Consider the following 72,089-nt stretch of genomic DNA (forward strand, 5'->3'; position numbering starts at 1 on the left):
TTTTAAATCCACTTTTTAATGAATTTTTTTTTTTCTGGTATTTTTCCTAAAAATTGGAGCGAGAGCATAATTACTCCACTACACAAAAAAGGATCTATTAACGATCCTAATAATTACCGTGGTATCTCACTTATAGAATCTTTATGTAAAATCTTTTGTCATATATTAAGTAATAGATTGACCATATGGTGTGATACTTTTGGTGTTATAGATGAGTCACAAGCAGGGTTTAGAAAACAATATACAACATCAGATAACATTTTTACATTAATGGCGCTCTGTCAAAAATATTTATCTAAGAAAAAAGGTCGTTTTTATTGTATTTTTGTAGATTTTGCAAAAACATTCGACAGCATACAACATCAAAAACTGTGGAATGCTTTTGCAAGAAAAAATGTTAATGGTAAATGTTTGGTTATTATTCAATCGATGTATAGCAAGTTAAAATCATGTGTTAAGGTTAATAACAGATTGACGGAATTTTTTCTATGTAATGTTGGAACCAGGCAGGGCTGTATGGCCAGTCCCATATTTTTTTCTATTTTCATAAATGACTTAGTTACATATCTGCACTCAAAATGTGATCATGGTATATATGTCTCTGAAGATATAAATGAGTCAATTGCTTTAATGTTTGCTGACGATGTTTCCAGTTTCTCTGATACCATCATACGTCTGCAAAGGCAAATTGATTTAATTGAAAAATTCTGTAAATCTGTTGATATGAAAATCAATCTTGATAAAACAAAAATCATCGTATTTAGAAATGGCGGTGTTGTTAAACAAATTGAAAAATGGACATATTGTAGAGAAAACATTGATATTGTATCATCTTATAAATATCTTGGTGTTTATTTAACGCAAAAACTTCTTTGGTCAAAAACTCAAGAAATGTTAGCATTGCAAAGTATAAAATCAATTGCTTGTATATTTAGATATCAACGTAAATATGGTCATTTAAGTTCTGTAGATATTTTTAAAGTTTTTGATGCCATGATTAAACCTATACTTTGTTACGGGTCCAAGATATGGGGCTATTCATATGTAGATAAAATTGAAAAAGTACAAATACAATTTTGTAAACAATATTGTAATTTACCGCAAAACACACCTGATATCTTAGCTTTAGGAAAATGTGGTAGACTTCCTTTATGTATAACATATGTCAAATTGCATCAAGTTCTGGTTGAAAATCACCCGTATGGAAAATCATAGATACCCGAACAAGTGTTATAAAATGTTAAAAGATTTAGATGATGCAGGTAGAAGGACATGGGCTAGTCATATCAGAGAATTACTATTTAGTTATGGATTTGGTTATGTTTGGTTTGCTCAAGCTGTTGGGCAAGAAGACAATTTTATACATCTGTTCAAAACACGATTACAAGATTGTTATCTTCAAGTATGGAAATAAAAAATTGACAATGGTTATGTTTGGTTTGCTCAAGGTGTTGGGCATGAAGACAATTTTATACATCTGTTCAAAACACGATTACAAGATTGTTATCTTCAAGTATGGAAATCAAAAATTGACAATTCTCCTAAAGCATTGCATTTTATATTTTTTTAAACTGATTTGTATTGTGAACCATATCTGAATATAAATATGTCTTTTGTTTTAAGGAAAACTTTGTCAAGTTTCCGTTGCTCAGCGCATGATCTCATGATTGAGAAAGGTCGACATTTATCAATAGATAGACATTTAAGATTTGTCCATTATGTGTAAACAATAATATAAGCGTAGTTGAAGATGAATATCATTTCTTTTTTGAATGTAATGAATACGAAACATTTAGGCAAACATTCTTCAAACCTGACTGGTTAAGAAACCGATCTCATCAAATGATTTATGCTATCTTATGCTTAAAAGATGAACATAATATAATAAGGATTGCTAAGTTTTTGCATAAGTCGCTTGTGAGAAGAAAATAAATTTTAAACATACATACTTGAATATATTTTTGTAATGCTCTATCCAACATTTTAATCATGTGTATCACTTCAGAAACTTTTTTGCTTAAATGTTCTGAAATGCATGATTATATGATTATGTATCACTCTGCCTGATATATTTTGTAAATGCTGTATTTTGGGCCGGTGGCCTATATTACTTAATAAAACATGTCTGTCTATGTCTAACTTAGCTGGTTTAAATATTTGAGCACTTGGTTCTCAGAAACTAAAGAAAAAGAAAAACTGTTAACAGTTTTTACAACAAAGCTAGCATAAAAATTAATGACAAATGATTTTCCAAACTTAAGAACACTAGTTGGTAATTTATCAACAAGCTTTGAGGCAACTGTAGTGTAAAAATGGTTAAACGAATCTGCAATAATTTCCTTATCTAAACATATATTTCCATCAATGTTAGACAAATATTAGAAGAGAAAGATAATCCTTTCTTAGATGGTAAACCAAGATTCTTAATAATAGACCGGAGTGACTTAGAGTCATTTTTGTTAGCTTCAAGAGACTCTGTAAAGAACTTTTATTTCGCTGTATCAATTAAGCATTTACACTTATTTCTTAATAATTTAAATAGTTCAAAATTTTCAGCACTTTTATCACTTTTGTAATTACTAAAAGCCTTGTATCTTTGCTTAATGGCCTCCAAAATAACAGAATCTATCCATGGTTCAGCCCTTTGTTTAATTCTCATTTGTTTAATAGGAGCAATTTTGTCTATCACTGACATAAATATATGTTTAAAAAGATCCCAAGCTTCAGGAGCATTGTCACACAATAAAACCTGATTCCAATCCGTAGCCAAAAGGTTCTCTTGATAAATCTCCCTGTTATAATTTTTCATTGAACGCGCTGAAATGTTCTTATGCGATCCTATGAATGATTTTGTTACTTTCCGGGTACAATATATCATGTGATGGTCACTGAAAGTTGTTTCAATAACACCAGACTGTGAAATCGTCTCCGGGTCCGAAACTAGAACCAAATCAATAGTGGTAGAAGTGGTGTTGCACACTCTTGTACTATTACATAATAATTGTGTTAAACTAAACATATTGATAAAATCTTTAAAAGCTGACACAAGAGCACAGGATCTAGATTTAGAAACATCTGTGTTGAAGTCGCCCAAAATTACATGTATCAATACATCGCAAAAAGGAGGTGGCGCCTGTAATAAACGTCCGTGTTATAGGCATCTGTTGACGATTTAAAAACCTTAAAATTATAAACCGTTGCAACGCGAAATGATGGAATAATTTTGAGAGTTCTGTTGTGGTCGTTATGTTTTGTGACAATACGAGGACTGCTTTTATGAAGTATAAAATGCATCTCTCCGTGTATCAGCACGAATGGCCGATGGTCTGAGCGTTAGACTTTTTCTACAAAGGTCAGTGGTACGAGCCCAGTTGAGGGCTTCTTTTTATGTCACCCACTATAGTAGTGGGGGACATATTGTTTTTGCCCAGTCTGTTGGTTGGTTGGTTGGTTGGTCTGTCTGTTGGTCTGTTTGCGCCAACTTTAACATTTTGCAATAACTTTTGCTATATTGAAGATAGCAACTTCATATTTGGCATGCATGTGTATCTCATGAAGCTGCACATTTTGAGTGGTAAAAACTCAAGGTCAAGGTCATCCTTCAAGGTCAAAGGTCAAATATATGGGTCAAAATCGCTAATTTAATGTACACTTTTGCAGTATTTCAGTATTCAAGATAGCAACTTGATATTTGGCATGCATGTGTATCTCATGAAGCTGCACATTTTGAGTGGTAAAAACTCAAGGTCAAGGTCATCCTTCAAGGTAAAGGTCAAATATATGGGTCAAAATCGCTAATTTAATGTACACTTATGCAGTATTTCAGTATTCAAGATAGCAACTTGATATTTGGCATGCATGTGTATCTCATGGAGCTTCACATTTTAAGTGGTGAAAGGTCAAGGTCATCCTTCAAGGTCAGAGATCAAATATATGTGGCCAAAATCGCTCATTTAATGAGTACTTTTGCAATATTGAAGATAGCAACTTGATATTTGGCATGCATGTGTATCTCATGGAGCTTCACATTTTGAGTGGTAAAAGGTCAAGGTAAAGGTCATTCTTCAAGGTCAGAGGTCAAATATATGTGGCCCAAATCGCTTATTTTATGAATACTTTTGCAATATTGAAGATAGCAACTTGATATTTGGCATGCATGTGTATCTCATGGAGCTGCACATTTTGAGTGGTGAAAGGTCAAGGTCATCCTTCAAGGTCAAATATATGGGTCAAAATTGCTCATGTTATGTCACTTCTGCAATATTGAAGCTAGCAATTTTATATTTGAAATGCATGTGTATCTCATGGAGCTGCACATTTTGAGTGGTGAAGGGTCAAGGTCAAGGTCATCCTTCAAGGTCAAGCGTTATATAGGGGGACATTGTGTTTCACAAACGCATCTTGTTTCTTTCTTCTTTTTTTTTACTGGAGCTTTTGAGATCCAATGTTTACATTTATCAATATAAATAAATTAATGACAAACTTAAAAACATGCCAAAATCTGTGAAAAGGTCCATTTAAAGTTTAAAACGCATCTTGTTTCTTTCTTCTTTTTTTACTGGAGCTTTTGAGATCCAATGTTTACATTTATCAATATAAATAATTTTATGACAAACTTCAATACATGCCAAAATCTGTGAAAAGGTCCATTTAATGTTTAAATCGCCAGGCATATGACCTTTTACCACTCAAAATGTGCAGCTCCATGAGATACACATGCATGCCAAAATCAAGTTGCTATCTTCAATATTGCAAAAGTACTCATAAAATGAGCGATTTTGGCCACATATATTTGATCTCTGACCTTGAAGGATGACCTTGACCTTGACCTTTCACCACTCAAAATGTAAAGCTCCATGAGATACACATGCATGCCAAATATCAAGTTGCTATATTGAATACTGAAATACTGCAAAAGTGTACATTAAATTAGCGATTTTGACCCATATATTTGACCTTTGACCTTGAAGGATGACCTTGACCTTGAGTTTTTACCTCTCAAAATGTGCAGCTTCATGAGATACACATGCATGCCAAATATGAAGTTGCTATCTTGAATACTGAAATACTGCAAAAGTGTACATTAAATTAGCGATTTTGACCCATATATTTGACCTTTGACCTTGAAGGATGACTGGATATTTAATTAGTTTTAAATAACCTCGATATTTTTAAAAACATAATCAATGAGTATCATTCCACCTCAACTCAAAAAAAGAGTTTTATCGATTGAATGATAATAACAGCTCACTATGTCCACAAAACACCAAATAACAGTTTCTATTTTTTTGAATAACGTTTTCGATGGAATTGCAAACGGTAAACGTAATAAAACTATTGTTTTTAGTTCATTGTATGCAGTATATTTTTCAATCATTCTTTTGTTTACTATGTCTATTGTTTTGATTAAAGGATTGCATATTAAACTTTAAAGTAGGTCATTTGATTTCGTAAAAGAATCTTCATTTCTTTGTCGTTATAGTTTAATCATAATTTGCGTGAGCAAATTCTGTAGATACAGCCACACAATTACGAGTTGTAATTTTGCAAACCGTTAAACCAGAACAATTAAATTTTGTCTATGTCTGTTTGTCCTTGCGTACATATGTCCTGAAATTGTGTCTTGTCAAAATGCGGAATTATCTTTTTACGACATGTCACCGATAAGCTATTGTTTTTCGACAGAGGGTGATTTTTTTGACGGATGTTTCTCAATTTTACATATGGCTGCTACAAAGATTAATGACTTATTACTAACAATGACGCACCCATAACAACCTGTTGAAGTACATAAATTTGGTTACATGCAATTCCGCGCCCCTCTTTTTAAAGATGACTTAGCTTGAAATTAACACTGGAAACTTCACAACTAATATACGCGTACACATAGTCTTTAGTTTGAATGAGTGGAAGAGATACAAAGTCAAAATATAATTTGAGTTTAAACTCGGAAAGTCGACTCTTTTAAATTACAATCGTACTCGTCAATTTGCAATCTTTTTGCAGGTACTCATACTGGAACTTGAAACACGAAGACAAAACACGCAATAATTATGTTAATATGTTGTTGTTGTTTTTTTTATAAAACTGAACCTGCAATTGCGATAATTTACAATATGATATTGTATGTACAAGAGAAGAAGTCTTTACGTTAAAGGGGCCTTTTCACAGATTTTTGCATGTTTTGAAGTTTGTAATTAAATGCTTTATATTGATAACTGTACAACATTGGAAATAAAAAGCTCCAGTGAAAAAACGAGAATAAAATTAAAAAAATAAAAAAGTAACCCACAACTGGTTTCAAACCACTGACCCCTGGAGTCCTGGAGTAAAATTATTAACCATTTAGACCACTCGGCCATTCGCGCTCACACAATGTAGAAAGTATTTTATACTTTATATAAGCAATACGCGTAGTTTCACAAAATAAAGCGACAATAGCAGAACTCTCCAAATTATTCAATCGTTTCGTGTTGCAACGCTTAATAATTTTCAGGTTTTTAAATCGTCAAAAGATGCATATATTGGCTATTTTAGAGCTTGGTAAATGTTCAGTATTTCTGTTTCTTCACAAATATCATAACTTAAACGAAAATTTGCGAATCTTACAAAACTTTGTTTAATTTTGTCAATTTACCAAAAGGCCCCTTAAAGACAATTGGGTAAAGTGATGAAGTGATTTTGATGTAGATGATTTGAATGCATCTAGATAACAGTAGTTTTTGAGTGTGCGAAACTTTTCTATATCGATAGCAAATAGACGTATAATATTTGAATATTTGCTTCTGTGTTATTTGTACGCACACATTTATTTGTTTCCTGGGTGTTAACTATTATTTGAATGCATACAATGTTAAACTAATAGTCAAATAAAATAACACACAATATAACAAAGGAAAGCCCTGATGAAATTATTTTATTTTCATGTGTTATAGTTACGTTCTCTCATGTTGGCATTTACCACGTTCTGTTATAATTTGTTTAAGACAAACTATGTGATTTTTTCAATTTATTTTCTCAAAATGTATGACGTTTTACATTTTGTTTAAATACTTTTTTGACAAATATTCGGGTTTCAGAGGATGCCAATTTTAGAGTTCTGTATCCGAATAATTAATGTTACCACGCTTTGAGCAAAACCATCACCAGGACCAATTTAAATTATTTATTCATTTAGAGCACAGATGTTCATTAACATAGTCATGAAAATATGCTAGATGGGAATGTCGATAATAAATATAATTCATATAAGAGTGCTCAATGTTGACCATTGTGCTACTACGGCCTTAATTAATCAAGCTTAAATAATGCCGAGAGGACCTAATATGAGGATCCCGAAGACATGTGTGCATGTTCAATTGAATATCTGTAGTCGCTACGTAAATATATATTTGTTGCACGCAAACCATAATCCTAAGTTCAGCTTGAATGCACATCTCTATCAAACTTTTATATATAATTTTGTTTTCGGAAAATCCGGCTAAAAAGCCGACACCGTTATATATCTTGGTAAGCAAATGCACAGAAGGATCCTGAACACGAATTCAAAGTTTTAATTCAATATTTGTAGTTAATATAGACATATGGGGTAATTCCACGCAGAGCGATTCATCCACATTGCAGGTTCGAGTTATGAATCATGGTCAATTACCTCACATTATTACCCCAAATCATGTACTAGTTTTTTGATTTGTCAAGTGAATACCTGTAGTGGGAACACTGATATGGAGATGTTGCACGTGTAAATTAACACGAACATTAAGCAGACGCCAACGTCGACATATTGGTGAGTAGTATAGCTAGGTCTATTCTGTGAATAGTTAATGTAAAAAGAACATTTTTTCCCCAAATTGAATCGTGTAATTTGAATTTAAATGACGTTAACATGAAATGTGCGATTCGATTTAATGGCTTATTCTCTTGATGACCGATTATACTATTATGAAATATATTTTTAAAGTTTTCCAATTGTTGAACCAATGTAAAAGGTTTAAATTAAGGCGAAGTGAAGTAAGATTATCTTGCAGATTGCAGATGAATTTACCAGCAGTTAAACCGACAACATGTGTGTGTATTCGTTTATAAAGTTGAAAATGTTTAGAGCTTTATTTAAATTAATTTATTTGTCAAGTGTATAATTATGTGCACTTAGCAACGGTGGCCGTATATAATTTTTTGCTCGCACCTCGCACCTTAGGCGTATTCACTAAACCTGTTAAAGCTGGCTATGGATTAGCCTAATGCTGTTGTGTTATTTCATATAACACATTGATTTGCCCTTCTTATATATAAATTCGTCGCACAACAACATAGACGAATGTTTCAATAAGTATCTAATAAAATGAATTCAGTTTTGTTCAGTTTTATGTACCTGTGTGTTTTGGGTCTGTGTGATTGTTGTAGATGCCCTGTTCGGCCAAACTTGGACCTGGGATGTACGTCTGATTTTAGTAAGTATGGCAATTACTTTATAAATTTATGATGAAACATGAAAATGATATAAGTGTGTATAGAATCATAAACATATAAATACTTTTTAATGAAATACTTAAACTCTAGGCAACAATATTGTATTGAAGTACCAATAATCAATCAGTCATTTAATAATGTAAAACATAAATAACAAGCCGCGCAATTATTGCAATTTATCGATCAATTAGTCGATACGATGTTAACTAAATAATTGTTGTTTTTCTTCAGTATTTAGGACCAAAGTGATGAGTGGCCTTAAAAATCCCAACGACACGTCCGGTTCATATTATCAGATTAGCAAACCAAGCTATGCATATACTTACAAAGTAATTAACTTTCTTATTTTGATACATGTTGGTTAATACAACATATTAGTATATTATTAATAACATTGAATGACTTGATTAACAAAACTATTACTTCGTCAATTTATTTTAACATGATTACCGGTCTATAACAAATATAATTCATAGCGATGGACAATGCAAATGCAACATTAAGTCATATACACATATGGTCTCTCACGCATAATTTAGAATTCTTTACACTCGGGTGATATACGTTTTTGTTTTGTTAGACATGCGATATGAATTATTTACTTGTTTAAAAAGAGTATAACTTGAACTGAAATATAATTAGATTACACACATTATTTAATCTTTCTTGGATATCCAAATACAGAACGTGAGAACATATAGCAAATCATTACAACATCAAAAGGCACAATGGTGAACCGCATTTATTGGTCTGTAAAAACATGAAGTACGTTAAGGTAGCTTTCATGTGAAATGTGACATGTGCATATCAATTTTTTCCAGTTTAATTTCAAGTCTGACGTGTCAGCCGTTAACAAAGCGAGATTATACGCAAATGCCGGAGCATGTGACGTCTATTTAACAAAAGGGAGGATTTACGTTGTGTCAGGTAAAGTGATGCAAAAGGATTACTCATCAAATGCCTTATTCAGATACGGCGCTACGACTTAAAAAAAACAACAGCCGTTCATGATTATGATTATTTCGTATAGAAACTACCGGTATAATGCTTGTCCTGTTTTTATGCCTGATGCAATATTAAGTATGATGCTCGAGGTATTTCCCAGTATGATTAAAATTACGATTTTATACATCCATTCAATTTGTGCATTGTGCGTAACATGGTTTTGTTGTTCATGTTCTGTACGTTTTGTCAAATATTGGCATTTGGTAATTGTATAAACTACTACTATACCAACTCAACATGAACAACGACAACAATAATAATAAATAATAATAATAATTATGATTATTGTCATCATCACCATATTTTTTTAACAGGGAGGGTCGATAAAGAAAAGCAGCGCATGGAGATCGATATGTGTTCATCGTGGGTGGAGACGACTCCAATCAGTTCCGAGTCCAAGAGGCTATTAATAAAGTTTAAACGAGGAACCGTGTTGTGTCCGAAGTGAATATTACAATTACGGTTGTGTTTATAGTAGTGTTCAATTATTTACTGCATAAAATACGCTTGCACCATAAAGTCAACGAAACGAATCGTCAATGTGTTTTTGTCGTATTCACTGTAAGCCAAACTATTTATGTGATCAATTATATTCATTGTAACAACTCTAACCGCAATGCCAAAAGAAGATCTTACACATATGCTGCATATAAACTATTACTATTTAGACATTTATAAACAGGGATACGTGTGTAGGTTAAGCTTATAAACGAATTATGCTATATTTTGTATTGCTCATGTCGATCAAATCAAATCGCCATAAAGAAATGTCGAGTCCCTTGCAACAATCCCGAAACTTTGAACAGTGTTATGGATCGCGCACAATCTGGCACTGTTTAGCACAAAAACATATGTGACCTACAATAAAAACACACATGGTTTGTTGCTTTTGTTATAAATTAATCGTTAAACGCGAAAGATCAAGTAAAGCTGCTTAAGGGATCAATCATTTAGATAATCTTATCCGCTTTTCGTAAGCATACGTGTTTATAAATAATTCACGAATTCAAATGAGTGCAGTCGAATTAGGAAAAAAAAACAAGGCAAACTACAAAACTGACAGATGCTCGCCGATGGTGCACTTTCGCAATGTATGTTTTGTATCCAAGCATGGAAACAAGAAATTGAATTGTCCCGACAATGGAGCGGAATGATGCAAACATGTTGCATGTCCAGTCTATGGTGCACATATGTCTTCACATTTGGGCCATTTGTGTGCTTGATATTACGCGGACACAAATTATTATTCGAATATCTTTAAGTCCAACGAATATCAATCATACAAAGTCACCTGATCAAATGCGCCGGACTTATGAATTACGAGAGCTTTGGCGAAGTTTTAATAATGTCATTTTCATCCGTTGAATTTGTCCTGAACTATTTTCAACTTTTGCGTAGTCTCATATATCCAGTATGGCGACCACCAACAAAGCTCACATACGCCGGGGATGGGAATTTAACCCGGGTCATCGAAGTAAGAAACGCATGTCAAAATTAGGGATGCAAAGAATACTTCGATATCCGCATGTCCGAGTACTGGGTTTGACTCGAATAGTAATTCAGTAACTTATTATTCATATAACAATAAAACAAAACTCGCAACGATTCTCGTTTATTAGACAGGCTAATGTCCGTTTTTTCACATTTATTGATTAAATCCACACAAACCAAAATATCTGCTTTCACACCCCAGTTACGTCGAAACAGCTGTAAACAAATAATATAAGAATGCTCTATTTGTATGCGATTGACCGATGAACTGCTACTAACTGATTAACGGATTTACAACATATGATGCTTTCACACCCCATGGCTTTAATACAATCGATATCTCATAATCGGTTATGCCTATTCAGACCACCTAGGGCGATCTTATCTTGTCTACAAAGTCATTTTTGCAACTCCTGCTTCGTTGATAATGTCAAGATGTATCAGCTTCGCCTTTCCCATGGATTTACCAGCTTTAATGGAATGGTTGTCTGCTTAATTTGCTACAGTTTGTCCTCCTTTCCGTTGTTGGGTTAAACACCACTCCAAACTTTTCTGCAAGCAGAACGCATCACCAGTGATGTCTTTTCTGCAATCGCGATGATGGAACTGGACGTAAAATCCACAGGGTCAGAACAAAATAGACAATAGAAAACGTGCCCTCAAGACAAATTCCAGGTAAAGATAACCTGCGACCTTCGAAGTGGATTAAACAACGCAGCATCAACGCTCAAACCCATTCCGGCATCTTCGCTGTCCTATTGACGCATGGCTTTAAAAAATTACCCGAGGGGTTCTATCTCCACAACCGGTCAGATTGTAGTCTCTTCAGCCTGGCTCGACTGAAGGCATGGAGCCAAGTACGGGAGGTGATCACCAGGGACATGCTGTTTGCAAATGCTGCTCTGGTCACCCAAGAACTGCATATACTTTTGGACCGATTTACAAAGGCATAAGACAAGTTCAGCCTGACAATTAGCATGAGAGCTGAGAGCCTAATAGATTGTAATTCTGAGGTTTTCTACATTTATGTGGATACAATCTCGGTAATATACTGCACGAGGTATCGTCTGCTTATTACAAAAACAAAACTTTAATTGTTATCATGATTGTGCATACGTAATTGGATCACTGTTTTATATGTCCCATTTAAACAATAACAAGTAGAATAAGACTCCTAAATTTTTTTCGAGACCATTCTTTCGAGACCAATCAAACTAGATGTGTCACAGACACAAATGCGCTCATGTACACGATTGAAGCTAGTCAAGGGAAATGGTGGAAAAAAGGACACACTGACTATATCGATACATTATTTTCATTCTCTGTAAGAACACATATCACTTGCACGAGAATTAACGTTCAAACACAGCGACACGTTGTGTTGATATCAAGATGACTAGGCAACTTATAAACAAATATAGCCGGGAAAGCTTCATTCAATGAACTTTAGCTTTGAGTGAAGTGAAAAATGTATTGCTTTCAACGACTGTTAATAAGAGGGTGTAATTTCCGGCATGTCATTGTAAAATATTCTTATACAACATGATGATACAGTTAGGCTGCTCGGTAGGACGGACAATTACAGAGATAAATTCTTCATTGCAATAAAAAGTGTATGTTGCTTGAAGCAAAATGACAAAATATATCATTTGACTAAATGAAAGGTAAACGCATTCGGAAAAAAACTCTAAAACTTTAAATGCACAGGGTTTAAGAGTTTGCATCATTGATTGTACCAAATGATTAGCAATCAAACACAATGTTTCTTCAAACAGTATTGGTTTAAATGAGAAATTTTAGAAACTTAAATTTTGTAATTATTTGAAAAACTTGAGTGCAAAAATATAATGTCTGCAGAACACATAATTTATTTCCGATATAAACAATTGCGTTTCAACAAAGTGTTCTCGTAAATAATTGCCAATAATATCATTTCTGTCCAACTATTTACACATTTAGACAAATTTAATCAACCACCTGTCATTTCAATTTGTTTTAACTTGTATGTGACGTACGCATGCACACATATGTAATCAAAGGTGATAAAGAAAATCCAAAATAGTTTTACAAAAGAAATTCTCAATAAGCCTCACAAGTCTTTTATCTAAGGCAAGTGACCGTTTGCCAGTGCAAAAGTGGTCGATACAAACATCACGATATAAAAGTTTTAAGAATTTTTTTTAAGATGCGGTGAAGAACATGATTTACTATGTCACAGCTTTAGATCGGTCAATTAAAACATACACTTTGGGCTTTAATCGCTTGAATGACGCTTCAGACATCACACTAAGCGTAGTATTTATAATAAACATATACGTCAACACATAGAATGAACAAGTTGGATAGGAAGAAATAGTCAAATGGAAACAAATTGTATGATTGAACTGTCGTTGATGTTAATGCCAACAAAATAGTGTCTTTTTGAGTCTCTTGATTACTTTTGACGTTTACACACAAAAATACAATAAGCATAATGACAGATTTAACACATCAATGAATAAACCTCACGCACAATCAGCTTAACATGTGTTGACTCTGTTACATCGTTAGTTTTCATCCAATTATTCCAGGTCATTATTATGCGGCTCGATGTGTCCTATATAACGACTTTTGTTTTATCTATAAGCCAGACGTGGTTGAGAATTTTGTTTGACAACATGAAGGGCATTTTGGCGATTGTTTTGATTGCTCAGCTATACACGTACACGGAAGGATGCACGTGTTTCAACCCGGATATCAACAGACCAATAGCGTGCGATAGTGACTTCAGTATGTGTACACGATATTTATAATTTTAAAGATGCTTAGTTGACATCAGTACAATCGATTCCATGAGAACAATTGTGCCTTATCTACTTAGTGAATAATGTTCTCTTGGAATGGTTTTATTAGCAACATAAATAAGACTTTAGACAATCGAAGCAGATGTATTACCTTTGTATGCAGTTTTGTGTCGGTTATAGTCATTTAGATGACATGCATTTATATGTTCAATAATTTACCAACCACTCTTATATTTATAATAGGTTAGATCAAGGAAGAAGACGAGCAAAATGTTTCATTTAAACGAAAATTATCTTAAAGAATAACAACATTGACTGACTTATGTATACATATATATTCAGAGGGAGTGAAAGGTTAATTAAGACGTCAACACGTCACATAAACCTTACTTTCGAAATAAAATCATCACCACATTGTCAGATCGTACCATGACATCTTTTCAGTATGCGCACCATGTCTGGGCGGGTGGTAGGGCCGGCTATAACGTGAAGATGTTTGTGCAGTTTTTAGGGTGGTTTACTACTCAATATATGTAAAATAATAGATTAAATGAAAGACACTTCGGAGGAATGACATGTCTTTACAGAAAGGAAAAAGGAAAGTACTCTACCAAAAGGGCCGATTCAAAATAACAAAAACGTGAACAATTCAGTTGTTAATCTGTCAGTAAGGTACACATCGGGAAAGTTAAACACATCCGTCTTTCTCGCATGACTGAAAGTAATTACTTCCATTAAACTTTACATGTTATTTGTAAACATGTGGCATATATAAATGTTTACGTCTTTCCTTTTCATCAAATTCGACTGGGTATAGTTCTGATGGCAATGTTATGCATTATCCGGCTACTGCGACTTTTTCTTATGTGTTTTTGCGTTTTCAATGTTTTTAAGTAAATTGTTGAATTGTTTAAGTCAAGTGCTTCAGCCAAAGCAAGCATCTTATTTTTAAGGATCTTGTGCTGAATGCTAAGTCTTGCTATACGTGTATGCCTTTCACTTTCAGTTATTAAAACACGAATAAAATCCAATTTGAAGTCACCAAAAGGCCCTCCAACAGTGGAACAGACATCGTACTACAAGACAAGCAAACCTAGGTCTGACCACATATACAAGGTATGCAGCTCCACCCATCAATCAAACATTTTGTTTCAAATTTCAAAATTTATTGGCAACGTATAATATTAGCGTGAATGGATATATTTAAAAAAAATTGTTTTTATTACAATATTTTTGAAAATAGAACACATATTATAAAACAAATGTGTCGAGAGCCATAGTTGGTTGCTGAACTGAATTCTATGCAATTTAAACATTTACATAGATTTGATGATATTTTTATAGAAAATGTTATGGAAGAACAAGGCGCGTTTACATTATATGTCATCATTTCAGTTTAACGGTGTGGTGTCTATCATAAATCTCAAAAAGGTGTACACAGCTGACAACAGTGCTGCGTGTGGAGTCGATACTCTTCAAAAGGGAAAAACATATGTCCTATCTGGTATGTATCTATAAGTTTACCCATTTTTACATATAATAAGATTAATGTATTTGTGCTTGTCTGAATTTAATCTGATAAGCAATAACGCACTTGTTTAACGAACAATCATATTTAAATTTAAATATTGTCACGTTGTAATATATTTCACTAAAACTTTAAATGCACTGGGTTAGTTTACACATTTTTTAGATATCAATTGCCGTTATATTTCCGAGTTTTCGCATGTTAACGATTTTACAAATACATCACCTGTTTATAAATGTTTGTACAAAGAAAAAAGTTCGTTATTAACAATATTTTTTATTCATGACATGTTTTCAGAAATATTATGGGGTATATGTTTTTTGCAGGAAGGATCGATGAAGCAAACAAGCGCCTCACGATCGACTTATGTGGTTCGTGGATAAGGCCAGAGCCAATCAGTAATGCTACAATGCAACTGCTGATGGAGTTCAAGAACAAAACGGTGAACTGCCCTCCAAGAATAGTTCCCTCATAATGTGAGAACAAGTATAGTTGGCTTACACATTTTTACTCACCTTATTGTATATTTAATATTACCAAGGATTAAAAAACAAATGTATATTTAATTACATATTTAGAGAATGTCATGAGGAAAAAATACTCATGTATTTTATTACATCGAACATGTAAAAATGAAACATATGTATTATATACATGTATACAATATGTTTCGACAAAAATACACACATGTATTCTATTCCAAGTACAAACTATGTCTCAATTCAAAATACAAATGTATGGTAGGTATAAGCTAAATAGGAAATATACTGGTGCCTTAAGAAAGAAATTTAATGCTAAGCTTCGATAAAATATCTATATCTATATATGTGATGCATCAAAACTTAATATCTTATTTGAAAACATATAATACAAAATACCAAACTAACGGTTTATATTTCAATAATGATTTGTCCAATGTATATGCCATTTTTCTGTCTGTTTTGTTTTCCAGGTTACTAGTAATTTCGATTAAAGGAGAACATCGTTCGAAAGAATCAGACGATCCAGGTCATTTAATGAGTCATGTCACATAAAACGAAACAAAACAACATTTTGCAATATATCGAGTTACTTTTCATTTTCTCTTACACTTCTAAACACATATAATAGCAGCAATCATTAATCAAAATATTATTTTTTTAATCGCGACGTCTTTTTTACGTAGCTGTTTAAGAGCACTTAAGCTTAACATTTTTTGCGATTATTTATGCGGCGAAAACGTTGAAAACCAATCAAATATATTATTGCTTCAATTGTTTTACGTATACCAATTACGGTTGCAGACGTTTTGACTATTAATGTAACATAAATACTCAAAATGAACGAATATTTCGTAAAAGATTCCGCACCTCTGTATTCCCAGAACCATGGAAAGAAGCTTTTGTCACCCCAATATTCAAATCAGGGGACTCATCTAATCCAGCCAACTATCGACCTATCTCCCTACTAAGCACACTTGGAAAAGTATTTGAAAGAACAAAGACACATTTAACTTCCTAAACACCCTTCATATCCTTTCCCCGTTACAATCTCGATTTGTTTCTGGTGACTCAACAATAAACTAGCTAACGCTTCTTTACAACTTCTTGAGCGAGACTATCGACTCAGGAAAAGAGGTCAAAGCTATATTCTGCGATATTAGCAAAGCATTCGACCGTGTATGGTATAAGAGATTGTTGTTCAAGCTTAAAAAAATATGCATAAGAGGCAGTCTTTTATCTTTGTACAAATCTTACCTTACAAACCGCACACAAAAAGTTGTTCTCCCAAACGCAGACTCCAATTGGTCTCATATCAACGCTGGATAACCCCAGGGCTCTATTTTAGGGTCTCTTCTTTTTTCTTAATCTTTATTATTGATATCGTTTTAGATATTAAAGCCAACATCAGGTTATTTTCCGACGACACAAGTCTTTATCTTGTAGTCGACAATCCAGTCCACACTGCAGCTACACTAAACTCCGATCTCGAAAGAATCAACTAATTTGCTAAAACATGGCTTGTCTGTTTCAATCCTAAGAAAACGGAGTCAATGATGATAAGTCGCAAGACAAGCACAATACAACATCTCCCTGTATATATGAATAACATCGCAATAAGCGAAGTCACAAAACATAAACATCTGGGGCTCTTATTTACTAAAGACCTTAAATGGGGCACCCATATTGAGTACATTGTTAATAAGGCCTACGCAAGAATAAACATTATGACAAAGGTAAAATTTAATCTAGACCGTTTCTCATTGGAATCCATCTACTTAACATTTATACGTCCTTAACTCGAATATGGCGATGTCATTTACGACAACTGCTCATTACAAGACCAAGAAATGTTAAAAAGCGTCCAAATTGAGGCTGCACGAATAGTCACAGGTGCCACGACATTAGTCTCAATTCAAAGGTTTTGGAAGAAGTCGGATGGGAAAATTTAAGTAATCGTAGAGCTAAACATAAACTCATTCTTTTTACAAAATGAATAACAACCTAACCCCATCTTATCTTTCTGGCATGTTTCCACCCATGAATACCAACGACCGCTATAATTTAAGGAATACTCACACACTTTACACCCCAAGAGCTAGAACTACGCTCTACTACAACTCTTTTATCCCTTCCACTACTCGTGCTTACAATAGCCTTCCAACCGAAATCTCGAACGCAACATCCATCATCTCATTTAAGAAATGTCTTCCATCATCAGTGGTCAAAATTCCAAAATACTATTACTATGGCAAACGTAAATCCCAGATAATGCATACGCGACTACGCACAAACTGCATTGTGCTTTCACAGGATCTATTTAGTAAAAAAATGATACAATCACCTCTTTGCTCCTGTGGCGAAAAAGAAACAGCTAGCCACTATTTTGTGCACTGTCAATTGTACTCGACCATTCGAGTGCGCCTCTTGAATTCTGTATCACACTTCTGCATACCCTCAACCAAGGTATTGCTTTTTGGAAATCCTCTTCTTTCTTAGGAGGCCAACTGCAATACTTATGAAGCAGTACATACCTTTATTGACAAATCTAAACGCTTCGATAAGACGCCGACGCCTTTGGTACCAATTCTCTCATAATCTTCATGTGCTCCCCAACTCCCTTCTAACTCTTGCTCCAACCTCGTTCTCCTATTCTTAGTCCGTTTCCATTTCTCTATCTATTCCCTTTCTTCCATATCTCTTCCTGCAAGAACTTACCACCACAACCACTCGACATTAACATCTTCATCAATTGAAGTGCCTCTCGCCCAATGCACCGTTTTTCTTCATGCTCGTGGAACGAATTACAATAAGCTTAGTTTAGCTTCCAGGTCAATCCACATTTTACTGTGTATATCATTCATGTATATGCATTCCGAAATAAATATGTTTAAACCAAAAGATTTCGTAAAATAAAGTTAGCCCATACAAAATTATTTTTCCTTTCAGCAATAGCCAACATTTCAACGCTAGATTTGGTATGGATACATAGATTTAACGCGATCCCAAATCCTTGTTTTATTTTTTGTTCGGAAATATATTCCATGTTAATTTCCCGCTACGACATCCGAACATTTCCGCGACTGGCTTCGGCAGCGTCAAAAGAACGACGTATTCGTGAGCACTACGTTGCGCTTCCGAGGCTGTCTGATGCCAATCTCGCGTGTACTCGTAATTGTTCGGTTATTGAATATATTATGACACACACACAAATAATATCGAGCGTATTGTTTATAAACACGACATAAAAAACGGACTTTGTTGACAGAGGACTAAAAATCGGTACAAGACTGCAATTTCCAGTCAGTAGTCTCGTGCTGTTGTTTATTTACAAGTAAAATATATGAACTTTCAAAAAATATTATTTTATATTAGTCATGGTTTGTTTTATTGTGTTAATGATGAGGCTGAAATATTTTTTAAGAACTCATAATTTCAATTTGCCAATTTGCGTGTCCCCAAAATAAATCAGCTATTTACCGTTGATGAGATGAAATGTTCTGTAAAACTGTGTGAACGCAACACAACATATGGGAGTCATTATGTTTTAATCGAATATTAAATTAAATTAAGTGACATTTAAGCGTGGAATATATGTGTTTTGTTTAATGCTGTGTTGAACTTTGATCCTTTTCCCGAGAAATGGACGGAAGGCATTATAATCACTTTACATAAGAAAGGCGATACATCTGTTATGAACACATATAAAGGAATTCCTCTTCAAAGTTGTTTATCTAAGCTATTTACTTCAGTCGTTAACAATATATTAGAATGTGTATGCCCTCGAAGTCGCACCATCCGTCCGTCTGTCCGTCCGTCCGGCTTTTTCGCAACACTTTTAGATATAAAGCTGATTTTGGTATGTGAATCGATCTGCATGACCTACATTGTAAAATTCGTTTCATTCCGATGATTTTTTACGGAGATACGGGCCTTGGACTGATCTAAATTATTGCTAAGGGAAGCAAATCACTTTAAAAGGAGATAATTTTAATTATTTATTTGGAAGGTAAAACGTCTATTTTTTACAAGGGAAGTAATATTTTGTATAAGAATATAATCCAAGGGAGGTGCTTATATTAATAGTAAGAAAAGGGCATGGAGATTGGAAACAAACGTGGAAAGAGAAATGTTCTCTATAATAACCGTTTTTGGAAGTGTTTTACGCAACGCTTTCAGATATCTAGCTGATTTCCGGCATGTGAGTCTACACACATAACCTACAAATGAAGTGTGAAATTCGCTTCGGTGCACAGTTTTTGACGAAGTTATGGGCCTTGGAATGATATGTTTAATAATCGTTTTCCGGAGTTTTTACGCAACGCTTTCAGGTATTGAGCTTATTTTTGGTATGTGAGTTTACCTATATGACTTACATATAAAGTTTGAGTTCCGTTCCTGTCCGTTGATTTTTGGCAAAGTTTTTGGCCTTGTTATCTCTAAAATAGCTACTGTTACACTTCAAAGCGCAGTAAAGGGACATTGTGTTTCACAAACGCTGCTCTTGTTTTGTAGTAGTCTCATATAATTTCGAACGCCCAATTCTGATTCAGAAAAGGACGCTCAACAATTTACGCTATATACATCCTCATGTCCTTGGTTCAAAGATATGTTATTTGCTGAGAATAAAAAAAAATGAAAATGTTAAGTAATGTTCATCATACTCGGAATATTTTAACTATGCTGTAGGTTTACGGCAAGGTGGAGTTGTTCCGCCTTTGTTGTTTTCCCTACTTGTAGAGGTTTTGGAATTGTTTTTTTTCAGAATGGTTCCTCTTCCTGTGTTAGTATTGATGACATTGTATTGATATTGTTGCTTTTATAAGATAATGTGACCATAATCGGTAAATCGCCCGAGGAAGTGCAGACACACTTTGACTTTTGATCAAATTACTGTAACTGCTTGGGATTAAAGTTAAATACTGATAAAATTAAATTATTGGTGTTTCGCAAACTAGGAAGATTATTTTTATCTGAAATATGGCCATTTGAATGTCAACAGATAGAAGTAGTAAATGATTTATTTATTTGGGAACCGTTTTGAATTTTTAATTGACATTTTTCAATAATATTTATTTGGAAAAGCATTTAAAGCTATGAATATTTAATTTAACAAATTTAAAGAGTTTTGTCTTGAAACCAAAAATACAAAGTCAATACAATTGGAAAAGGTACACTTGAAGGTTTGTAAGCGATTGTTAAACGTTAAAAAAAAGAGTCTGTTATGCTGTAATGTACGGCGAGGTAGGAAGATACCACTATTTATTTATATAAATGTTAAGATGGTAAAACATTGGTCTAGACGTATTTTAACCAATAACATTTTAAACTCAATTTATATACAAGCATTACATGATTGCCAAAAACGGTCGTTCTAATTGGGTATCTAATATAAAAAATGTTCGACACCTAAGGTTTATCATACGTGATTAATAATCTAATATTCGTCGATGTTAAAATACTTACACCAAATTAGGAAACTGTTGTAATTAATACTTAGATACAAGAGTGGTTTCCATCCGCTGAAAATAGCTCTATCGTAGATATGTTCCGTCTGTTTAAGTTTTCGTTTGTTTAAGAACATTTTGTTAGATTTATTATCTTTATCACTAAGACACTACGTCAAGAAGCGCTTCGAACTTCAAGTCTGCAACTTAGATTTCTAACTGGCCGATATAATGTTCAATGCGTATCGTGGAACGAACGTTTTTACCTTTTTGTAAAGAACTAGATGTCGAAGATGAATTTGTTTGTAAATGTTCTTTACACGTTCATTTTTAGAAGAAACTACCTTAAGAAATGTTATAACATTAGGCCTTCTGTTCATACATACCACGAATTTGCTCAATACAACGAATACATTTAACATATTTACTTAACCAAATTTGTAAAAGAAGCTCTGAATTTAAGAAATAATAATTATAATGTTGTTTCTTAACTTCAAATGGTAATCCTCTATATATAACAAGTATTTTACCTAGCCTTTTTGTAACCGTGTACGATGCTGCTTATGTTAAACTTCATTGTATTAAAGTGTTTATCTCTGTGACATAATTGTATGTGAAATATATAGTGTTAAGACGATGTACACTGTGGAAGTGTGAATAATTATTTGTCATGTCTTGTCAGTATTTTAACTACAAATACAAAACATAAACATAAAATTTATCAAGCATTTTTTTACTATTTACTTATATATTTTCTCTTAACCGACTTACATCTCGCGAATAAATAAGTAAAACATTTTAAAACTAACCCGCGCGATATCGCTTTCACAATAAACGCACATACACCGCCGAACAATCATTAACTTAAGAGTTACAACATTTTGGAATTTTTATCGTTTAACTTTTCTGTTTATGAAAAAAAATACTTCAGAATAGTGGTTGCGTTGTATTAACAGCTATCTATACTTGCCATTTCTTTCCTTATATAAACTGGAATTTATTTAATATCATAGATTATGTTTTATACTTTTCTGCACATAATATGACGTAAATGAATTACTGAATGCATCGATATTCTAGTCATGTTACTATTCTTCATTTGCGCAGCGTGAGTACCCTATATACAATACCCGAATCCCCTGTTGTACATAGTATATAATAAGATCCGAGAAATCACGGTACCAACCATCTATTTACTTTATTTAGAGCTAACCATCTGAGTAGTATTCCATACGGCGACTATCTGTTTTAGTGAAAGACATGTCTTTTTGTAACCAGTCGATATGTTTGTTATGATTCAAGCTAAAAAGATATACAAAATGACTAGCTAGTTAAATAGATAGTAGCACATGGATTAAAAGTATGGCTTGTATTGATACTTTTGGTAATATTGCTTTAGATATCGGCGTTTATTATGTTTTATAGTATGTCTACTCAGTAGAACAATGTATTATTGTGTCTTAAATTGAAAACTGCATCGTTAATGTTATTAAAAAATATACAAACAACAAGTTAATGTGTTATACATGCATATTTTAACTAAATTATAGTGTGTAATTAAAATAGAATAGTGCACATAGAAGACAATTATTAGTGAATTTTGTATGTACTCAAACAAAACGTGAACGTTATTTTTTTTAACTTATTATGAAACTGTCACTTTTGCCTTAATTATTATTTTAAAGAGAAATAACGTTTTTATAAAAGTTATCAATGTGATTTGTAAAATATCGGACAAATTAAAAATATAATCATTTAGTTTGCAAAATATGTATCAGTATAATTATATATATGAAACATACTACCTTATTTAACCAACTTTACTGAAAGCACCATGTTTGTATAATTAATGTATATACGCGTGCATGCATATCAGTGAGGACATATACAGGGCATTTACCCCACCAGGTCCAGAAATACCATGCAATATTTCCGAACATGCCACGAAGTGCTTCTAATATCTTATTTTCGAATCGAGCGTGCTATTGTTATAACTAGCATTTCATCCACCAGCAGTTGGTTGAAGTACCAGTCGCAGTTTTTCCATTAAATATTACAAAGATTAGCTAATTGCTAGATTTGTTTGTGTTTGATGCACCAACACTGAAAACTATTGATGTCCTCTGACACGTCATTTTCCCAAAATGATATCCGTGCATCAATCCACTTACAAACAAATGCAAGTTGCACAATATGAAATCACCACCTACATTCATGTTTCATTGGAAAAAAACGCAACGAAGTCTTTATGGCTGATGGAGTGCAAATTTAATATGTGTGTTAATACTGTACGTTACGTCTCCACATAAATCAATTGTCGTTTTTCAAAGACTAACGACAAAAAATGTTTTTATGGTACAGAATCAAATGCAGGAATAATGAACTCAAGCGAAATATCCAGGATAGACACAATTATTACAATCAGTTATTTTTTATTATTAGTTTTAAACATATGCTTTTAAATAATAGTTTTAAAAATATGAGAAATGAGTTCTGAATCTCTATGTGTTTATATCAAACGTGTACCATTTAACTGACTGTGGAAACATACTTGAAATCATTGACGTACTTACGCAACTTTGACCGTGTCGTCACATTCTTGCCTTCCTGCTACCGTCCATTGATCACGTGACGTAATAACATTGGTCGACTCGTAAAAACCAAGAATGTTTATTATTTACGTGTTGTATGCTCTTATCCTTTATCTAGGAAATAATATATGCTGAAACAACATAATGTTAAAGACGATGGTAAAACAAGGATTATACAGAATTCTTATATTGAAATAAACCTGTTTCAAAAATCTTTTTCGCCCTGTGTAATCAAAGATTTTACGACAATTTTAAGTTGGGACTGAATTTTAACGCATAACACATATACATTTATGATACGTGTCATATTACATAAAATACGTTGCTATGCATTCCGTTGCATTAAATTACATTGTTTGTGTTATTTTTCGTTGCTTTATATGTCATCATTTTATGTTCTATGATAGTGATTTAACTTATGTTACTTTATTTTTATTTGTCATATATAATTCAATTTATTTTAATTTGTTATGCCAAACGTACGTGCAAAAGAGAACATCTTTTGGCATAACAATTCTTTAAAAGAGATAAATATAGGAGTCCGATACATCAACGCTCGCATTATTTTATCAAGAGACGCATGCTATTTGCGGCTCTGTCGTACTTCGACCCTCTATGACCAACGGCAATCTATATAATTAATGTCCGGAAATATTATTCTATTTGTATCTGATCAACAATCTAATTAAGCTACCGGGGTATTTCATAATTAATTGTTTTTCAATCTCGGCTTCATAAGAATTCGGGCACGTTTTAGTCTAAAGTCAGTGTTTTAGAAACAACGCATGAGTCTGTATTATATTTTGTGAGACGCGTTCAAAGAAGCGTTTTATCATTTTGTATTTTTGAAACGACCTATTCGATAAGAGGAATACAATTTAAGTTGCGATTTTTCGGTATCAAAATGAAGACCCGTGCTTTATTTATAATTGGGATAAATATATTGGTAAATGTTATTGACGATGTTATTAGTGCGGAAACAGATTTCAAAAAGTACGATTTTCACCGCAGCGAGAATTCGAATATTTCGTTTCCTGGAAAAAGACTGGTTGGTCATGTGTACAATAGTTTAACCACCAAACGACAAGTGATTCATTGTGCATACGAGTGCCTCAAATCCAGCCGATGCCGCTCGTTCAATTTCGAGCACTTGGCGCACACCTGCGAGCTCAATGACGCCGACCACGTGATGGCGTCCGGAAGTCTCCAGGACGAGGCAAAGGGCACGAGCAGCGAATACTTCCAGCGAGCGGCGTTTTCTATTGAACAGGTATTTATTATGGCGATCACATTTTATGAAGATTTAATTAAAGTGGTGCGTTTTTAGTACAAACACATTTTGGTTTACACCAACAATTGTGTGATCTGTGTTTAAGAACGTGTTTAATGTGGTGATTTTAGCTGTAAAAGACTGCAAAATACACACCTTACTTAATAATGTACGCTTGTATAGAACGACCAAATGCAGAAAATTGACATCAATGATTCAATATTTATTCCAACAGGTGTTTCTAAGATCTTGGTTCAAACTAAATAATGGTCACACCTTTCAAAGTCACACCTTGAAACGTCTAACACTCTAAATCGTACATACACGAAGAATTGAACTTATTTGAATATTTTTAATGAGCTTTAATATGTGTTTGAATCTTTATATCTGTTTGATTTTAAAAAAAATGATTTAATTCACAATTGATGAATTAATTTTTGCAAATCATAGCAAATGGCGCAAAATAAAAGATAAATACAATTTATTTTTCAACAATATAATCGTTTCGCCAAAAAAAGCTCCAATTCGTAGTAAACATAGAAAAAGTACTTATAACTTCATCTCTTCGCGTCTATAGTATTTTGTGCAAAAAAAAAACAGTTGTAAAAATTATAGTTTTAAAATTCGTATAACATGTCTCCATTGACGAATCGAAACTCGGTTAATAGATGGCTTTTCGGTTTTTGTCCTAGAAAACTAACGGTCAGCCATATATACATAACAATAGGAGTTTGGAGAAAATATATATGTTACAGACATGTTTATCGACTTTAAAAACGTTTTTGAAATTTTTCACATGTTCATACCAGGAATATATTGATCAACCTCGTCGTTTTTTGAACTACACATTTATTTTGTAATTTAAATCAATTGTTGATAAAATAATTCATAAAAATAGATAGCGCATCTAAAGAATTGCCATAACTTATTTGGATACATGCATATATTGGGGGGAAAAACACGGTTAAAAAACACACACTAAATAACGTGTTTTTTATAGGAAGCTCTTGGTCCGTGCGCTCATGATCCGTGTGAAAACGGCGGCCGTTGCCTGGACACCGTCAACCACAACATGGAGCGGACGTACTTCTGCATATGTACTGACGAATACACGGGCGAGAACTGTGCACAGAAAAGTATCCTTCTGCTTATAGACTCCAAGTCCAAGTCCAAAATTTTATTGCATAAACATTATACAATATAACAGCACAATTATAAATAAAAGTGACACGGAGAAGTACAACGTCAACAGAACATACAACAAAGAATTTAGCATCACATTTCTAACTATAATGGCATAAAGTATTCGTAAATGAAACGAGAGGTTGATTCCTTCTAGTGAAAAAAGTATATAAATGGTGTCTTTGTTATTAATCAGTGCCTATTCTCAATTTCTCGGTATTATATATAAATTTGGCGATATGTTATAAGCTGGTACTACATGTTGATTTTAGAAGCAATTCAAATTTATTAAGTGTAGGGTATGACAGTAATAAGATTTAAAATATTTCATTCTGAGCTCCTTATACATTGGACAAACAAGTAAAAAATGGTATTCGGTTTCAATTTGATTCATGTTACAGGATCGGCAGGTTCGATTCACGGGCATGTTCGTATATCTGCCGGTTTCAATAGCAAGTTTATGCGAGGATGTTCTGAATCTAGCCAGAGAAAATCTATATTTCTTTTCATGAATTTTTGCAAATATGGCTCTAATTTGAGTTCTTGTTTAACAAGAGAATACTATTTTAATTTAGATGATGAATTTACATCGAAATACCAGGTTTGGTGATAACTATCTATAATTCGCCTCTTAACAATTTCAAGAGTGGTTAAATCTAAATGTTTTGAGTTCCAAATATCCAATATTTGTTACAAGACATTCCCTTATATTTGATACCTACTTGTTTTTGTCATTAGTTCTATTCCTTAGAGTATCTCTCTTTAGCATGTTATACACCTTTTTTACAATGTTATCGTTAGGTATATTTATCAGTTTATACCAGTATTTTAGCGCATTAATTTGGCGACCTACATGAAAAGGAATCCTACCGAGTTCTCCGCACAGTGCGGATGAGTTTGTGGATTTTTTTACTCCAAGAAGTGATCTCAAAAATTTAGTATGTATTAATTCAATGTCTTTTGCATGATGGAAGACCCATATTTCAGAGCAAAAATTTAGAATTGGTGCAACAAGGGAGTCAAATAATTGTATTCTTTGCTGTGTTGGTAAATCAATTGTATCAAATACCTGAAATAATTTACTTAATGAAAAGGATGCATGTGGTGCGATCAATTTTTGGGATCTGTAAAAGTTACCATTTTTGAACAAGTGTATGCCTAGGTATTTGAACGAACATACAGTTTCAACTAAGGTATTGTAAATATATAGCTCAAAATTTGTAGCCCTTCCTCTTTCAAAAACCATAACTTTTGTTTTTGAGACATTAATTTTCAGCCCCCATGCATCACAATAATTTTCAACATCTTTTAACACAATGTTAAGTGTTTCTGGTGATTTGGCGAACAACACCATATCATCTGCATATAATAACAGAAAAATCTTCAGAGTATCAATACATACAATTCCTGGGAGGTCGTTGTGGGAAACATTATGTATAATATCATTTATAAAAAAACATGGCTAACAGTGGAGAGCTGGGGTCTCCCTGTTTGACACCGATTGAGCAATTAAAAAATGCAGAAAGTGAATTTTTTTATAACGAACACATGATTTAACACAGTTGTACATAGCTTTTAGTGCGTTCACAAAGTGACCGCTTACATTTTCTGTTAGAAGCTTTTGCCATAACATGGTATGATTGATAATGACCAGATGTCTTTAACTACATTTTATTCAACATCTCGACAATCATGATCACAATCATTTTCTTCTTAAAATTCTACTGCATCGTAATTACAAACATTACTCTGACGATTATAATCATCTCATCGTCGTAATCATCATCATCATCGTCGTGGTCGTCTTCGTCTTCGTCGTCGTCTTCCTCGTCGTCTTCGTCGTCGCCTTCGTCGTCGTCTTCGTCGTCGTCGTCATCATCGTCATCATCATCATCATCATCATCATCATCATCATCATCATCAGCATCATCATCATCATCATCATCATCATCATCATCATCATCATCGTCATCGTCATCATCGTCATAATCATAATCATCATCATCATCATCATCATCATCATCATCATCATCATCATCATCATCATCATCATCATCGCCATCGTCATCGTCATCGTCATCGTCATCATCATCATCATCATCATCATCATCATCATCATCATCATCATCATCATCATCATCATCATCATCATCAGAAGCATCATCAGAAGCATCATCAGAAGAATCATCAGAAGCATCATCAGAAGCATCGTCTTCATCGTCATCGTCATCATCACCAACAGAAGCATCATCATCATCATCGTAAACATCACATAATCAGCAGCAGCAGATCATGATAGCCATCATCATTATACTCATCAGCATCGTCAATCATCATCATCATCATCATCATCGTCATCATCAGCAGTATCAGCAGTAGAAGTAAAAGAAAAATAGCAGCAGCGTTCATTCATTATCATCATCAAAAACAGGAGCAGACGCTGCAGCAGCATCGTTGTGTATATTTTTTTACTTATTCGTCATACTCAACAACATCATGATAGCTCTTATCCTCACTATGGGTATTATCAGTTGCGTTTGTATTATAACTTTCATTATAAAACGACATCAACAAAAGCATCATCCAAAAAGAACACATCTAATATGTTCGGCGCCGTTTTCAGTCTGGAAATATGACCGCTTTTGTGTAAGTAACATGGAACTAATAAGGTTGTTAGATTTCCGTAATCCCAACTTTTCTTATCATACATTTTATAGATTCAGAAAAAACGTCTAAAATATAATTACTAACTGTGCTTCAAAATACCAACTGACTTATTGAAGAATCTTTTAACAGTTTCAGAAAATATGTAACCATTGACTATGAAATTATTTTAAGAGAACCTGTTCGACTGGGACAATTGGGAGAATTGGGGACTGTGTTCTATCACGTGCGAGCAGGGCTGGACAACAAGACGTCGACGCTGCATTGACGTCGTGACGTCAGAAGAACTACCGTCATCACAATGCATCGGGCGCAACCTCGAGTACAAGTCGTGCGTTCTTCAATCATGCCCAAGTAGTTATATAGCTTTTGCACTATTAATATTAAATGCATGTAATTTTTCATTAAACAATCTCACATTTAGAGCATTTTGAAGTTTTTACAGTCCTTGCATTGGATGTCTGCAAAAAACGTGCCTCTAAAACAATCGCAATGCAAACTATACAACTGCACAATTATATAGCGCAAAAATGGAAAGCAATAATGTAATTGATTGTTAGGTAAAGAATAGAGCTAAAGCTCTATTACAGCTTTCACATGATTGACGAATAAATATGCAATGCATATTTGTTCAGCCACAAAATTATTAACGTTATGTTGGCTTCAGGGGACAGAGAGACGAAACGGTAATTATCACCCTTTTCATGTGACCATATGAGTCGCGTTCTGAGAAAACTGGGCATAATGAATGTGCGTAAAGTGACGTCCCATATTAGCCTGTGCAGTCCGCACAGGCTTATCAGGGCCGACACTTTCCGTTTTTATGGTATGTTTAGTTTCAATGAAGTCCCTCCTTACCGAAAATCAAGTTAAGGCGGAAAGTATCGTCCCTGATTAGCCTGTGCGGACTGCACAGGCTAATCTGGGACAACACTTTATGCACATGCATTAAACCCAGTTTTATCAGAACAAGGCTCATTTTAAAGGATGGCTCCAGTGGAGTGAATGGGGCTCATGTAGCACGGAAGAAACATGCGGACGAGGCGTCAAACTGCGCCACCGGAAATGTTCCAATGGCGGCGTGCCCGGCGAAGACAGATGGTGTCTCGGCTTTTCCAACCAGTCCGCACCCTGCGAGGGAATCAACTGTAGAGGTAATTACTAATATTGTTAATAGCTGAACATTTATTGTAATAAATATTGATTGTGTTACCATATACTAAAATAGAATAAAGCATATCGTATTCGTATTGGTTAATAAAATATAAGCGAAGTACTAAAACAGTCGTCGACATAGAAACTTGTTTTGAGCTAAGGTATCGTTGTTTATCATGTGTTAATTTCTTAATTTCGAATAAGTTAAAAAGCTCTTTTACCTCAAATCGATTAAATATTTTTATTTAATTGCTGACATATGTGCACACGCAGTCAAAACTACTACCTCAGGTGTGCAATCCAGAATGTTCGACCTAAGTGATTTTCAATGTTTTTGTCTTAAAGTTTTTTATTTACATTTACAATTCAGACTACTTTTTATTGTGTTCTTACCAATTTAAACTATTCTAACATGGTAAGAACGTGTAGGAAAAACGAACTTACCTACGCACATAATAGGTCAACTACTCAATTTAAAGTTATTTCCGTGTTCAACAGTGATTGTTTGCCAACTTTGACCTGTGTAATATGTGTAGGCATGCTGGTGATCACGGACATCCGGAAGCACGGGGACGGACGAGTGGAGGTACAAAACGACCTGCACAACTCGAGAATCGCCCTTTGTGCTGACCAGGGCTGGAACCATTCCGAAATAGACGTCGTCTGCAGACAGATCGGGTTCCAAGGCGCTGCGGAAAGTGAGTTGATCTTGACAATGACTAGAGATTGTGGCAGCGATTTCTCCTGATTTAAGTGGCTATTGAAAGGTCCGCGCTGTTATTTCAGTTGTCATTTTAAACCATATGCTATAAAACGAGTTCAGGAAACGTGTTAGTAAGCGAGCTTGTGGCGAGCTTACTTACGCATTTCCTGACAAGTATAATACGCTACTGATGCCATGCAAACGATTATCGGACTTTTTATGTCACTCAGTGTATACTGGGGGACATATTGTTTTTTTATTTTGTTTCTGTCTATTTGTTGGTTTGTTTGCGTCAAACTTTAACACTGGCCATAACTTTTGAAATATTGAAGATAGCAACTTGATATTTGGCATGCATTCGTATCTCATGGAGCTGCACATTTTGAGTGGTGAAAGGTCAAGGTCATTCTTCAAGGTCAAAGTTTAAATATATGGGGAGACATAGTGTTTCACAAACACATCTTGTTATCACATGCTTTTAAATTAAAAAAAATACGTAAACGTTGTGGTGAGTCCAGAATACTGTTTACATTGCGTTTGAACGTTTGTCAGTGAAATACCGTGAAGTTATAAGTCAGTGAAACACACAGTAGCCAATAAAAACATTCAATATTAAAGTACACATATATAAACATATCCATAATGGTTATATTAAATTAAAAACAAGGCAAAGCATTTGGCATAAAAATGTTATCATAATTATATTATATTGCTCTTTAGTCACAAACATCGTGCCATTTATGGTTTATGCATTTTCGACATTGTTATAGAAACATATTAAAACCCAAATCAGTGAAATTGCTCATATCTCGTTCACTAGGGGCTGAATTGAGTTGATTTGAACTGCAATTATAATACGGACGTTAAATTTCTACGGTATACTGCATGCATGTATCTGCCTGGATTATCAACCTTAAAAGCACAAAATTGCATGTGTAACATCCAATTAAATACATCACCATACGAATCCGTTCACGTGATTGCTTATGCATGAATATGAGTAGCAACAACAGGATCTGAATTACTCTTCAGTGAATGTATATTTAATTTAATCAACCAATTGTAATTTGCATGTCTCGATTGTGTTGTTTTTGTTTAGACGCCACCTCGAACCATTATCCAATGAGCCACTTTGTACCCGGCACGACCGTGTATCGACTGATGTGTTCTGGTTCAGAAAAGACCATTCAGGCCTGTAGACGGGAACCAGTTGAGAACTGCTTGGCATTAGCCGGGATGATGTGCAAAAGTGAGTAAATCAAAGGGTGGATTTGGGAATTGTAAGGAAGAATAAAGCATTTGAGCCTTGTTATGAGAAAACTGGGCTTAATGCATGTGCGTAAAGTGTCATCCCAGATTAGCCTGTGCAGTCCGCACAGGCTAATCAGGGACGACACTTTCCGCCTAAACTTGATTTTCGGTAAGGAGGGACTTCCTTGAAACTAAAAATACCGTAAAAGCGGAAAGTGTCTTCCCTGATTAGCCTGTGTGGACTGCACAGGCTAATCAGGGACGACACTTAACGCACATGCATTAAGCCCAGTTTTCTCAGAACGCGTTAAATTTCTTTTTAAATAAACTTTGTTTTCGACTTGAAGTTTTGTTTATGGATTGAATGTTTTATAAAGCACTTTTTGTTAAACAATACAGACAATCCAATTGTCCATCTAAAAAATATACACGTTTGAATCAGAGTACAAAGTACTTTGAAAGTTCAAAGCTTGTTTATGATTTTTGTTAATCTATGAAAAGTAGTGAAAATGAATTATTGCATGTTTATATCATTGATTGTATTTTGTCAGATGATTTCCTCGTGTTTTCGTATGAATGATTAATGTAATTAGACCAGGGCTCTCTTTGTGAATAATAAAACAGAACAAAACAGAATGAAAGTTTATTTATGACTAAAGCATTAACAGCGCGTCGTCAAATACACACACGCATTAAACCATTGATAAGTCCGTTGAGAGAACGCATTACACATAAAATGCATATATAATGAGAACCTTAAGTTAATTAATTGTCATAAATTATCGCAGTATTTGTAATATATTAATATTTAATAAATAAATACTTTTGAGGCAAGGAAATCACACAGCGTTGTGAAACAAATTCTATATAAATATGGAAGGGAATTTCCGCCAGTGCATGCATGATGTTAAATGACATTCTTATTTTAACAACTGTCATGTGCATTCTGTAACATGGTAGTTGCATTTCGCCTAGTTACATTAGCTATACAAGCACTTCATATACATGTGTCATATTGATAAGTTTATATTATCTTCATTTATATCTTTTCTGCGTGTGTGTTATTGACAACTGCAGTCAACCTTTTGGACTTTGTATGAATGCTTATTCTAACGGCGTTCTTTGTTTTACTATGTGCATTTTGCTATGTTGCTACTGAATTTAACAAGCTGTTAATATCTTTGTTGATCCATATTTCTTCTTAAGTCGATTTCTAGTACGTCTCTGATTTAGGATTAGTTTTCGGTTTGCATACACCGCCATTATAAATAGTTCACGTTGCGAAAAGGAGAACCAGTATTCAAAAACATAATTCCAGCGTAAATTGCAGCGTAAATTACTATTGCCGGAAGATCACTCTAAACATCAAAATCAAAATCTCCGGTATCAATCGTAATATATCGACTATCTCTGGAATCCTCCGTAAAAAATGCCTCATTTTAATACAATGAATATTCATTATGTCGAAATACCGTCTACCAATAGCCTCATTTACTAAAACGCGGTGAGCGGGTAAAAACGTCTGCAACATGCCGAATGCGGCGACACGAATTACCATTTGCAATTTAATGTTGATGTTTTTACTTTCATGACGCATATCGACTTTTTTGTTGAGAATCTCGAACATGTTTTAAGAAAATGATAAGGAAACATTAGGCATATTTCGTCGAAAAAGATAAGACGATGCCTCACCCTCTAATATCATTTTTCTGACTGCGGGATGAGGACCCAAATAAAGGGTTAATGGCGATTTCTTTGTGTAATAATGACACTTAATTGTTTCGTGTCGTCGATCTTTAGTAATATTTGTTCCGGATAAGTTTTGTTTTCGTTCACTAACTACCTCTAATTGTGTATTCATGTTACATGTCTGCTATTTACACTATAACTACACACTCCCCTAACTCACATATACCGATGTACTAATTTAGTAGTTTTAAAGACCTATTCGCTAATAAATAAATAACACCGGAACCACGAGGCTCGACATGACTCTGTGATACAAATGACTTGGGACGTTGATTGTTTTGTATTACTTTGTTACTACGCTAGCCCCGTCACACCGGACTGGCGTCCTTACGGCGACCTAAGATTGTGTTTCTGGAAATGTCTGATGGTCGTAGTAAGGACTACTTTTTCGGTAAAAATGCTGTTTTTCGCCTTCCAGTCACACCAGCGTCCTTGTTTATGGCGTCTGCCCATATCTTTCCCATCACACGCAACATTCGTATTTGTATATGAGCTTTAGTCTGGGAAAACGTGGCTTAATGCTTGTGCGTAGAGTGTCGTCCTAGATTAGCATGTGCGATCCGCACTGGCTAATTAGGGTCGACTTTTTCCGCCTAGACTTTATTTTCGATTAGAAAAAAAACTAAATGAAATTCGATAGGGACTTTAAACGATACTTAATACACGCATTAATTACATTTGTAATGCACAATAATATCATATATATTATTAAAGTAATAAACATAAATTCCAATAATTACTTAAAAATTGAAAAGGCAACTTGTCATTCATATGACCCAGTGTATTAAAACTATTACCAAAAGTGGTTACAGCAGGCATTACAATTATAGTCAATAATAAGCCTATACATGAGTGTTAAGCTGAATGAGTTATATGGCCAATAAAGAGATACTAAATACACATGTTAATATCAACTATAACTGGTTTAACTTTGGTTCAACTCTATTTTGTTAGTTTAATATTGTATTGGCAGGTTTAACGCCTGGAATTTATTTGCGAAATTTTTTTTTTAGGATGCGGTTTCAAAATCATGCTACTTGACCGCATTTAAAATATTTACGGTTTTCCAGGAAAGATTTTCGAAACCGAAAAAAAAACGAAACTCGTTATTTGATTGTATCTTTTTTTTGTAATTAAACGCTAGGAAAATCTATCGACACGCCCCATTTCTCACAAGCGTTAAAGTGAGCCATATTCTGGAATTCAAGTTCTTAAAGTGTCATCAGAGACTATGCTTTGAAGTGCGCATAGGATAATCCGGCACAACACATTCCGCCTTTATGAAAGTGTCATCAGAGACTATGCTCTGAAGTGCGCATAGGCTAATCCGGCACAACAATTTCCGCCTTTATGGTATTTTTTCTTTAAAGTAAGTATTTTTTAAGCAAAATCCCGTAATGATCTGCTCCTATAAGCCTGTGCGGAATGCGCCGGCTAGTCTAGGTTGACACTCTAGGACTGCACAAGCTAGTCCGGCGCAACATTTTCCGCTTTTATGGCACTGTTCCTTTAAAGGAAGCGAACATCCAGTTTAGGCGTAAAGTTTCGTCCCTTCGGTCGTTCCTTCGTTTGTCCGTGCGCCCGTTCGTCCCTCATTTAGTCCGTCCGTTCGTCCGTCCGTCAAATCGTTCGTCCGTCCGTCAATTCGTTCGTCTTGAACACTATTTAAACTTGCTTTTGGTTGTTCGTTCTGCAGTCGGACGTTTCTGACGACCGGGTTTCTTGACTGCATTATGACGTGGAGTTCATAAATCCTTCGTTCATACGTGCGTCTGTTCGTTGTCTCTTCTTTCGTCTGTCCGTTCGTCCGTCCCTTCTTCCGTTCGTCCGTCTGTTCGTTCGTTCGTTCGCTCGTCCGTCTGCAGTTTCCGCTAGCGGCTGACAGTTTGTTCATTTAATACAGGTTATTGTACCAAAGTTTTGTTTTCGGCTACTTTTTTGGCTACAGTTTCCGCTAGCGGCTGAAAATTTGTCAAATTAATGGAAATAGTTCACCGTGTTCTGTTTCTGGCTACCTTTTGTCTATAGTAGCCGCTTGCGGCTCTGGTAGCCAGTACCGTTTATAGGTTTTGGATATTCAGCCGCAACCTAGCCGCCACTGGCTGACTTACGCTACCTCCAGTATACCCATTTCGGCTGCCTAGCGGCTAGTTAGCCGCTACCTTTTCATTTCTGTAAGGTTGTCTTTAATGTATCTTATTTATATGTGACAACGTGCTTATTATTTTTTTTTTAATGTATCTAATGATTTTACCTGTATTATTTTGCATAGAACGCGTACAACTGTATAATATATGGTAATAAAACGGATTAAAAGGTTAATCAGTTCGTATTATTGTATTCAACGGGTTTTTAAAGCAGTAGCCAGTGCCTGTGTATTGAGCTGATAAGATTGGGATCACCACAGCAGGTAGCTAATACACAGTGTAGACTTCACATGTTTTGTGTACATTTGGAAATAGCATTATGTAAGTGGTGTGTAACCTTTATTTATTAAAGATGGAGAAATTTGTCAGGGTATATATGTAACAACATCGTGCATAAAATTAACATTTTTACGAACACTACCGATAACTACCGAAAATTGACATGACGCCTTATCTATGATCGCTCCGCCTACTAGAATTGATCCACCAATCAGCGATAGATTAATCGGGCGCACTCGTTAGCAACGACCTGTCCGCCATTTTCTAGACAAGCTACATGTTTAGGTTCACTTTTATTCCAACGAGTTTCTTTTGTTTTCCTCTTAAAAAAACGATTAAAAATGGTTAAACGGTGTCAATGGGGATTATGTAACTCGGACAATCGATATCATGAAAGATTAGTTGGTGACATTTAATTTATATCGTTTCCAAAGCCGAAAAGAGATCTTGAGAAGTGTAAGAGATGTATAAACACATGCGGTCGTCACCACGAACAACTGAACGTCAACACTGTCAAAGACAATTATAATATATTTTTATCGGATATACTAGCAGATTTAAATAGTTTATGTTATCGATCTGATTATCACATAATATTTCACTTTTTTTAAATAGTTTTATCAGTTACTAGGTCAGAAGCGAGGTTCATCTGCATTACTTAAAGAGAAATAAAACCCAGCATGAAGGCTTATTCATGCTGTGTTTTATTACTCTGATAGTAATGCACTTAATTGACATCATACATGTTATTTGAAGGTGACATGTGATATATTATCTTATTAACGGTATGTACACATTTGCACTCATGTGGTGTCACCAATAAACGCTTTTAATCCACACTAGGAGCTCGAATGCCTAGATCTAATTTTTAAACAGGTTTCGTTTATTGTGTTCGGATAAAAAAACGGAAATGAAATATGGCAAAAACGGTGTAAAAAGGGTTAATGCAACTCTGACATTTGGTATCCAGAAAGATAAGTTAGATGAATTAAATTTATACCATTTCCAACGCGGCAATGCGGTCTTGACAAGAGCGAGTGGAAGCTTCAAGAATTACCGAGATCCCCTTTATAGAACATTAATTTATTTCACAAACTTTAAATGTCATATAAGCAATAACTAAGCATTATTAAGTATGTATTATGTCACGTGTGCATGTAAAATAATTGAGAATTTTGGTACCCAATTCGTGTAACTTTACGAAATCCCCGTTAAAAATCGCGTTTCTGTGTGTGTCAGAAACAAGTGAAAACCATTTTGTTATTATTTTAATAAAGACGTATCGATAAATGCTATTGTAAAAGAGTTATTATTACTGATATTAGTTAACCAATAAATGCGGTAACTTCGGGGAAGTCGGTACCTGCGCGAGCGTCTGATATTGGTAGCCTTATTTATTTATAATAGCCTGACCGTATTCCATTTCGTACAACGCTAATTTTATATCAGACAATGTCCAAACTTACTGTGTTGTTTTTGCGCTTTAAATTATAGTGATTGATAAATGTCCCATAAGCAATGTTTAATATGATTAATATCACTTTTATACGCAATAACATGTGGGATTGAGGTACCCACCCGGCGTCAGAAAGCGCGTAAAACTTCACCGAATTCCCAGTTATAAAGCGCTATTTCGTGTCAAATACACGGGTAGGGGGGAATGTTTCGGTAATAATTTTGTTAATAACACGGGTAAATACCGGTGAAGTGTTAATTTATTGCAAATACCACCATTACACGTAATAACGGGTTCGATTTCGGTAAGCGCGCAAGCGTTTGAGAGCGTGTTTAATGTACCGATTTACCCGTTATAAATAGCTGATGTTCTCTTTAATCGTATATTTTTTGCATTTGCAGAATAACTAAATGGCATCAACCCCTTTACAAGTGTAATATGGTGTTAAACAAGTCCATAAAATCATCCGGAATATCGCGTAAATCTATATGCAGTCTATAGGCAAAGAAGCCATTTTGGTGTTAGCTTGTCTAGGTTTTCTTCCCGCTGAGCCACGTGATTAAGTGGGCGGAGCGATCACTGATAAGGCGTCATGTCAATTGCCGCACAAACGTAATTTTATTTTACTTGGTCTCATACCAAGACTGTATTATTATATCATTATATAGATTTTATTATTAGACTATATTTTTGATGAAACGACGGAAATGATGGCAAGAAATATCTTTTTACAAATGATTTTCTTCATATATCCTGATTTTGATATCCAGTACATGTACGCGTATATTCAAACTGCATACTTGTGTACGTTGATTTTACTGATTCTACTTTGGATCCTATTTTTTTTTTTTGGGGGGGGGGGGGGGGGGGGGGAATCACATGGCATATTAGTTATGTAGCATAAGTATTTTCTAAACGATTGAAATATATGGTATTTAAGTATTTCATTAAGACGCAATTTTCTTTCCATTCTAATCACACGTATATGCGTTTGTTTTCAGCGCGTTTTCTAAATGAAAAATCAAACCACAATAATTGTGCAACACGTCGCGTAAATTTTAAATGTACACAACAATTTAGCAATAAATGACATCAGTCATTATGGCAGTAAATCTCGCCTGGACTACGATCGCTCCGCCCACTTAACGTAGCTAAGCGGTTAGAAAACCTATACATGATAATACCAAATTGGCTTCTTTGCCTATAGATTACGCGATATTGCGGGTGATTTGTATGGACTTTTTCATCCCCTTTAACACTGGTAAAAGGGGTTTGTGTCATTTAGTTATAATGGAAATGCAAAAAATATTATTTTATAAAGAATATAAGCTGTCTATAAACGGGTATTTCAGTACGTTAAACACGCTCTCAAACGCGTGCGCGTTTACCAAAATCTAACATGTTACTACGTGTAATGCTGGTAATAGCAATAAATTAACACTTCTTCACTGGCATGTACACATGTTATACGAAACTATTAACGAAACATTTTTTTCCAACTGTATTGTACACGAAATAGCGCTCTATAACTGGCATTTCGGTTAGGTTTAACACTCTTTCTGACGCCGATTGGGTACCGAAATCCCCATGTTCTAACGTATAAAAGTGTTATAAATAATGTTATGCATTGCTTATGGGACATTTATCAATCTTTATAATTGAACGTGCAAAAGAACAAATTCAGTTTGGTCATTGTCTGATATAAATTAGCGTTCTTTGAAGGGGATTTCGGTCAGGATTCTTAATAAAGCTACCAGTATCATAAGCTCGCGAAGGAACCGACTTTCCCTAAGTTACCGCATTTATTGGCGATATCAGTAATAAATAACTCATATACGATGGCATTAATCGATGCGTTTTTATTAAAATAGTAACATAACATTGTTTTCACTTGTTTCTGACACAAATAACACGATTTATAACGTGGAGTTCGTTAAGTTACGCAAAGTGGGTACCAATATTCCCTTTTTTTCATATACACGTGATATAATTCATACTTAATAATGCTAATACGACATTTCCAGTTTTGAAATAAATTTATGTTCTTTAAGGGGGATTTCGGTAATTCTAAACATTGAAGCTTACACTCGCACTTGTCAAGACCACATTTCCGCGTTCGAAATGGTAATCCGCTATAATTGCGATCTGCTTGTCGGAGTTTTCTAATCACTAGACCACGTGACTATGTGGGCGGAGCGATCGATAATTTGGCGACTGGTCAATTAGGCAAACAAAATGCGTCTGCGTCAGAATAAGAAAAAATGATAACACAAAATATAAGTGACGTGCACCCTGGCTCGCGTTAATGGGTGTTTACTTTAAACAGACCAATAGATAAAGAGACCAGATGGATTTTGTTGAATTATTTATGTTGTTCCTGATTTATAGCTTGGAAAATAAGTTCGAACAAAAATATATACTAGAACAAAATATGATATATTATTCTGAGCCATGCATAATCTAAAATATTACACCTCAGAGATATTGGTCCTTCTATATCTATACTACCGGTTTCAGTCTGTAAAATGCGATAGAGGAACCTAATAGTATATGGACCGGTCACTAATTTTTGTATATGGACCGTTCGAGGTTGCACTGTTTTACTGTAAAATGACGTCATTTTTTAACGAAATGACGTCATTATTCCTGGGAAATTCTTCAGTTTATCTCTTTTAAACCATAATAGACTAATCAAATTAAAGAAAGGGGTTCAACTATGAGCAACATTAATTATTTTAACACTGTACGAAACTATACTACCCGACCAACAAATCATAAAAAATCGCGCTTTCAACTCTTGGGGCGCATGAAGATATTGACACTTAAAAAACCCAAAATTGACATATACTTGTGATGGCACTTCACGCACACCATACCGAGTACTCTTCAGATTGGAGGTACTGTGAAAAGTTCTCACGCGCGTTTTATTTAAAGACTGAAATGTAAACAACGAAGACCTCGACGGATTTTGATGTGATTGGCGATGTTTTGCTGCCAATAACACAACTAATGTGGTCAAAACTTGTCTGCGTGATGATTACTATGTAAGTAAATACTGAATTTGTTCATATTTGCCGTTTATCATAGATTATGCCATCTTGTTTTGTGTTCGACCTTGACAACCGATACGGCATGCATCGATCGTATTCTCTGTCGTAATACCTGTCTAAAAGTATATGCATTTGATATAAATATGTCAACAAGTTATGAAATAGTTATAAATCATGTAGTTTAGCGTGTTTATATTGTAAAATATGTGTATTTTTAAAACCGGGTTTTGTTGATTTTTTTTCTACGGAAGCGCATAATGTCAAAATTCACCTGTTCGAAACACTTTATTTTTCATAAACTTTTTGGCCTTTTTCTCTAAACTGCATTAGAAAAGCGGTATATTGGTGTGTTATTGTAAAGACAATAACGTTTGCTCAAATAAATATTTCCCTTTTCTAGAAAGTGTTGTTTTATATGCTTATTATTGCAATTTGAATCGCTGTTGATTCCTAAACAATAAATCTAAGAGTTTGAAAGTAGAAAGTAAGCTTACTGTATTTCAAACATATACATTACTCATACTTTCTAAAGCCTATACATTATACTTTCATTTGCATTTTTTTCTTTGCAGTTGTTTCGTTACATTTGTTCAGAGTTTATAATGGTATAATTGAAATGGGTACTTCTATAGTTGTCAATAAACACGCATGAAGTACAGCACTTAGTAGTAGGAGTAAAGGATAACTTTAGCTTGATGAAATTATAATATAGAAGTATTAAACAATAATTATGCATGCTCATGTTTGAAATAGTGTGATGTGTAAAAAAAATCTCAAATACACTTATATTAAAGCAGCATGTCTATTTACATCCATAAACATTATGATTATAATACATACATATGTAATGTCAATGGTAACATTAATAATGCCTTTTTCTTGGATTTCAGGGACTGGCAGAGTGACTGTCCTCGATATGTTGTGTAGAACGGTGAACCGATACGTTTCCGTATGAAGATTAGTTTTGATTGTACAAGGTACAACTTTACATTTTACTGTTCATATTCAATTAACTTTACAAAAGCAATAACATAGGATAAAGTATGTGCTGTGTATTTAAAAATGAATTAGACACAATTCATATAATTATAACTGTTTCAAACTTTGCATACAATATCACACATGATATAAGATTTATCAAGTTTTATGTGTTATTGTAGATGGAGGAGTGCCCCTTTTGTAAAGAGGAAGCCGTACCTGGTGATTTAACTGCTAAACTTCGACTCAAAGGATGCGAGACTATCAGTAGTAAGAAAAAGAACTTACAACTGAGTGTTATACCCGGACAATTAGTACTCAAAAACTGTAGAAGAGACTTTACTCACCCACGAAAACTACAATCATTAGCTATTGAATCTGACATAAATACATGTGAAGCTAACTTTTCTACAAGGTCAACTAATTCCTTTGATTTCAAAACAAATTGTCTATTTTGTGGTAAACCTGCCAAACTGAACGGAAAGAAGCGAAGTCTTGATGTTTTTCCTGTTTCAGAATTAGATTTCAGGTGACAATTGGAAAAGTATGTAAGCAAAGGAATGGTCATTGGTCTAAAGATGTATTGGGTAGGCTTTCACAGGTCATAGATTTACCAGCTGCTGATGCAATTTATCATCAGGTGTGTAGCTCCAATTTCAGAACCGGAAATAATATCCCTTTACGTTTCTCTGAGAATGAAGACAGCCCATGCAAGAAAATTACGAAAAGCCCGAACCGATGTTCAGTTGATGTAATTGAAGCATTTAACAGTGTTACATCGTATACGGAAGAAAATGAAGTTATGATACTAACAGTAAATGAGCTAAGACAGATGATGGAAGAAATATGTGGAGATCGTGCCTATACTAACACCCATATGAAAACTAACTTACTGCATCATTTTGGCGATTGCATCTCTGTAATTTCACAAGAAGGAAAATGCGATAAAGTCGTGATGAAGAAAACTCTTTCTGCAATTTTACACAAGTTCTCTGAGGAACAGTGTAATGTCACTGAAGAAGAAAAGAAAAAGAATATCATTTCAACAGCTGCTAAATTAATCAAGGCTGATATTAACACCATATCGTCACCAAAGAAGTATAATGCATCTGCATTAAGTGTTTCATCTGTGGAAGAAAATAAGAAAACTGTTCCTGAAAGTGTGTTGCATTTTTTAGGAAATATAATCTCTCAAAAGGAAGAGTTAAAGATTGTTTCGATCGCTCAAGCAATAGTTCAAGCATCAAGACCTAGAGCTATACTCGCACCATTACAAGTTGGACTTGGTGTCCAGATGCACCACTATTTCGGCTCCCGATTTCTGGTTGATACTTTGTACAGCTTAGAATTTTCCTGTTCATACTCAGAGGTACAGAAGTTTGAGTCTAGTGCTGCATCTACTATGAACACAACAATTCCAGGATTCTTCCCCGGCAAGTTTATGCAATTCGTCGCGTAGACCACAATATTGGGACATTGGATTGAAATACGCCATTCAGATCTAAAAAAGATGTCTTCCTGAAGAACGTAATTAACAAACAGAAGTTTATCAATCTACTAGATGATTACTTGTTGGAAAAGGGGATCAATGTAAGACATGCTACAGGTATTGTACATACTGCAGTAGATCACGCTGAAAATGACACGGTATTTGTGATTGGCGAGGATACGGATTTGTTAGTTTTGCTCTGCTACAATGTCAATCCATTAAATGAAACCGTATTCTTCAGATCAGACATAAACTCCAGAACCAAACCAAGAGTTTGGGATATCAAGAAATCACAGTCCGTCTTAACGCCCGAAATTTGTCTACTTCTACCATTCCTTCACGCATTGACAGGATGCGACTCTACTTCACGAATTAATGGTATTGGAAAACCCATGGCGTTAAAATGTATTATTTCGAATGCAGAGCTGAAAGAAATTGGTAAACGAATGATGGCGACAGATTCCATGGATGAAGTTATAAAGCTTGGTGAAAGAGCGATTGTTTTGCTCGTTGCGGGTCAAGACTGTTATCAAAATCCGGATACTCTGAGGTATCATAAGTTTACCTCAAAGGTTATGACAAGTAGTGTGTGCGTCCAGGTTTGTACACTTCCACCAACGTCAACTGCATCTTTTCATAGTCAGCGAGTGTATCTACAAAGTCAGATATGGGTAGGAAATAATACACTTGAGCCTACAGATTGGGGATGGGAGCTGTCTACTAAGGGAACGTTGAAGCCTACTAAAACTTACCTGCCGGCAGCACCCGAAACATTGCTGAACGTTATCCGCTGTAATTGTCGAGTTAATTGTGACAGCAAAAGATGTACCTGTAGAAAGCACGGGTTAGAGTGTACGACTGGGTGTGGAGCTTGTCGAGGTGTCGGCTGTTCTAATTCCCCCAAATTGACCGCGATTGATACCGATTATGAAGTTTAAAGTCACAATCTTTTACTTCCAAGTAAACATATTGGTTAAAAAATGTGTTTGTTCAACGTGTGTTCAGTCTGTGAAATAGTATTAGACGCTTTTGACTGTAGTTATGCATATAAAACTTTGACTAAATAATTGTTACAGCACACCGTCATTATATGATGGTACTTAAACAGACTATACTTATGTCCTATTTTCTGAGACATATCGCATATTTTTATGTAAAAATTCGTATGTTTGACCTCCAATATTGCGTACTCGTGTATTCAGATTTGGTTATCTTTGTTGAAGATGTAAGGGCTCAACAATCTGAAATTTTTAGAAAACACTTTGAAATGATGGCTACAAGTATGTTTGTTCCTTTGTATGCATAGTTATATAAAGTAAAATAGTATAATATATATTACAATTAATGCATGCTACAGCTGTACACAGTATAAGAAGAAGCGCTAGTAAATGCACCATTTTTTATCCAAGTGTATACTTTAATATGCTTTTGTACTTTGTGAATACGAATTATTGATTCAGTATTTGATTCGACGTTAACTTCTCTCAGTTTACAGACTTATGGTAGCTTTTATTCTGTTTGTACTGTAACTTATGCAAAAATGTTACCATGGTAACATTAATTTATATGTTTTTTACAATATAAGTGTTTTAATTGTTTATCACTTCATAGATTTATGAAAGCTTTAATTATTTGCGCAATGAAATTCGTGTATAAAAAAGTTGCCATTGTAAACTAAGGTAGTAAAATATGCTATATATGTATACATATCTGTATATATATATATATATATTCACACATATGACCAGTTACGGGGTCTCTGATTTAGACATAGGTCATGGGGTTCCCACTTTAAACACGTGTATCTCCATACCCTTTTTTATCCGATATTAACACGAATTAAGGTATATAAGGGTACCTTATATATTGTTATTTATGAACACGCCATTTATTTAACGTCTTATACAAGGAATATATATAGCGAACTTATTTGCGAGGTATATACAATTTCAATTTCAGACGTGATTGTGGTTTTCGATTTAAGACCTTATTGTGAGATTTGATTGCATTACCTCCCCTACACCCCCCTCATAGTAATTAAAGGAGCCTAGATTGCGGGGTTGTATATAGACCCCGTTTTTTTTATTGACCTCGTAAGTACAGTCTGAAAACTACAGAGACCGCGTAACTGGCACTATGTATTGGTATATATATATATATATATATATATATTATATAAATATTTATATAATATTAATTTATATATTATGTAAGTTATTTAATTGTTTATATCAAAATAATAGTTAATTTTCATTTAAAGAGATATGATGTTAAGGTTTTGTAGCAACTTATTGAATTGAATATGAAATGATTTAGTTTTAAAAGATACACATTGATATAGTACACGTTGTTAGTGTTGCTTTGATAGAAATGCCACAATAAATTAATTATTTTTACAACACAATACATATTAGTACATTTATCTTAGTGATTTTTCTTGTTGGCCCTATTCTTATCTAATACTGAAATTTTCCCAAATCTATATTAATGAAGACTCATTTCAAACTATTGAAATATTTTTCACTATTAAAAAAGTGGGTGGGGTAAATAGACCCCTGAAAAAGCACTGAAACAGCCCGCACGTTCGAGGAAAACACCTTATTAGCTGCATTTTACATCAAAGCTTCAGCTCGAGGTGATCTCTTATCAAAATTAAACAGTATACGAGACTTGCTCAATTTCACTGAGTAAAATAAGGGAAACTCTCATATATCACAGATTTTCCAAACAAAATCAACGATGGTCATGTTTCTAAGCTAAACTATCAAATTTCCTCTCATGCGATTTTGTGCGATTTTTACTAGGCGTATATTCATATATCAGAGGTACTTATTTGATGGAAATCGTTTCTGTTGCTGATAGTTGAACCTTTGATGGGGAATACTTGTAATTTGATTAGTCTATAAACAATCGTACAACTCTGTGCAATGGTAAAAAGGAAACTCATCGGTGTAATATAAGAAATAGTAAACTCCACTTCGGTACTAATGGCATTATAGTGACCAGCCAGGCAGCCACAAACTGTATATGGACCTCAGCCTACGGCTTCGGTCCATATACGGTTTGTGGCTGCCTGGCAGGTCACAATAATGCCATAGGGACCTCAGTGGAGTTTACTATTTCTTAAATGTATGTTACCTTCACCAGATTTCTATTTTACATTACGGGAGCAGTTTCTTAATGTATAAAGTCTGTATATAGTCTTTACAATGTATTTGTTTAAATACTTGTAAAAATAATTGTTAAAGAAAATAGTGATCAAAATTCTAAATTTGGTAAAACTCGCAGCCTGTACGTTAAAGTCATTTAATTAAATGATGATCTTGCAGTTTCTGTATAAAAAAATAAAATAAAAATTCAGACACACAAATCGTTTAAGTGTTTTTTACTTTTAATGATTTCTTCTGTTTCAGTAAAGGGTGGATGGAGCTTGTGGAGTGGATGGAGTAAATGCTCGGTCACGTGCGAGGATGGGCAGAGAACGCGGACACGTGCGTGCAACCACCCGCCCCCCAACTACGGCGGCACGTCCTGTCCCGGAGACCATGTTCAGTACACCCCCTGCACAGAACAGATGTGCCCTAGTGAGTATTTAAACAAAGTCTTTTGTAACAAGAAATATCTTTTAAAAAGATATACGGTGTTGATTGTGATTGGATTTAGTGAAAGATAATGAGTTCGATGAATATAATGGGATCAAAGATAGCGAATGTCTTTTTCTGTGCAGTTCTTAGCTGCATCACACGCAGTACGGGGTGTTATGCGGAGTTTTCGCGGCTTATTTTACATTATTACATATTGCTGGTCATAAACCTATAGATACAAAACAGAAAACCAAAAGAAGAACGGAAGTAAAATTAAAACATTAACTCAACCGGCCACACGCGAAGTATCCGTACATATTTTAAATATTCATACGCGCGTTCTTCGAACAATTCTGTTTTAGTTGTTTGTCGATTATTAACAGTATCGAGAATCATCGCGCTCATGCTTAATACATTAGTCAATATGATGGAATAATTTCTGGTCTAAAGAAAATTCCAAAGTCCAGGGTATATGCCAGATTTTTGAGTCAGATAGACTTCAGCCCTTATCAGCAATACAATAATGGTCTGTAACTGTTAATGAGATAACATGCTGAGATTGACCCTTTGAGAAGGTTAACACGAGAAAGTGATATATTGCTGCTGACCACATGTCTTCCAGATAACCCAAACACTTCACCTAGTTCACGCGATAGCGTCTATATTATATAACGATTATTTCACTGGCCGCGAACTGACCCTGATACTAACGCTGGCAATCCTCTGAAAATAAAAGGTGCATTCACAAGCTGTATTGATGTCGAGAGTTGAGTGTAAAACTGTTCTATCTATCAAGCCTTTTCATTAGAGATAAAATTGTTTCATGCTGAACACGCATTGAAACAGTGTTACAAAGGCGCGTTCATGTTTCCAATGTTCTGGTGGTATGTTCAAATCAGCCAACGGACTAAATGAAGTGTATTCATTCGTGTCTAGACGCGGGAAATTTTATCTGAATTTTATTGGACACTTACAAAGGTCAGGTAAGGTGAAAAGCTGGCTTATACAGCTATGCCGAAAAATAGTGGAAGCAAATTTGTAAACTGTCATATAGATCATTTTAAATATTTGTAATGGTAATGTAGGCATTGTCTAAGTGTAACGACATCGGCTTTTTGATTCACTACGATCTCAAATGTACCAGAAGTCTTTTACCGCTGAATCCGATTGGTCAATATAATTCTGTTACGACTGATTTTGTATCTGAAGAACTTCATAATCAGACCCTATGACTATGAACATTGGCAATATTCATCTTAGAGTTATTGTTAAACATGAAAATCCCTCCAGATCTGGAATGTTTTTTATAAGTATTATACTATGAACAGTTGTATCATATTCTCTTATATTTTAAAAATACCGTATAAGTTTATGTTCATAAAAAACATATACTTAAGTTAAAAACGTAAAAATAACAGCGGGAAATTTTACCATGCTTTGATACCATTATTGCACCACGTTGCTTGGCTATCATCACGTGGTTGGTTATTATGGGCGAGATTTGATATCGAGCTATGAACCAGTCAAATCGATGCGCGGGGATTGGATACATTATAACTATATTAACCGGAAACAGACATCACTTTATACTTACATCCGGTACCACCTGACACCTTTTGATATCCATAATGTATACAAGTGCACTGCACACAAGTTGAAAATGCTAATGTAGGAATGAAACTTGTTGACTTTTTTACTGCATTTACTATACGTTAGTACAGTCAAACACCGATTTTAGAGCAAGATTTAATTCTTATAAAGCATAAATTAGTATTGTTAGCTATATTTGTTAATTCCAGAAAGACAACTGCTGTATCTGCACATATCTTGAAGTCGAATTTTCCATCAACATTGTGTGAATAATTGTGATTTAATGTGTAATATATTATGAAATATATTGTCCGAGTTTTATTTAAAAGATAAATATTATAGCCCTTATACACATATTTTGTAAAAAATTAATTAGACAATGTTGTGCTATTCCTATCCTGCAGTGGATGGCGTATGGAACGCATGGACCGCGTGGAACGAGTGCTCGCACACGTGTGGCTATGGTAACCGCAACCGGTCAAGGACATGTAGAGGTCCCTTCCACGATGGCGCGGAATGCCCTGGTTTGCCTGACGACGTGGAAACGTGTAACGCATTTTCTTGTCCCGGTAAATATGGTTTTCATTTTGATGCTAATTAATATACATGTAGCTTGAGAATTGTTATTTTTTAACCTTGAGCCTAGATTCAGTCCCTCGAATCGTATTATAATCAGAGCCGTTTGTTTCGTAAGTACGGTTTGGATTACATAACATACTGAGTTAAAAATTCATAATTCCTTTTGTTACAGTTAACTTATTACGTCTACCAGCTATATATGACGTACATCCATTAACCCGTAGCTTTTCACAAATGAATTGCGTTTATAAACTTTATATAAAAAAACAACCTGAATCTGAGAGAGGAAAATAGACAGTTTAAGAAACAACATCGAACAGAATATCAGAATTTTAACAGATACAAGGGCTCATTTTCGTTATGAGCAAACGCACTCTGGTATTTTTAGCCAAACGATTACTAACATCAAATAATAATTACCATATAATCATTTATACAAATTATATATCACGGTATACATACATGCATCGCTTGTCAATACTGACCTATCACTGACCTTTATATGAATAAAGGGAAATAACATTAAGTTAATTACATCCTTATCAGTTCTTTTTCTGAAATGGAGACGATTGAAATCGATTGATGCTAACCTCACTAAGTATAGTATTATGGCCTCTTTGAAATCATACAAAACGTGAAGGAACATGACCGAAAAGATCCTGGCTTTCAGCCAGGTCAATGTTGTCAAGCTATACATCTCACACATATACAACGATTACAAAATATTTATTTTATGCTTTTCGGTGGTTTATAGATAAATATCAGTGAATTAAAACTGATAATTTCGCTGTTTCAAACAGTGAAAATAAACAGTGAAAATTATCGATACTTTTAACTGTTTACTGTGAAATGACGTCACTATCCCAGCGAAATTATTTAGTTAATCTCTTATCAATGAATATAAACGGTGAATTTAGCATAAAATAAAAAGAAAATGTTTTGGCTTCGGTGGAATATCGATTTTAATTCACTCGTGATCATAGAAAAAATATATTTTCACTCGTGGCTGCGCCACTCGTGAAAATATTATTTTATATGATAAATCGTGAATTAAAAACGATAATCCACCGAATCCAACAAATATCCTCTATATTATTGGTTCATAATTAAGTCGATGGGTCCTGGAAGCTGTGGGGAACTTGGGGAGAGTGTAGTACAACCTGCGGTGGAGGGTTGCGTAACAGATCACGAGAGTGCGATCAACCGAAACATGGTGGTGATTACTGCGCAGGCCCGTCTGAGCAGGCGGAAGTGTGTAACGACATCGCGTGTCCAAGTATGTTAGCATGTTGCATAGTAATACTTAGGTTATAGCATTATAGTTTTTTTCTAAACGTTTAAGCTTTTTGTATACGTACTAAGCTTTGTGATTTTCTTGATATTTGAGCTTGTTAGTATCTCACGCTAACTAATTAGCTTTTTCCGTTCTTTCAGTCGAACGTAGGTTTTGTTTTAATATAGAAGCTATTTTGATTGAAATTTTTATCATCTGCTTTTATCGCTCATGCTTACTAGTATTTTAATACGTGCTGTGATATTTTCTAAACGTACACCTGTGATTAGATATAGTAGCTTGCTATCACATTTTGCAAGATAGAATGGTGTTATTATTCGTCTCTAGTTACAAGAACCGTTAACATTAGCTAACATTGTATTTGAAGTACTCGTAGATAAGTAATTTGTTTGCATCTTCCCCTCTCTTCAAATCAAATTGACCTTGTGTTTGTATTTTATTTATTATCGTATGATTTTGTAGCCGACCTTCAGTAAACTGAAATTAAATAAAACGTACATTTACTATATAAAAACGTCCCAATTGCCTAACAGAAAATGGCATACTTAGTAATAACATTCGTTAAATATCACCATATACAGTATACAGCATGGAATCTCATGGTATTGGATCGCAGCATATGTCCATACTGTCTTGTCAGCTTATTGAATGTGTGCCTTGATAATTGTCTATCCATACGTTCTTGCCACAGTGGATTGTGTGTTTGGAAATGGTCACTTTAACATGCGCAAACGGCATACAATGGCGCCAGCGGGAAGCGCACGGGCACTATAATGGCAGCATATCCGCATCGGAAATTTGCGCGACGAGCGGGTATACATGGCAGACCTAATGTCAAGGTCAGCAGAGTTTTTATGAATACACCCGTATGTGCTTATTAATAATACACATTTCGTTTGACCATATTATTGCGATTTAACGAATGCGTATCTGTTTTGAAAGCGGCTGAATATTTTCGCACAACGGACATTAATACAAAGTTAATATTCTGATAAAAGGATACCTGACTGTTAAAATGAAATTCTTTTTAAAGGGGAGTACATGTATTATTAGGATAGCCTTTATATTTTTCATGTAATGTCAGATTTTAATTGATCGCGAACTTGATTCGCTCACTCTGTGCTGTTACATGTAGTCGACGGGGTCTGGAAAGACTGGTCGGCGTTGGACGCTTGTTAAGTCACGTGTGGTTGTGGCACTATGTCACGTCACATGATATGCATTTGGCTTTTGTAACGGGCAGAAGAAATGCAACAGAAGGGCAAAATGATAAATGATTTATGAGATTGATGCTTGATGAAATTGTATGACTCCTCCTCCCTTTAAATTTTGACACGAATAAAAAACATAGCATTGTATTGAGTTATTAACAATGTTGCCATATAAAATTTGTATTATTTTATGTATATTTACATTATTTATTATAACATTATTGTACTTTCACTTTCAGCGGTGCAAAGTTTGTCTTCGTCAAAATAATATGTTTTGATAATAAGCGTATTCAAAATCAAAATAAAATACTGGGAATATATAAACAATTATACATCTTAATATATTTATTGTTTACTTTAAACATGTATTTAATTTCTTAAACACATTAAAATAATACGTTGAAAATAGTTTTAGCTAGATGCATGGGGTTAAAGTCTTTAATTGTGTTTACATATTCTTTAACCTTGTCCTCCAGAGTGCAAATGGCCTTTGTGTGTGTTTTCACTCTATCACGTTCGCTTTCCTTAGTATTTTTTTCGACAAACTTTCCTCAGCAATGTTTCACCAAATGTCGTTTTCAACAAATGCTGTTGAATAGACGTGATTGTGCATTGCACTTTTTAGTCACTACAGTTAAACATTGTGTAGATCTATAGCTTTTAATATAATTTGTATCTTACCATTTTTTTACACCTTTTAAATGGAAATGATAAGCATTTTAACTTTTCTTTATAATACTCCCTCTCTGTTCTTCTGTACATTTGCGTTGGATTATAACTACATGTAGAAAAAACCCAACTTTATTTAAGCAGATAATCGTACATTTATCTTCTAGGCGCTGTAAAATAATGTGCTTTCGGTTCACAATTAAAGTGTGTGATTGAACTATTTAGTTGACGGCGTGTTCACCGACTGGAGCGAATGGTACACATGTGACGTCACATGTGGCGGAGGAATACAGTGGAGAAATAGGTCCTGCATTGGTCCTTTTAATGGTGGTGTCAATTGCAGCGGGGATTATGATGAGAGACAAGACTGCAACACCCAAGAATGCCCAGGTTAACATGAAAATGCGTTATTTTATTTTTAAGGGTACTACTCACGAAGTAATTTTTAGTAGGAGCGGTTAATTCCTTCTCGGTCAATGTCCAGAGACATCAGTCTGAATCAGATACTCTGCGTGATCGGTGAAAACAAAACGGTGTTCCATGCATTATTCATGATTATTCATGATTCTGATTTTCTTAATACAACTGCAGTACATGTAAAATGATTAACATTGGTTCTCTTATGACGAATAGGAAGGGCTCTGTGTCGCAATCCAATTGTCACGCTCACATGTGCAGGATCTCATTAAAATTGCGTCCAAACATTTGTCAAATGGTTTCTTTTACTACATATATTAAAACAATATCCGGCTGGAAACAATATACATATATATAGAAGAATACATAACACATGAGTGCACTTACCTTCAAAGCCATCAATCGTTCCGACATGATTGTGTCAGTATCACGGCCTCGCCACAAGGCTCGTCGATTTCATATATGCTATAAGCTTCAGTTAAGTTACTAGCAGAATATCACAATAACATTTTTACTAAATTGTATCTGCCAACAGTGAAATTATGAGAAAGTGCTATTATTCAAGGTAAGCAGATGGGACGTCCATCATGGTCAATCCATGGGTAAGCCTGGACATGAATTATGGTTGCAATTATTAATCTTTATCTATATTAATCTTAATCGTAAAGTAAAACTGAGTTCATGTAAGTTATAGTAACATAATTGTTAACGAAATAAGTAAGTTTTTAGAGAGGGATGCAATTGATGTGGACATGAAACAACACTTTGAGCTTGGTCTTGGAATGAGACCCCTCAAGTCATATATACAGATACCGACTTTTAGGCCACTAGAGCAACAATTTCATACTTTCAGCACTCCAAGCAGGCAATATAACATCCCGACGTTTTTTAAATGCAGAACAAAATCTTTTGAATACTCAGTTTTCGATTTTTTTTTCAAATGATTTATCTTTGTAGAATTTCTTAAAGGTTACACATAAGTAATAAATTCTGTATAAAGTTTGCAATATTTAGTGTCAAGTTTCATCTCGACCGAGCTTCTTTCTACTATATCACCATAAACGTTTGTAAAAAGCAGTATCTAAATTGTATGAGTTAAAGCGCACAATATTGATGTTAGAAATTACACACCGGTATTTAGTAGAATGAAGGCTGCCAGTTTGAGCAGAAAAGACACACAGATGTAGGGTCTTTAACCAATGAAGTGCAACAAAAAGGATGGTTATCTTATTGCTAACATATCTACCTTCAAATTAATACCATCATAGAAAATGTAGTTTACAAAATATATTTAACATAGAACAAACCATTGGTGCTTATTATCATGCTGACAGCCGCCTGTATATTTTGTTTCATAAAATCTGTTTGACGCATTAATAATCTCTAAGTGCTATAGCAAAGATTGTTGAAGTTTCGAATGTTGTTTTTTGTATATTTTTTGGACGAGTGATTGACTGTTAAAAAAGCTTCTTATTACAAAAGATTCACACTTGTCATCATTAATTATGTCAGAGGACGGAATCTGGTTGGCCTGGCAACCGTGGCAAGTCTGTAGTACCACGTGCGGAGAAGGCAAACGATTGCGCAGTCGCACTTGTGACGGGCCTTATTTTGGAGGGGACGAGTGCCCTGGGAATTCGGACGACACGGAAATATGCGCAACTGATCCATGTTCAAGTAAAACCATTAAACAATTCCTTTGCTCATAATTAGATGTATACATTGTTGGCAAACGAACTAATATCTTATGAACTATTGCAATTTTTATGTAATCAAAGCGTTTGTAATATAACTTATTTCTTTGTATATCTGTGTATTCGATTTGTTTATAATTGGTGTTCAAACATATTTTCTAATGTATTTTTCTTATTTTAGTTGTGTATGTTACGAACGTTTTACAATAATGATGAACACGGATATTATTATAAAAATAATCACGTTTAACTATTGTTTCATGTACTTCTATTTATTGTTATGTTTATTTATTTGAAAGTTATAGGATCCTTCCGAATTCTGACAGCTCGATAGCAGTAGCTTGTTAAACTTTATATAATAAGTATAGCATAACATAGAACATGTTTTTCTTGTTTTACAATAATGTATTAGATTTTGGAAACATTTATTTACACTGTATACATTTTAAATATGCAATGTACGCGATATATTAAGGTAACTAATGTAAACTTTAATAAATGTATGATAGTTGCCCCCCCCCCCCCCCCCCTTTGATACTTTCTTTGAACCTGTCCGTTAGTCGATAGGTCGATAGGAAGGTCGATTTGTAGACAATATTGTTTCCGCTTGATATTTAGAGGACTCTCACATATTCCCATAGGTGTAATGGCTATTATGGAAGAAAGGATCTTTTTCTGGTTAACGGGTCAAAGATCAAGTTCGCGGGAAATTGTTACAGAAAATTCGTTTACTGACAATACATTGAGAATGATTTGATTTATGATCCTGCAATGGGATAGCGGGTACTTGGGTGAAAGGGAAAACGACAATGAATTTTGAGGTCACTCGGTCCAATGTCGAGGTAGGAGGAGATTGTTAAAAGAAATTCATATCGGCACTGTATGTTGCAAACGCTTTTACCTACGATCATTCACAATTATACAAAGTTTATATGGGAATTAAGAAAAGCGCATTTTGATGTCGAAGGCCAATGTAAAAAAAGAATGTATCATAAAGTTGAGATCTGCATGATTTTTAAGAAAACTTACTGATGAATATGTATACTTTTGCTTTTTTACCCCTCAAAACATAAAGAATTGTGTTCAAGGTAACTCGTAAAAATTGTGTATTGATTGAAGTCCCCGGCCTGTGGCACGAGTGGTCAGTCTGGTCGCTATGCACGGTCACGTGCGGTGGGGGAACGCGCCATCGGAGCCGCACGTGCGATGTGACGTCATTTGGCAACCTGACCACACCATGTGAAGGTCCTTCGTATGAAGAAGACAACTGTCATACATATCCCTGTTTGCCTTTGGGTAAGATAAATTGATAAAAAATAAGTAGCTGACTTGCATTTATGTACCGTAAAGTATCTTAGCCCCAAACGTATCATCCGAGAGTTAACGCAATAATGTTATCATTTCTTGGATTGAAAGTGCGGCCATGTTATAAGCGAGAAAACTGAACATATCATTTCAGAACAACTTTAGAAGAACAATCTTACTTGAGTATTTAATGTTGCTGTACATAGATATAATTGAGTCGATGTAGTAAATTTGTGTTCGCTCTGCCCCTTTCTATCCAAACCAAAAATAGGCTTTTGAATTGTATGCACGTATTCCCTTACCTTCTCGATCGTACAACAATAATCAGTTTTACCGGTTACGCGCCGGTACCTCCTTCGAACATGGGCCTAGCATATTTGTAATGCGTAATTCAGAATTTAGGGGGAACTTATTATTCGAAAGTGTTTCGTCATAAACTAAACGTGGATTTGAATGAAAGTTGATAATACTAGCTACTGTTTATGGAGTAAGGCCTCGTTTGCATGTACCGTTTCCCTTTTTCTAGCTATCCACTGCGCCGACTGGGCAAGTCGCGGGTTGAACCAGAGCTGCATAGCGGATGTGGATCCGGACGGCGAGCACACCTTATTTGGGCCCGTGCAGGTCGAGTGTGACTTCAACACCAAACCCAGAGAGGCGATCACAGTTTTACGTACGTTTTCCTCTAGTTTGCGTTGCTTTTGTTTAAACTGGTCCATGTGTTGCGTTGTTTTTTCTATCAACTGGTTCATGTGGGAATTTTGTATAATTGTATTGTTACCGGATCTGCGCTATGTGAGGATCCGCTTCTTAGTTTTATTTAAGACCCTTTAAACGTTGGTAGTAATATCGAATCATTGGTTGGTGTTGTGTGGTGGGTATTGGGTGTTATAGTCATCTTATTTTTTCCATAGGTTTTTATTCGCGAAGGGGATGTAAGGAAAGAGACAAATTACAAAAGTTAAACATACACGTTTTGCTGATTAATAGGTTTACTGTAATGTGTATTATATAAAAATTTCAACAAATGTCCATTTCTAGATCACGACCAGGAGAAGCGAACGCAAGTGAAGGGCTACGAAGAAGCCGGGGAGTACCAGGTCACCCTCAACTACGTGACTGGATGGAGAGAGGCCATCAAAATCGTCGACTCATCCAAGGAGTGCGCCCAGTTCATGCGCTGGGACTGCAAGGCAGCAATCATCCACAACCCCTCCGACCCAGAAACGCTGACCACCTTCTGGATGAATCGCACTGGGCAAAAGGCGAACTACTTCGGTGGGGGGTCTCCCGGCAGCGGGAACTGCGCGTGCGGGGAGACGAGGTCCTGTTTCAATACGTCACTTCATTGTAACTGTGATGAGAACGACGAGGTGTGGCGACACGATGAAGGTTTCGTAACGAACAAAGACGAGCTGCCTATCCACACGTTTCATGCTGGTGACACAGGTATACATTCCTAGAATGACAATATGTTCTGGTAAAACTGGAGCTGAAACGAGTAGGCCATGCGGCCTGATTCTTTTTATACCTCGCCTAAGGCGGAGGGATATAGAAACGGTATTTGTCTGTCTGTCCGTCAGTCCGTCACGAAGCATTTTAGGGCTATATCTAAAAAAACGTATAAGATATCAACATGAAACTTCATAGGTGTTTAGATATCAACGGGAAGAAATGCCATGAACAAGAACCATAACCTTACACTTTCTTTAATAAGAGTTATTGCCCTTTGTTTGTGTTTGTATGATGTAATTTTTCAGGGCTTTATCCCAAATATCATGCAAGACTTCAACATGAAGCTTCATGAGTGTATAGATATTTATGAGGAGAAGTGCCATGCGTAAGAACCATAACCCTTCACTTCCTTAAATAAAAGTTATTACCCTTTGTTGTTTTTGCATGATGGAATATTTCAGGGATATATTTCAAATACGATACACATTTCAACATGTAACTTCATTGGTATGTAGAAATCGATGGGTAGAAGTGCCATGCACAAGAACCATAACCATGCACTTGTTTAAACTGGAGTTATTGCCCTTTGTTTTTTGTATGATTTTCGAGGTTATGTCCCAGATATGTTACAAGATTTCAACATGCATTTTCATGGATTTATATATATATATCAACGAGGAGAATTGCAATATCCTATACCCAATTACCCTATACTTAATTATTTTTATGACTATACCATACATCACGGGATTTGCAACCATCTATAAACACAATTTATTTTTCGAGAGATATCAATTCAATGAATTTGCTTATTCAATGTATTTTTGCGAGATCAATTATTTTAAGTTGAATAATTCATTTTATAGCCATGTTTGGTTATTCCCGGGTCACTTCTGCCTATGCAGGACTCACACATCAGTTATAATTTGCAACCCAAACACTAATCATTTGTACAAAACGGATGACCTAAAAAGTCCACCATATTAATAAATCAGTTATTGGTATTTCCTTAAGAGAAATAGCAAAATGTATTATACATTATTCTCGTTTCTATATACAATCTATCAAATTAAAGTATTATGGACCTGAAATGAAGGTCAATGTAGCACTCAAGTATTCGACTACACATTGCTAACACCTTATGCTTGATATTTGTATATATATATATCTACATTTACAAGTATATATGTGTATCGACATATACTAGAATCCGAACGTTCACCATAGTACGTCTCTTAAGTGTCTTTTTAGGATTCTTATGGATCCTGCAAGTGTTGCAACTAATTCTTATAACTTTGGATATGTGGTTATACATCGGTAATTAACTGGGCCGTCCAACAGATTTTGGCATGTATTAAAGCTTGTCATTAATTGCTTTAAATGCTTTATATTGATAAATTTAAACATTTGAACTAAAAATCTCCAGTAAAAAAAGAATACAATTAAAAAAACAAGAAAAAACGTCTACCTCCACAGGGCTCGAACCACTGACCCCTAGAGCCAGGGAAGCTTGGAGTAAAATGTCTCCCGACTTTACCACTCGACCATCCACGCTCACGTCAATTGCGCATGTATTTTTAGCTATATAAGCAATCCTCGTAGTTTCTCAAAATATCGATTCGCGTCGAACGACGCTTTAATCTGTTGGACAGTCCCTTTAAGAAACGGTCAACACAATAGGGTTTTTCTCACACGTATATGATAACCTTTCATAGCATCAAGGCCGTTAAAGTTTACCCTTCAAGGGTCATTAAAAGTTGATTCCAAATATAAAGTTACCTGTGGTGAACATAATGTCTACATTTAAATAAAACAAATTCAACCCCTATACATTTAGCATCCAACGACTCGAAATAATTTTTATTGAATCTTCAGGTATCTAACATTATTGCATGTTGTTTTTCAAGGTGGTTCCGCAGAAGATGGTTTTCTTACAATTGGACCCATTCTGTGCACGGGACATGCCTAGTTGACCGGGAAACCTGACCATTAGCCCTGAGAGATTTTCTTGTTCTTAGTTCACGTCTGCGTGTTCTTGCTCATCCGCACCAATTTTCTTATAAATGTGCTTCATAAAAAAAGTAAAATGACTCAGCACGTCCGCTTGTGTGTATTGAGACTTTGTTTATTTGAGTACATTATGCATTTTGACATTCGCATTAATTATGTTTCAGAGAAATATTGTTATTTTGTTTCCAATAGGACATTTTCATGACCGTTCCATATCTTTGGAACTCAAGAATCAATTTTACAATTTCAATGATAGTTAAAGCAGCGTTCCTTAAAAGGGGAAATGCGTATTAGTGTATAGTCAAGTCGTTCAGGACCTTGGCTCCTTCAGAGAGTTATAGCTCTGTGATAACTATGATTTTGATTTACGAATGTTCCTCCAAATCTTAAAATAAACCCATTCATCGACAAAGCGCACGAAACACCCATCATGTTACTGATTACGTGATGTCATTTAGTTTCAATTATGTTCTCGTTCGTTTGCAAATGTTTTAATAAGATTGTGTCATTTGACTTTCATCGTACTGTGTTATTTTTTAGTAAAATTGGTTCTTGAACGATAATGCGTTCTTGTAAAATGTATAAAGACAAAAAGCAGTCACGCGGGCGGAACGACAAGTGCTGAGTTAAAGAAGCTTATGTTATAAAACAAATTGCGATTAAGTTCCCTTTGAAGTCATGCTATCCGATTTGCAACGCAATCTCATTGTCCGTTTTAATAGTGATTTTCATATGCATGCTTTTATGCAAAAACGTCTTTTAGTCATTTATTTAATCTCTTTTCTTTTCAACATGCGGAAGTGTTCGTGCTGTTTTCACGTTCATTTTAACTACATCGACTTTAAACGACCGCTTTCTCGAAAAAGTAAAAGAATACAACATTTATATTACATTAGTTATTTTTATAATATTTGAATTATTCACCTAACATTTGCATGTGTTTTGAATAACATGTTTTGATAAAAAAAAATATACGTGGCTAATTATTGTGTGGATTATGTGCTTATTATAAATGAAAATTGTACTACCTTGACCTTAAACGACCGTTTTCCCGAAAAAGTATAAAAAATAAAACATGTACAATGCATAAGTTATTTATATAATATTTAAATGATTCACCTAACATTTGCATGTGTTATGAATAACGTGTTTTGATATTAAAATAATGTAATAATTTAATACGTGACTAATTAGCGTTTAGATAATATGCTTTTTGCCAATACAAAATCATTATAACGAAGTTGTCAAATTGTCTGTCCATATGTGAAAATTCTCAAATATTGAATACATTGAAACATTAAATTGTATGTGATACTAAGGCATTTTATCTTGTGACAGTAAAAACGACAACCAATTTCAGCAAACACCTTTTATTTTTCTTTGAAATGATATTACCATTTTATTATTCTAATTTACGTAAAGGCTTATTAAAGTTTCTCCGTGCGAAAAGTAATAGCATCAGCGATTTCTACGACACTCTTATGACATCATTCACAGTCACCACAGGATAGGAGGGCGTTATTACTCTCAAACCTGTACTATGCCATTATGTTACTAGCTGGGTCATTCGAAAAAGTTCAACGGTCGATAGGCCGGAAGTATTTGCCCAAAGTGTTGCTGCATTTTACGTCTACGTTGAAAACGATTTCTTTCATTTCACATTTCGTTTTGCAAGCGTATTTTTGTTTATCTCAGTGTTCCTCAACTTAACGGGTTTAGGTTATATTCAAAAGCTTGTAAGTATTATTTTATTAAAATAATTCAAAACGCAAACACTGAAATATAAATATGACAGCTTTTTTGTTTATTTCTGAATATAAATGAAATTATTAAGGTAATTTTAGTTCTTGAGACGAAATAATGGGATAGATTTCTCATGGGCCGGTTCTTTATTATTAAAACGAAACTGCACCGGAGTTTCTTATACACATATCACACTTGTTGCAAACTTTCAAAATGTTCACAAGGACCACATCATCCCCTCCAACCCACGCTCACACTCGTTGTCTTAGCTCCACTGCCACTGTTCGTATCCAAAAAAATGTGAACCACTGCCACAATATGAGCAAAGGTGTGTTGTTGGTGTGCGGCACTACTTTGAGATAAAAACAACAACACCAGCTTCCGACTTTTTGCACAATTTTGCGTACTTGTACATTCGGAACCATACGTGTGCCGCATATTCATGCACCGTATTCTGCGCCGTGTCGTGTACCACTCCGAACCCCCCCCCCCCCCCCCCCCCGAATGTATCCCTTGCTAAACGGATGGATAAATATGCCTGTGGAAAGACCTGACGAATATGGCACTGTAATGGACATTAATGTATCAACTCTGGAGCGTTGTTGTTTGTTTAACAATGACTTCGTTTCTGTGATTGTGATTTTAATCGTTTTGTTGTAACTTGAATCTGTATGCGTGCTTCATTGTGAATACAGTATAGATGTCCAACCATGTACAATACCTTATCTTGATATATACTATATATTGTGATTTAAAAACATAATGATTAAGTTAACTGTGGCATTTATTTATTGTTAAGCATTACTTTCAAGTGATTTATTACGATACGTGATGAATGAATAATGTATTACTAGAAATATAACGTGATCACGACTTTGGTTTATAGTGTGTTGAAATAATTTACTCGTTTACACTTCTCATAAATTGTTATTTTTGTTGTTTTTGCACTATTAAATTATGTTTATATGATAAAAACGAATCAAATTTGTTAGCTATGAGTATTGTTATGAAGCGAGGTATACATTGCAAAATATAGTAATGCATTCACATAAAATGATTTTTTATTTTTGTTTACTTGTTGCATACATGTATATAGAGATCATATGTCGACTTAATTTATGTTATTTAAAATAATTACATGTTAACAACACGATGAACCTTAAATATCGATACATAATGCAAGAGACACCTTTATAAAATTATAGAACTTTATGTTATTTTATAGATTAATGTTTTAACACAAGCAGGTTTATGACATTGCAGGTCTTACCAACCGCAATATAGTACGATCTTGTTAAACTTTGTAAAACATATCTGACTAAACGTTTTTTCTCTAACTTTTTTTGTCGCTTCTTGAGGAGCTTTCTGTTAGACGTACATATACACCGGATTAAAGTTTACACTTCATAATGTGTAGTTAGAAAATGCAAAACTGAACCGTGAACACAAAAATAGCAAAGATAATACAATAACACAATTTAATCGTGCAATACGTTGTAATTAATCATGCCCATTTCATTTGATAAAAATAAGAGTGAGAAGCGCACTAAAGATGAAGCATCGCCCGGTTCGACCTCAGACCAGCCGGATAAGCGCCCAACCGGTAACGAAAAGTCCCCGAATACTTCATCAACGGAGACGGCGTCGGTCCTATCTACACCGTAGGCTCCTTATACGCCATGTTCGCAACCTCTTCATATGTTTGGGCAATATTATCCACCGCACTTGCAGTACCTGTCGCAGCAACCGACTGCTCCACCAGGTTACGGTTTCTCGCCCTTACCTCCATATACAACCGTAAACCCAGTGGTGCGGACAGATACGGGGGTAATAGGCGAACACTCACAAATAACGTTAGTCACAGTTATGAACAAACTTAGCTTAATGGAAAATAGGCTTCTTAAATTAGACAAATTCGATAAAATTGAAATTGACATTGGCAAAATAGTAAAAAGTGTCACCCTTGTCGAGGCTCGAATTAGTGACATTGAAACACAATTTTCTGCTGTTGATTCGAGATTAATTGAATTAGAAAGAAGTCGGCCATTTGACAGCGATGAGTGTACGGAGCTAAAAACAAAGTACACTGAACTTTCAACAAAAATGTCAGCCCAGCAATATACATTTGAAACAATTTATAAAGATTTTGACAAAATAAGGGCCGATAATAAGTCACTGTACGACGAAGTTGTAGACCTGAAAGCTCGATCAATGCGAAACAATCTACTATTCTTCAACTTCGACGAGGAACACACTTTCGACGATCGCAAACATGAAAATTGTGCCAATAAAATCCACGAATTCAGTGAAAAGGATTTGGCAATGCCCGGTGCGAGGGATAACATACGCATCGACCGCGCTCACAGAATCGGTAATTACGAAACGGACTCCAAACGTCCAATAGTTGTTCGATTCAACTATTACCAGGACAAATTGACTGTTAAACAGAAAGTGATGGACCCTGCATGCAAAGTCGACAAGCGCGTCAGTGACCAATTCCCACGCGAAATCCAAGAACGCCGGAAGAAGTTCATACCATATATGCTACATGCACGCTGCGAGGATAAACGCGCATAACTGATCTACGACAGGCTGGTAATCAATAACCAGTCATACACGGCCGATAATCCACCCCCAGGTCCCGTACCGGAAATGCCGCCGCGCCAACCCAGAAACCAGTTGCAAAATCAGAGACGCCCACAACGCGACGAACCACCGACGGCTCCAGGAAACCGCTCATTCCGGCCGCATAGACCGTAGGACAATAACAAGAAGCACCTCAATGTTTTACTCTGGAATGTTCAGGGTATTGTAAATAAACTGTGTGATAATGACTTTCTGAACTTAATTAATGACTGTGATATTATGCTGTTATGTGAACGTGGCATTCAAAAAACGTAAATATCAATTTAGATAAATTTGACAATTTCTCTTGCCCAAGACCTAAATTCAATAAGAAAGCTAAACGTTGTAGTGGAGGGCTTATTGTATATCATAAAAAAACATATTCGGGTCACATTGAACTTGTCGATCTCAATGACCTAGGCTGTATTTCCATTAAGATTAAGAAGTCGTTAATTGGTACTGAAAATGATCTTTATTTCATCCATTGCTATATCCCACCCGAAGATTCGAGCGTATATAACTCAATTTATTCCCCACTCTTTGAGTATGATTTCTTCGAACATATTTCAAATCTTATACGGAGATATAAACAGATCGGCGATGTTGTTATCACTGGTGATTTAAATGCGCGAGTGGGTCAAAGGTCTGACTTAGTTGAAAATATTGATATACAACGATTTATTAATCTGCCAGTGGAGGACTATGATGTAAATAGTTTACCGTTACGGAACTCCAATGATGATATCTCGAACGGGTTCGGTAACAAATTATTGAACTTGTGTAAAGAATGTAGTGTTTGTATAGTTTACGGTAGAATAGAATTGAAGTTTTACTTGCTGCAATTTAAATAGAAGTTCATTTGGTGCTAGCGTTGTTGACTATGCAATCGCGGATTATGATATATTTCAATTATTGAATGTTATGACTGTTCACGACTTATCCGAATTTTCGGATCATTGCCTAATTGAATTCAGTATGAATTTTACCAATCTGTCTGGCCCCGATGAATGTCTATCTTCCGAAAAAATAGTATGGGAAGATAACAATCAATCTGATTTAAATGAGAAATTAGCTTCAAAAACTGACTGTTTCGACAATGTTGTTCAGTCCTTTTTGAACAATGACATTGATTTAAATTCCTGCATTGATAGGATGTCCGACCTTATTTATGAGTTGTCTTATTATGTACATGGCAAATCATTTTCGTCTAAAACTAGCTCATATCCGGTTAAAAAATCTAAATGGTTTAATACTGATTGTAAACTAGCCAAATCTAAATTTTATGAATGCAAACGACTATTTACTTTGGCCAATAATGATGTTAACCGGCTTGCATTTTTACAGGCTAGACGTGAGTATTGTAGTTTGAAGCGCAAAGTTAAAACTGCATATTATAATAAAGAAAAACACGCATTATGCGCACTGAGCAAATCTAACTCGCGTAAGTTCTGGAAGTATATTAAAAAATATAGCAAAAATAAATCTGATAAAAATATAATTAATGTGGATGAATTTGTGAATCACTTTAAAAACATGTCTGCAATGCCCAATGACAATTGCTTTCGTGATGATAGATTTCAGGACTCAGCACACGGAGTATATATTGAATGTCTAGATTGTCCTTTGTCTGTTGATGAAGTAATTAAATTAATTTCTTCTATGTCAAGACATAAAAGCAGTGATCTTACAGGAAATGATGCCGATTTTTTTCATTGACTGCAAGGATTTTATTGCACCCTATCTTGTTCATATTTTCAATTATATTTTTAACACGGGAAGTTATCCAGAGTAAAGTACAAAAGGCGCCATTGTTCCAATATTTAAAAAGGGTGAAAAGAATAATCCCTCTAACTATAGAGGCATCACTTTGGTCAATATAATGTCTAAAATATTTTCATTAATCCTTCGCTATCGCATTAATAATTGGTGTGAAAGTGAAAACATATATAATGATGCTCAATTAGGATTCAGAGATAATCGCGGTATATGCTTTTGCTATATACCACGTGTGTGTTCTAATCAAAAGGTCATTTATTTAAGAGCTCTTGTATAAGCTTGCAGTTTTTAGCGTTAATTTTAAAATCAAACGCGCATATTGTTTTCAATAACATAAAATAGTCCCGATTCTGAGGAAGCTAAATATAATAGAACAAATATATTTTTAATTTTAAACTAAGCGATTGAGCACCTTCGTGGTGTATGCAATGGCTATAGTAGTACTATATAAACATGGACATAACAATAATTTAATTGATAAAATGATTGAGTTTTATTTTCACAAACAATGATAAAATGACATGAATTGTAAAAAACGCCACTTGTCACGTTAATATTTAAAGCTTTAAGTATGTTTCAAAGAAAAACTTCATAAGTAGTATGAAATTAGTTTGTTTTAATATTCATAACCGTGTATGTTGTTTTTTGTTTTGTTTAAAGAATTGATTGTTAATTTTTATATGAGAAAAATGAGCTCAATCCTTTACGTAATTGTATGATGTAAGTAAAACAGTAGAACATTGAATATTCCATATTTTAATAAGTATTCTAAGTGAATGTGTTTTCAAATTTAATTTCAAATATATTAATATTCAACTCCGTAGTTAAATCAAAATGATAAGGTATAAACATGACCATGCCAATTTATAAATATCCATTCAGTACCATATCAGAGAGGTACATACAACTTCTCCTAGCAAGATAATCGATTTGTTAAGCTGTGTACAGACACTAAAAACAGTTTGTGTTTTTGTGATCACCAACTTTAATCTTAGATGAACAAATAGCGTACAACTTTAATAATTTATCAATAAAGAAAATGGGCATGCTTAAATGCGTGAAGACAATGCACCAATTTAATATGTCTACCTGATAGATGTTTTTAATAATATTTTGATCAATGTGACTATAATATTCAGATAATAAATATTTCGAGCAACAATAAATCGGAATGCGATACGTCCCTGGTAAAAATAACAGACAAGCCACAGGACTAATTATTCAGAACAAGACATCGAAATAGACGTGATTATCAACAGGCTTACATCCGTGTTTACATCCGTGTAAACTGGGAGTGGTTACTTAACCGGTCCGATGCTGATTTTTCTTGAATAGTTTAATGTATTTTCACTCGGAATATTACGCATTCATTTGCAAACAACGTATCGTGAGGAGTACACGTTTAAGGAAAGCTTTTTCTTGAAAATGAAAGCATTCGTGTTAAGTGTTCTGTTTGTAAGTGTTTTAGGTCTGTGTGAATGCTGTAAGTGCGCTGTAAGGCCCAATTTGGATCTGGGCTGTGGATCAGATTTTAGTAAGTATGACATATGATGGTCATGGTATTGTGTAGACAATCTAATATAAATTGACATACTAAAACACGTGTACGTATTGGTATTATTTATCGCTATTTCTGTAAGCTATTTTGTAAAACGTTTCCTATACTATACACCACAGGTGGTTAGCGTGTGGCTATGATATTAATTAGTGAAAACATCATTTTGAATGATAAATAATCATATTATAACGAAAAATTAACTTTTCTGAAATAAAAATATTTCACTATCAAATATATATATATAACAAGGTATGCAACTCAAAATCAGCCCAAAACGGGGTGCATCGCTTTGAACAGCCATATCTTCATAAATTTTGCAGCGATTTTCACGATCTCGGTCTTATTCAACGCAGAAATGAATTTCCTTTCTGGAAATGTATATGTCTTGCAATATTTTAACAAATGCTGGGTCAACTTTTAAGAAATAACACGATACACAACACGCATGACCCAGTTGACAGTGATCATGCTGTCTTTAAGACTGAAATCTTCACGGAGTAAAGGGCAACTTCCCTACAAAGTTCATGTAGTTCGATACCATAATTCAATAAAACGTATGAAAAAACATTATTACCGTTCTTGTCGTTACATTCTGCATCAAGACTAACTGTCCAGCGCCGTTTGAAACCTTTGTTTACATACATTTCAACTAACTGACATTTTAAACATACGAGTGATTTCATTGGTCCAATGCGGAGGTGTGTCTTTACGACTGGAGATTTCATTCATAAAGAATACATGATCACTGTCAACTGGGTCATGCGTGTTGTGTATCGTGTTATTTCTTAAAAGTTGACCCAGCATTTGTAAAAATATTGCAAGACATATACATTTCCAGAAAGGAAATTCATTTCTGCGTTGAATAAGACCGAGATCGTGAAAATCGCTGCACAATTGATGAAGATATGGCTGTTCAAAGCGATGCACCCCGTTTTGGGGTGATTTTGAGTTGCATACCTTGTTATATATATATATTTGATAGTGAAATTTTTTTTTTCAGAAAAGTTAATTTTTCGTTATAATATGATTATTTATCATTCAAAATGATGTTTTCACTAATTAATATCATAGCCACACGCTAACCACCTGTGCTATACACCAATCATTCAGAGAATAAGTTCAATAGTATACTTTATTTCAGTAATTGAGACCAAAGTGAAAAGTGAACTTCGAGATCCGGCGGATCCCGAAGATTTTTACGGTTTCTACTATAAGATTAACAAACCAAGCTATGCAAATATATACAAGGTAATTCACTATAATAATAAGAAATATATAAGTTAATTTAGTTATTATTTTTTTTAATATACTTATGTACTTAGCATATGATTTATATCGTAAATAAACAAGTCACATCATCAACTTCGGGTAAAATAATACATACTCAAATATATTGTACCCTAATCATATCTGTCTGGTACGACAAATGTACATTATATTTATGTTTAAAGCACATTTGCATTCGTCTTAATATACACTCATATTCAATGACTGGTAAAATATCAATTATATCTACACATACTGACTAAATCAATGAACATTGAATATTATTCGTTATTCTTACAATCAACATTCAAAACATGGGGCGCCTTTACAAGATGCAAGCTGAACTTGTTGATGCGTTTAAATCTCATTAAACTTGTCTACATGTACACGGACGTAGGTAAACCGAATTTTAAATACTATGAAACACGTTATGTAGTGTTGATATCAGGGCTGGTATTATTTAAGCTCCTAAGGCAAACCTTTACATAAGCTGGATTTAAGGGAGCATTTTAAAATTCAATTTTCTATTGAAATTCTTATGATTTTAGTTTTGTATTTCCAAAATACTGTTCTTCTATGCAAAATTTACGTAAGTAAACCAATTAAATGAAAAAACAGAACAAAATGAAAGTACAAAGACTTAAAGAAATTTTAATTATTTAAGGATTTTTTTCTAAAGTTTCCCTTACGGAGCTTTATGAATTCCAGCCCAGAACTCTAAGTGCATGTCATTTTTTTACAGTTCAATTACCTGTCTGACGTTTCATCGGCGAACAAAGCGAGAGTATACACAAGTGGGAGTACCGCATCGTGCGGCGTCCATTTAGAAGACGGAAAGACGTACATCCTGTCAGGTACGACGTTGCACGAGGATGACTGATTACATGCCCTATTAATCAAGTTATATATTAAGTTGATAAACGTTTAAATACATTTGTATACAAGTAGGGAATGATCGGTATAGCGCTGTTTATGCTTGTTAATGCTTTATACAAGAACATCACGTCAGCTTTTAACTATAATCGATGGTGTTTTTGTGTTCCATTATCTCAGATATCGTCATTTATGAATATACTGTTCTGAAAATTGTTATTGTTAATGTATGTATTGTACTAATAAATATTATACTAATAATAATCATTATTATTGTCACTATGTATTCTAATTTTATTATAACTATTATTATAATAATATTAATAATTACTATTATTATTATTATTATTTATTATTATTATTATAATTATAATTATTATTATCAGTATTATTATTATTGTCAGTGTTAGTTATTGCATTATTAGTATTATTATAATTATTATTTGAACAGGGAGTGTCAATAAAGATAAGCAGCGCATGGAAATCAACTCGTGTTCATCTTGGGTGGAGGAGACGGGTCAAATCAGTCCAGAGTCCCAGAAGTTGTTGATGCAGTTTCAACAAGAAAGCGTTAAATGTCCAATGGGAGCTTAAGCGGAAACGAAGACATACATATGGACATGCTTTGCAAACTGTATTGTACAGTGCTGAACCGTGTACAATCCATATGTCTTAGTAAAACAAAGAAAACACCATTTTGTCTTTTTGTCAACCACTTTATGAATCAAGCGTTAATAACGGTATGATGGGTTGATTCATAATTTAATTATTTCACAAATGCGTATCTTTATGATAATAATATTGCGAAACGTATGATTTAAGCGAACGTCACCTTTTGAACCTTATGCATGTTGTTGAATTGCTGTAATGAAAATGCGCACGAAAGTTTAAATATACCTTTAGGACATTAAGTGTACAAGTCACTCCTGTATTAAAAAATACACATGTATACAAATAAACACGTACATCAGAATGAATAATTTGATGCGGTAATATATGTAATCATATTGAATTTCTTGTTGCATTCTTTTCTTTGATCATGCAAACTTCGTACTTAATTTCACAGTATTAAATTGGTAATTGTATGTGACCAATTATAAAATACAGGTATTTATATCCACGACGCAGAAAACGGCATGTCTTAGCAGAGGGAAACTTATATAAATCTGCCAGCAGCTGGTGTCCCAATTGATGCGAATAAAACATTCGCAATCGGATTACTATTGACGCTATTTATGCAAGTTTACATGCCCCACAGTTTGGGTCAGTAGTTCTTATACACTGGCAGCTATAATAAAGGGCACTTTTATAAATGCAATATTCATTTTATTTCTTAAAAACCTGGGTTCACTTATGAATATTACTGCGTTTATAATTGATATCAATATTGTTCATGAAATATGTATGATTTATGATATGAACATTTACGGTCATATGTATATATCAAGCTGCTTTGCATCAGTAAACATCCAAACCAATCGATATGTCATATGTTTTTCGCGCCTGGTTTTTCTATCTTTCAGAACTACGCCAAAATGATATTGATCGTGACAATAACGCGTCACAACGAAATGTCTGCTAAAAAAGATATATTAAGCATTTAAGATAGGGAAAAAAACGCATTTAAGATAGGAAAAATAAACGTCTTGATTTATTGTAGTTCTGTCGCGTTGTCGTTTTGGCGCCCTGGAAACACGCAGACACGAAAGAAAACAAACTACTTTAATGTCGTTTCGGCGAGTAAATTTGTTCCTCTGTAATGTTGTCGTGTTTGCGTCCTTCACATCCCAAAACACACCGGACGAGGCCGATCAGGCAGAAGTCAATCATCTTACGGTCTTAATTAGCAGAGCACTGGGGGCATACCGATATCACAATTAGCAAATAAAAGCAAATTGTACGGTATTAAGCGTTTATATATTAAGCGGTGGGAACTACAGTGAACAGTTTGGTATTTTTTTTTGTCATAAGTATACTTTAAAAGATCTGTAAGATTTTAAACTTTAACTTAACATCTGCAGCTAGATAAATTGCATCCATACTCGAAGTTTCATCACTTAACATAAATAGTTGTAACGTAAGGAAAAGGTGACGTTTTGGGTATACTTGGATGGCGGGGAATATGAGTAGTGCCGCTATGCAAATGCGCACTATCAATTCGGTGACTTTCCAGTCGGAACATTCTTCTACAGAACACTAATAAGTTTTATTAACAATTTCATCTATATAAAAGTGTTTTGATTTAAATAATTTTAAAATAGGAAATATGTTGTTTTATATACATGTCTACAATTAGGTAACCGATTAACCAAACATATAAATTTGAATACAGTAGCAAGCAATTTTCGTAAAACAAATCATGTATGCTAGAGACCATGGGGAGATGTTTTAGTTAAATGGTAGAAAACAGTATTTGTTAACCTGCGCTTCGTACATATACATTCAAAAAAACAAAAGTAACCCAAAGTTGAACGTTTCAAGCTATGAGTTGCCACAACTGTTAAATGCAAAGTACCAACGAACGAATACATTTATATGGTATATAGGTTTTCAGAAAATGTTTTCTACAATAAATTGGTAGTAATAGCTACTCATTTAGGTGTAATGTAATAAGATTTAAAATATATATTAAATCAATACACATTTACGAATTTTAAATGTATCATGTTTCTCTTTCTGCTGAAGTCGAATACGAAGTTTGCGCAGCCAACACTGCTAACTTTTGATATAAACCTGGTACCAAAAGACAGTTAGCAGCAATCCCATATGTAAAAATAATCTCAGTTGTGCAAGCACAACGTCAAACAATGTTGAACACGTCTATGACGATCACTTCAAAGGATATTAGTCATACAGAAATACTTTACCACTCAGAAGCAGCTTGCAGTTTACCTCACAGTGCATATACATGTAAGTATAATAAGTATAAAATGATTATTTTAAAACATGGTTTGCGATTTTGATTGGGTTTGGAAATTTGATTGAAAACTATGAATGAAAATAATAAGTCACTGGTCTTTTTTAAAAGACAGTGTATAGGCACCATTACACACGGACCAATTTTTATTATCAACAACTTCACAATCATTCATAATTGGTATCTCAATTACTCAAGTACTCCAATTTTATGTTGTTTTGTTCCTTAGCATTTTGAAAAAGACAACGTTTAGCAAACTTCGAAAATTCCCATATTCATTATAGTCTTCACTATAGCACTAGGGCGGAATAGTTGATGCCCATGTATAATCCTGCTCTTAAGAATCATGTTTTGCAC

General features: G+C 34.5%; 4 protein-coding genes across 7 annotated transcripts; all 4 read left to right on the forward strand.

Moving 5' to 3' along the window:
- The first annotated feature begins 8,329 nt into the window (after positions 1-8,329).
- LOC127838243 (uncharacterized) lies at positions 8,330-10,297 on the forward strand. Its single transcript, XM_052365868.1, has 4 exons — positions 8,330-8,450; positions 8,701-8,798; positions 9,291-9,396; positions 9,789-10,297. The coding sequence occupies exons 1-4, from the start codon at positions 8,342-8,344 to the stop codon at positions 9,920-9,922; spliced, it is 447 nt and encodes a 148-aa protein (XP_052221828.1). The 5' UTR covers positions 8,330-8,341; the 3' UTR covers positions 9,923-10,297.
- A 3,316-nt stretch (positions 10,298-13,613) lies between these two features.
- LOC127838226 (uncharacterized) lies at positions 13,614-16,334 on the forward strand. The gene is made up of 5 exons (XM_052365834.1): positions 13,614-13,734; positions 14,755-14,864; positions 15,144-15,252; positions 15,603-15,752; positions 16,229-16,334. Exons 1-4 carry the CDS (start codon positions 13,623-13,625, stop codon positions 15,749-15,751), a joined length of 480 nt encoding a protein of 159 aa, XP_052221794.1. The 5' UTR covers positions 13,614-13,622; the 3' UTR covers position 15,752; positions 16,229-16,334.
- A 12,571-nt stretch (positions 16,335-28,905) lies between these two features.
- On the forward strand, positions 28,906-60,014 carry LOC127837990 (adhesion G protein-coupled receptor B1-like). 4 transcript variants are annotated; one of them, XM_052365457.1, is made up of 13 exons: positions 28,906-29,263; positions 29,896-30,063; positions 30,601-30,762; positions 31,867-32,016; positions 46,580-46,750; positions 48,745-48,909; positions 50,031-50,195; positions 52,319-52,483; positions 54,023-54,187; positions 55,324-55,500; positions 56,036-56,182; positions 56,551-56,958; positions 58,872-60,014. In XM_052365457.1, the coding sequence occupies exons 3-13, from the start codon at positions 30,603-30,605 to the stop codon at positions 58,931-58,933; spliced, it is 1,935 nt and encodes a 644-aa protein (XP_052221417.1). In that variant the 5' UTR covers positions 28,906-29,263; positions 29,896-30,063; positions 30,601-30,602; the 3' UTR covers positions 58,934-60,014. The 4 variants fall into 4 exon arrangements, with proteins under 4 accessions (XP_052221417.1, XP_052221435.1, XP_052221428.1 ...); XM_052365475.1 differs by lacking the exon at positions 54,023-54,187; XM_052365483.1 differs by lacking the exons at positions 28,906-29,263; positions 29,896-30,063; positions 30,601-30,762; positions 31,867-32,016 and adding exons at positions 40,541-40,693; positions 41,590-41,676; positions 41,860-41,947.
- A 6,368-nt stretch (positions 60,015-66,382) lies between these two features.
- LOC127838227 (uncharacterized) lies at positions 66,383-69,510 on the forward strand. Its single transcript, XM_052365847.1, has 4 exons — positions 66,383-66,652; positions 67,818-67,924; positions 68,685-68,796; positions 69,267-69,510. The coding sequence occupies exons 1-4, from the start codon at positions 66,544-66,546 to the stop codon at positions 69,407-69,409; spliced, it is 471 nt and encodes a 156-aa protein (XP_052221807.1). The 5' UTR covers positions 66,383-66,543; the 3' UTR covers positions 69,410-69,510.
- The last annotated feature ends 2,579 nt before the right edge of the window (positions 69,511-72,089 follow it).

This window comes from Dreissena polymorpha, chromosome 1 (assembly GCF_020536995.1).
Source record: "Dreissena polymorpha isolate Duluth1 chromosome 1, UMN_Dpol_1.0, whole genome shotgun sequence".
Lineage (NCBI taxonomy): Eukaryota > Metazoa > Mollusca > Bivalvia > Myida > Dreissenidae > Dreissena > Dreissena polymorpha.

Bases quoted from the DNA above. Each gene is read 5' to 3' on its own strand.
- LOC127837990 (XM_052365457.1), top strand. From the start codon at position 30,603: ATGCTGGTGATCACGGACATCCGGAAGCACGGGGACGGACGAGTGGAG. The intron at 32,017-46,579 runs GTGAGTAAATCA...CTTCTGTTTCAG, and splicing joins AGCCGGGATGATGTGCAAAA to TAAAGGGTGGATGGAGCTTG. The intron at 54,188-55,323 runs GTAAAACCATTA...TATTGATTGAAG, and splicing joins CGCAACTGATCCATGTTCAA to TCCCCGGCCTGTGGCACGAG.
- LOC127838226 (XM_052365834.1), top strand. From the start codon at position 13,623: ATGAAGGGCATTTTGGCGATTGTTTTGATTGCTCAGCTATACACGTAC. The intron at 13,735-14,754 runs GTATGTGTACAC...TTTCACTTTCAG, and splicing joins AGCGTGCGATAGTGACTTCA to TTATTAAAACACGAATAAAA. The intron at 15,253-15,602 runs GTATGTATCTAT...TGTTTTTTGCAG, and splicing joins AAAAACATATGTCCTATCTG to GAAGGATCGATGAAGCAAAC.
- LOC127838227 (XM_052365847.1), top strand. From the start codon at position 66,544: ATGAAAGCATTCGTGTTAAGTGTTCTGTTTGTAAGTGTTTTAGGTCTG. The intron at 66,653-67,817 runs GTAAGTATGACA...ACTTTATTTCAG, and splicing joins GGGCTGTGGATCAGATTTTA to TAATTGAGACCAAAGTGAAA. The intron at 68,797-69,266 runs GTACGACGTTGC...TTATTTGAACAG, and splicing joins AAAGACGTACATCCTGTCAG to GGAGTGTCAATAAAGATAAG.
- LOC127838243 (XM_052365868.1), top strand. From the start codon at position 8,342: ATGAATTCAGTTTTGTTCAGTTTTATGTACCTGTGTGTTTTGGGTCTG. The intron at 8,451-8,700 runs GTAAGTATGGCA...GTTTTTCTTCAG, and splicing joins GGGATGTACGTCTGATTTTA to TATTTAGGACCAAAGTGATG. The intron at 8,799-9,290 runs GTAATTAACTTT...AATTTTTTCCAG, and splicing joins GCTATGCATATACTTACAAA to TTTAATTTCAAGTCTGACGT.